The sequence below is a fragment of the Carlito syrichta genome, unplaced genomic scaffold, assembly GCF_000164805.1.
Source record: "Carlito syrichta isolate Samal-C Ts95f unplaced genomic scaffold, Tarsius_syrichta-2.0.1 Scaffold315432, whole genome shotgun sequence".
In the NCBI taxonomy this organism is placed as follows: domain Eukaryota; kingdom Metazoa; phylum Chordata; class Mammalia; order Primates; family Tarsiidae; genus Carlito; species Carlito syrichta.
The window spans coordinates 137,557-196,890 of NW_007259528.1; the positions used below are offsets into that span (position 1 = coordinate 137,557).

Sequence of the window (59,334 nt, forward strand, 5' to 3'; positions counted from 1 at the left end):
CGAGTAGCCGGAATTACAGGCGCGCGCTACACGCCCAGCTAATTTTTTGATTTTATGTAGAAATGAGGTCTCGCCTGCCCAGGCAGGTCTCGAACCCTCGGGCTCAGGCAATCCACTCACCTCCGCCTCCCAAAGGTGCGGGATTACAGGCTGAGCCACCGAGCCCAGCATAAAATAAATTTTAAAAAAGAACATAATCCTATTGGATCAGGGTTCACCCTTTTATCTTCATTTAACTTTAATTACTTCCTTACTCCAAATACAGCCAGCCACACTAAGGGTTAAAGCTTCATATATCAATTTTAGGGGAATACAATTCAGTTCACAGCAGGAAGACAAAAAAAAAAATACCCCCAAAACAACAACAACAACAAAAAAGAAAAATCAAAACATACTGGGAAATTTTGTAACTCAGGAGAAACTTGTTTGGCACAGGGTAGGTATCGGAATATTTGTTGAATGATTTAGCTGCATTGCCTTGATAATATTTAATATAATCGTTTATATATTTAACATGCTTAATAAGTGCTATTGAATTGACTAGAAAAAAATCTTATGGTGGTTTTTCCTCAGGATAGATAATCTGAAAGCAATATTTGCAGATTCTCTGATTATACCTGGAGTCTGATTGATACTGGATTGGGTAAAATATGGGGGGAAAAGTCAGAGGTCAGTAATTTGAGGGGCTGCCTAAAAAAGCAAATAAACAGAGACAGCCCTGAACCTGAAAGGTCAGTGTCTGGAATAAGCACTCTGATAGACACAACCTCAGTTCTGCAAAGTTTTGTTCTTGCTTAGCCTGTTCAGAGAAGGTGATCAAAGCAGTTTGTTCAGGCAAGTGTACTTCAGAAAGAGTTGGTAGTTGAGAAGAGAAACCAGGAGACTGAAATTCAGAGGCTTAATCCTGTTTCCAGGTCAGACTCGGAAACCTGCCAGAGGCCAGGCCACAGGTAAATAAAACAGAAGGTATTGTGCTCAAGGGTAGTTACCTACACCAGCAGTCCAAGGGGACAATGGCCTATGCACTCCAGAATCAAAGGATGGTATTATTTTCTGAACATAAAATAAAGAGAAAAATGTAGTGAATTTAGTCATCTTCAAAAATAATAGTTCAAGAGATCTTCTGTACACATAGCATGGTGAAACCCTATTTCTAGAAAAAAATTTTTTAAATTAGCTGAGTGTGGGGGCACATGCCTGTAATCTCAGCTACTAAGAAGGCTGAAGAAAAGAGGATCACTGGAGGCTGGAAGTTTGAGGCTGCAGTGAACTATGCTCACACTATGGCACTCCTGCCTGGGCGACAAAATGAGACTCTGTCTCAAAAACAAGAATAGGCTGGACACGGTTGGGAGATTAAGGCAAGATAATTGCTTGAGTCCAGGAGTTCAAGACCAACCGAGGCAACATAGTGAAACCTCAACTCTATGAAATTTTTTTTTGTCCTTTTGAAATATATATATATTTTAAATTAGCTGGGCGTAGTGGTGCACACCTATATGGCCAGTTACTTGAAGGGTTGAGGCAGAAGGATCACATGAGCCCAGGAGGTTGGGGCTGCAGTGAGCCACGATCATGCCCCTGTACTCCACCCTAGGCAACAGAGTGAGACCCTGACACAAACAAACAAACAAACGCACTGAACTTACCCTCATAGTAACTTATCCAAAAAATACCACACAATTGTGATGTGCAATTTCTGAGAAAACCCCAAAACACTGTTTTGTATACGAAATGCAACAGATGAATGCTTAGTCAAGAGCTTATTACAGGGACAAGCCTAGGAACACGTTCTCACTGATTATCTGTTTTCATCCTAAGAGCTTCTTCAGGAGTCAAGAGAAACTTGTGTAAAATGTGTGTGTACGGGTGAGTTTAGAGCAAGAACTTGGCTAATGATTCACATTAAGGACCTGGACTTACTGGGTTTGGAAATAGCTCAGTAACTTACCGGTTGTGTGAATTTGAGCAAGTTACTTAATTTCTTTGCGCCTCAGTTTTTCTGGCAATAAAATGAGACTAAAATAGTACTATCTAATTGGATTGTTGTGAGAACTGAGAAAAAAACATATAAAGCACTTAGAACAGTGGCAGCACCCAGTAAGTGCCATCTGTTAATACTTATTTATACTGATGAGGTCTGGCAGGGGGCAGAGTACATATGTTAACTAAGAGAGGATACCAAAATGTGAAAAAGACAGAGTTCTCTCATCAGCTGAGAGCTGAAAACAGTGAGATGCAGTATGGGAAATATTAACTAATATTTATGCCATAGGAAGAAAAACTCATGACTAATCTGACTCCTGATGTTCTGAAAGGTCTAGCAAAGAGAAAGAAGTCAATGCTCTCTCTCTTTTTAAAATTAAGATTAAAAAATTCACTTTCTCAAAATTAAGATAAAAAATTCACTTTCTCAGTTGCACTAGTCACACTTAAAGTGCTCAACATCCACGTGTGGCCAGTGGCTTCTATATCAGACAGCAAAAATATTGAACATTTCCATCATAGTAAGAAGTTCTATTAGACAGCACTGCTCTATATGATTCTTCGATAATTCTATAAACACATTAATGGCATGATTCTCAAACTGTGCACCAAAGTGCCCCGGAGCACTGCAGTGAACTCACAGAGATGACACGAGGTATTTTAAAATTTCAAGAGAAATGTAGCAGCGTTTATCAGACATCACAGGGACTAGATCCAGAAAGTTTACAGTTTCAACATTAGTGCTGCATTCCTCCTGATGGCTTATCTTCATGAAACTGAGTTTTTTGAAGATAAAAAGTTCACTGTACTGCTCCAAAATGAATATGGAATAGAAAATGAGGGTGGTGGTGTCCAATCTGATTCCAAGGTTTGAGAAGTTATACAAACCTTGTTACTTGTTAATTGTGGTTACTTAAGAATAAAGAAAAAAAACAAATTTTTAATACATGTGCATTATTTTTTCAAACAGCTATAAAATTGTTAGGACAATTACTTAGTAAATTGCCTGAGTGTTTAAAGGAGAAGTCATGCCAAAGGCAAAATTACAACAAATTCAGTTATAGATATAATTTTTTTTATTAACAATGCATGAATGGCAGAGTCTTCATTCTGTAAAACAGAATAAGCCAGGCGCAGTGGCTCACGCCTATAATCCCAGCACTTTGGGAGGATGAGGTGACAGGACTGCCTGAGCTCATGCATTCAAGACCAGCCTGGGCAATATGGCGGGACCTCGTCTCAATAATAAGTAAAAAAATTAGTTGGGTGCGGTAGCATGCCCCTGTAGTCCCAGCTGAAGACAGAGGTGGAAGGATTGTCTGAGCCCAGCAGGTCAAGGCTGCAGTGGCTGTGAACGTGACACTGTACCCCAGCCTGGGTGACAGAGTGAGACTCCAATTAAAAAAAAAAAAAAAAAAACAGAATTGGAGCTCCCACTGGGCAATGGCAGAACAGTGGATTTTGTAAGGTGGGAACAAAGAAACAGAAGAAAACCCCCCAAAACTGATTAACATCAGGTTACCTCAGGCTACTTTTTGTAAGGGTCAAAGCAGAGGGGATTCCTTATTACATTGACTATAGTTTGACTGGAATCTCCTGTTTTCAGGTCTGTTTGGGGACCTATTTGATTCCTCATAGCTTCAGTTTGATTACATGGTATTGATTACATTCTGTCTTGATCTGGACTGTTAGGGTCTAGTGCAAGAGCTCAGTCCTGAGTCTGACCTTTTGTAATTTTTATTTAGCAGCCATGACATCATGATATTACTTTAATAAACAGAATTGTTAGGTATTTATTTTGGCCTGAGGACAATGTGAAAAAACAGCAAGACAGTAAATGTGCCATGAATTGATAGTATGAAAAATCTCTGCGTTATCTTTATTCAAATTCTACTTCTCACAAGTGGTACTCTGGGGTTCCCTCAAATCTTGTGGACTCTATGTTCCTTAAAGTTAAAAAGGAACCCTAGATGTTAAGGCTTCATAACTATTTTATTTATTTATTTATTGACAGGGTCTCAAGGTTTCGTAACTTATTGATTGAATGATTGATTGCCAGAGACTCAAAGTCACCCAGGTTGGAGTGTGGTGGTGGGATCACAGCTCACCGCAGCCTTGAACTCCTGGGCTTGTGATTCTCTTGCCACAGGTTCCTAAATAGCTGAGACTACAGGCATGCACCACCATGCCAGCTAATTTTTCCTTTTTTTTTGTAGAGACAAGGTCTCACTTTGTTGTCTGGGCTGTTTTCCAACTCCTGGCTTCAAGCAATTCTTCAAAAGTTTGGGATTACAGTCATGAGCCACCATGTACAGCTTGTAACTCTTTTAAAATATTATTGTTTAAAAACAATATTTTAAAAAGACATCATGATTAAATTAGCTTTGTAAATATGACATGCTTACTGGAACATACTCTTTTAAAAATTCTTTTAGCTGGGCACGGTATCTCACACCTATAATCCCAGCACTTTGGGAAGCCATGGTGGGGGGAATAACTTAAGCCTAGGGGTTTGAGACACCAGCCTAGGCAACATAGTGAGACCTACTTCATAAAAAAATTTTTAAAAAAGTAGCCGAGCATGGTGGTGCATGTCTGTAGTTCCAGGTACTCAGGAGGTTGAGGAGGATCGTCTGAGTCCAGGAGATAGAGTCTACAGTGAGCTGAGATAGTGCCAGTGCACTCTAGCCTGGAGGACAGACTAAGACCCTGACTCAAAAAAAACCCCAAAACCAAAACAAACAACTATTTTACCCTTTCCCCCCCAAGGAATGGTAGTTTTAAATCATAAAGCAAGACAACAACTTCTCTCAAAATAATTTTTAATTTAGGACATATAAATACAACTCTAAGCAAATATAGATGACTAAAAGGAATACGCAGCCAGGCACGGTGGCTCATGCCTATAATCCCAGCACTTTGGGAGTCTGAGATGAGAGGATTGCTTGAGCTCATGGGTTCAAGGCCAGCTCTGGCAACTTGGTGAGACCTCATCTCTACAATAAACCAAAAAATTGGCTGGGTGTGGTGGCGCATGCCTGTAGTTCCAGTTACTTGGAAGGCTGAGTCAGAAAGATAGTCTGAATCCAGCAGGTCAAGGCTGCGGTGGCCGTGAGCATGCCACTGCATTCCAGCTTGGGCAACAGAGTGAGAATCCAACTAAAAAAATAAAAAATAGGAATAAAAAAGAAATATGCAGATGGTTGCTGAATACTGCAATTTAATTCATAACACATTTGATCCATGCAATTCATGTTCATAAAAATGACATGCTGCTTATTTTTAAAATCCTGTTTATTTCATTCTTTATGTAATTCATTCACAATGTTCAAACATTTAAAAAGTATAAAGTAAAAATTCCTATCAATTTCGTTCTTACCTCTTCAAAAACAAACAAACAAAAAGTCCCAAAACATAATCCTGTTGTAGGATTCCCCAGTTCCCCCTGGCTTTCTTTCTGTATCCTGACCGAAAATCACAAAGAGCTTGACAGTTCTGTGACCCAGTAAGCTGTGGGTTTTCTTTGCAGGCTTGAACACAAACTGGAGCCTTGAACATTCCCAGGCAATCACAGAGGGACATATCTAATTTTAATGGAAAAAAACTGGCCACATATCTAAGCCAAATTCTTTGAACCCTCATATAAACTGCAAACCTTGACCCCCCTTGTTTTGGAGAGACCTAGGAAAAATATAGTTTTAGTCTCGATATCTTGAGAATTGGACTGCAGTCCACTCTGGTATGTAAATTACATAGGCTAAATTCTGTATACTTAGCATTTTTGTGGTTTATGTGGGATCTGTTCTTTTAAGATTACATTATTACCTGTATGCTTCTTATGGTGTATTCTTGAACTCTTCAGACTAACTTACCCAAAGATGAATCTCAGATAAAAGGCTTTCAAAATACCCTGTGTTGGTTCCTCTACTTGAGCCTGAAGAGTGAGGCAGAGGACAGCACACCTCATGTGCTGTGCTTTACAAACGCTATTTCATTTGCTATTCACAACGATCCTCTTAGGATCTGTATTATCTTCATTATCACCTCCATTTTGCATAAGGCAAGGGGAAGTTAAGGAAGTTACACTACTGGTAAGAGATTCAAAAGTGGACTAAGTGGCTCCAAAGCCTGTGTTCTCTCCATTGTATCATACACACTATTAAGTAACTTAACATGTTGCTGTAATTTCTAGTATTGAAATTCTTCATTAAAAAATTTCAAAAGGGTCTATATATGCAATTAGTTCAGTACATATTTACTTTTTAAAAAAGCATTACAATAATAGCATTACTATTAAAACACATTTCACAGAAATTGATTCTGCACTCACTCCCGAAGGACACAAGCAGCCTGTATCTGGGGTTCTCCTGGCGATTCAGACACTGCTGCATTAATTACCCGATCCAACCCTACACTTTAGAGGTGGGTGTGTGGCAGGAGGCAGCATATGCTCAAATATATTTCTTGTGTGATTGAGTGAATAAACACAGAAACACATGTGGCTGATTCGGGGTCAGCAGTTGGCCTCACCTGGCCTATCACTAGCCCAGCGGCAAGAAGGAAAGGTTGATAGCAGTTAAAGGTATTTCCCTTTGAAAGGCAAGTTGCAACTTTAAAGGCCCGCCCAGCGTCAGGCAGGTTTTGTTTAAGAAAGGCCAAATGGCCCAGAGACTGGCTGTTTCATGGAAATGAAAGAGTCTTATCTAAAGTCCCCCTTCTGAGGTTTACAATCCTGCTGTTCCTGGAAACCATTTGTTCTTTGAAAAATCTGATTTTGCTGAGTACAACCTTGTAAGATTCCAAAGGAAGTATGTAATCACTCAACACGACCCCCCCTCCCTTACCTAAACGAGGGTATAAGACCCCAGGTCACCTGTTCTGGGGTGCTCGAGCTTGATTTGGATGCATGAAATTCTCGGGCCCACTGTGCTGTGCTAGCCAGCGTAATAAAGTGCCACTTCCTATAATAGTCTCGGTGTCACGATCTCTCTATTTTTCCTGCTACAGGTGGGTCAGTTTCCTCACTCTCAGGGGACCAAGCGCTGGCAAAGAATGCAAGTTCTCTCCATCCAGCCGCAGCACGTGCGCAGTAAACTTTAACTGAATGCATAAATGGAAGTCTGTGAATTAACCGCACCTTACCATGGGTTGTACATGAAATAAAGTGACACTTAATTGATCGATAATTACGCAGATGCATCGCGTGCATTACATAACTTCCTCCCAGCGTCACCCACCCGGTTTCAAGTTCCACCCGCGACCTGCGGGCACCGCAGCAACTGCGGCTGCGCACCCAACACCCAATCAGGCCACGCTCTCGCAACCACGTGACCACCCCCCCACCCCCCCCTCCCCCCGGCGTGAGTTGACCCGGCCGCTTGCGCTCTTCTCACCTTCTCTGCTGATGTCCATGCCCTCCTTTTCCTGAACTTTTAGCGGGAGTGTTTGCTGTCGGCTTGCTGTCCAACAGCTCCCGTCTCGACAACTCTGGAAAACAATTCTGCTACCGAACACACGAGGGAAGAAAGAGTGTCGGAAGGAGGCAGGTAAAGAAGCTGAGAAAATGGAAGAAGGCGAGTGGCTTCCAGCCCAGAGCCCAAAATGGCCACCTGGGCGCGGAGATACAGTTACCCTTTGTGCAGAGGTGCGCGGAGAGTCTGGCGGGGCCTTGTTTTTCTTTCTGTTCATATCCGCCAGCCCCGCTCCCCGTCAGTGAACCCTGAGCTCCCACATCCACCGTCGCCCTTGCTTCCCGCACTGGGTCCTGGACTCGCATTTCTCTTGCTGGATTCCGGGAGTTGAGGTGAGGAGTTCGAGGAACAGCTAGGACTTGGAGACTCATCTCTCACCTGCATCTAAGAATACTACTTATGAAGACGAAAAAGGCAAAGAAAACCCAAACTTTTCCTGCTTCTTGTTTTCACATTGAGTTATATTTTATTTTGAAAATAAACACAAGAATTCTAGCAATACACGGAAGAATCATCCATAATTCCTGACCTGTAAGAGTACAAATTATCGCACACACCCATCTCAGAATTTCCCAAGTCTACCGTCTGTTCTAGCCACCTTCCCACTCCCTCAAGGTTCCTTAAGGCCTGGCAGCCTCTTTCTGTCTGAATCTTCTATAATGTACAGATTCCTGCCTCTTAGGACCGATGTAAGGTTACACACAAAGTCCATAAGTTTGAGCCCCAATCCACAACCAAGACAAGGACATGTGCTTCGAAGACTTCATAAATCACAATTATCCCACACCGGATGGTTCAGGTGTTAGATCAGACCTTTAATATGAGTGTTCACTTTCCTTATTATGAATCAATATTTTAGAGAAACCTAAGTATTTTCTTTCACAATAAAGAGCTTGCGGAAGAGTGGCAGGAAGAATTTTTTTTTTTGAGTTGGAGTCTCACAGTGGCCACTCCCGGCCACCTCAGCCTCGACCTGCTGGGCTCCGGCAATCCTTCCACCTCAGAAGAACTTTTAATGGTGCCAATCTTATGGACTCCAGACTCTCGTGATATTTTTGGTACTTAGGTGGAGAACAGAACTGAGGGGACGTAGGGGGTATTGTAAAGGTGGTATTGTAGAAATTTGAGATGAGAGAATTAGAAAATTATGGTGATTAAGAATTGAGAACTTTAGAAAAATGGATGTGGATGATCAGAGAAAGGCACAGATTGAGAGTAATAAAAGGTATCTATCACTTTCCAAAGTTTAAAAAACTAAAAATTGATTCCTTTTTTAAAAAAAATTCACACTGTAAAATATACATTTATTTTATTTCCAAGACTTTCTTCAGCCTTTAGATAATAAATAAAATGTAGGGGAGAAAAAAGGCTGCATGTATTTTCTGTGTCATTCTAGAACTAGAGATAGGCCCAAGGTGTATCTTATTTTAATTATCTATAGCAGAATTTCTTAACCTCAATACTATTGATATTTTAGACTAGATACTAGATAATTCTTTGTTGTGGGGAGAGGGGGATATTCTGTGCATTGAAGGATGTTGCCTAATTCTTGGTCTTTACCCAGTGTATTCCAGTAGCACTTCTTCAGTAATGACAATCAAAAATGTCTCCTTACTTTGCCAAATGAGCTTTGTGGGGGCAAAATTGCCCCACTGGAGAACAACTACTTTAAGAGTGTATACCAGGGCAAACCCCTTGAGCCCCCTCCCATTGTGGGAGCTTGTCTGTCCTCTCAATAAATCCTGCTTTCTCAAAAAAAAAAAAAAAAAAAAATGTATACCATTGTTTTGACTTACTATTTATTGATTATTTTTCAATTTTGTAAAGGTGAATGTTAACGTGAAGATAACTGATAGTAGTGCAAATGAACTTCATCTGATACTTAGTTTGTTTTCTATCATGTAGAAAAACTAAGTTGTATTGTCCAGTAGGGCATTTTCCAGTTCTCTATCTCACTTAGCAATGTTAATTTACAGTATTGCATCTTTCAGTGACTGTCAGTAAATTATTTGAACCAGTTTTTCCATCCTGTTGTTTCCCTCATAAGTGACTTAAGTTTTTTAAGTGTTTATTTTACATTTGTATAAGAATTATGCATTTAACCTTTTGAAAAGTGTATTTGACAATATAGATATATGAAATACATCTATAAAATAAGATCACTTAGTCAAATGAGGGTTTGGTGAGGAGATAAAATGCTGTATTTAATTTATTCAGACTGGTCCACTCAGATGTTTCAGGAAGACTTGAAGAAGTTAATGGCCAAGTTAATTAAATTAATTAATCAATGTAATGATCTGTTTATCTACAAGGACTCTTGTTAATTAAAGAACATTTTAATATGCTTTCGAAGCGTTTCGTTATTTAATCTCCTTCTCCTTTTAATTATCTTGTTAAGGGCAACCCCCTGGGGTCCCCTCCCACTGTGGGAATTTTTCTGTCCTCTTAATAAATGCTGCTTTAAAAATATATATATATCTCGTTAAAGTTGCAGATTAAAGTATTTCGAATTCTATAAGTGGAAGTCAAAAGATAGTTCTTTAAATTCTTTAATCACAATAAAAGATGCGCATTGCTAAGTCCTTATCATTTTCTTAATATTTTATTGTCCTTTATGCAAACTAGTGAGTGGCGATGATCCCGTTTTCTCCCTGGTTCAGGGCAGAGGGTCAGTCGATTCTGCAGGGGTGCTGGATCCCTCCCTAAAAGTGGAAGTGACTGTCAACAGCGCGGGGAAATTAAGACAGCAAAAACTTACGGTCACCGATGCTTGCGCAGAGATGGCATCCCCAGCGGGCAAAGAAGCCTGTGTGAATCCTTCGATAGCTCAGTTGGTAGAGCGGAGGACTGTAGTGGATCACGGCTTCAGGCATCCTTAGGTCGCTGGTTCGAATCCGGCTCGAAGGAGTTCACTTTTCTTTGCGTCACGTTTTACAAACCTCTCTCTCAGAAAGGTATATCCCGGTTACAGATATTTTCGATGGTAACCTAGCTAAATCTATCGTCGATGTGCTCTAGTTTTTTATTATGATTCTCCGTAACAGTTTTTCATACGCACGATCACGTCTTTATCCCCATAGTTTACATAATTCAGCTATCTGAGAAATTCTGGGCTCTAACGAAGCGAGTCAGAGACCGGCCCACTGGACTCGGGGTCCAGAAAGGCTCTCCACGCCTAAACTGTGGATCTCGAACGTTGGGGAGGGTCGGCTGATGGGAGTTACTGGGACCAGCTGGTAATTTGTGGGGCTCAGTCGTCCCCTCGTGGCCAAAGAGTTCTGAGACGCTGGAACTAGGTTGCACGCTCGAACACTGATAGCCCTCCACAACGTCTGGGGCCAGGATGAAATTTAGGGGACTGTTCGCTCTTCTCCTTTTAATTATGCCACGTGGTAGTTTTCAGTCCTGGCTCAGAGTATGTTCATCACATATTAGAATCACCTGGGGAGATTTTACAATGCAACTATGCTTGGGCCACTTTGGAGCTAAGACCCAGAAAAGGTAATTGAAAAAGTTCTCCAGGTTTGAAAAACACTGCTAGAAGAGAACAATTTTAGGAGAAAATAATACACACAGGAAAAATGAACAGGATTTCTTACCCATATAAGGATTTAATCAAAAAGTAGAGATCATGCTTAATGAACATATTAGCTAATTTTGTGCCAATCTCATTATAAAATATAATAATCCCACTTCTACCATGTCTCAAAAATGTGCTTGTGAATATCTGTGGAAGAGTCCTCAATGGCAAAGATACTGGTTCAAAGTAAGGAAGAGTCGTCTGAGGGTTTATGATTGGCAATTTCCTCTATCTTTCTTCCCATGACCCATGACTTTTATTCTTTAAGCAAAGGATTCTCAAATTTGGGTATGTATCAGAATCATCTGGAGAAATAATAAACAGAGAAGCTCAGGTTTACTGAACTAGGACAGTGCTTTGAGAGCCATGCCTAATACTCGTTGGAAACTACTCCTACTAAGGGCTGAAGACTGGTCTAAACCAGCAGCTCCAGATGATCTTCTGGTCAGGAGAAAATTAAACTTTTTTTCAAAAGGTAACGTTTGGTACTTGGATGTAAAGTTTATTAACTACTGGATTAAGTTTCCTGCCAAGGCACGAGACTCCAAACCAGATTCTCTACACAATCCCTCTCCCATATTTTTGTGCCATATTTACTATTCCAGCAACAGGAACAGCAATCGGCCGCCTCCATCTCTGCTACCCAGGATAGAGATAGATGAACCAGAAGAGGAAGGAAGAGTGAATGTAAAAAACAAACCTCAAACATACAACTACATAAGCTTTGAATTTCCACCATCTCATTACGAAATGGAAGTGCATTTGTTTTAGTTGTAAGAACTTAAGGTTGTCCTCAATAGGTCGTGCATGCGAGAAATAGATTCTGAGAATAATAATGTAACATTAATACATAAATGACTGAAGTGTAGAGTTGCAAATCCACCTGGCAGAGATCAGTATTCAGATTTGCAAAACAGCAAAGTCCAAAGAACTTAGCCCTGTATATGGTAGAACTCTCGGAGGACGAGGGAACCACAGAGTAAATGTGTCTTCATGGATCTTGAAGAAACCTCGAGCACATGGGTCTTGAGGGAAAGATCACCCGTACTATGAAACTTGCGAGTGTTGTTAGCTGCTCGTTTCAGTAAGATATTATTGAGAAAATGAAAGTAAAGGGTGTAGGGAGCAAAAACACAAAACTGGAGAATGCGGGCATCGATCCCGCTACCTCTCGCATGCTAAGCGAGCGCTCTACCATTTGAGCTAATTCCCCACCTGAGGAAGCTGACCTCCATCCTTTACCCTCTTTGATATCTGGAAGTAATTCAGGACTCGCTGCTATTTCAATTGACATTCGCCATTAGCCAATAGGAAGAAATGTAGGATTGCAGATTAATGGTGATCAAAAGGCCCCAGAATGACTTCCGCCCTTCAACACAGTTCTACTGTGCTAGATTCCCTTGGGAGAAGACCACAGACTGCAAATGGACCGTGGCGCAGGAGCTCACAGAAACATCTGCCTTGGGAGTTGAGCAAAGGTCTAACGCTGGGATTATACTTACGCAACCCGGGAATCGAAAAACAATTGAGGATGCAGCCAGGACGGGAAAATCAAGTTTCTCAAGCTACGAGGCTCGGCCTTGTTTCCAATTTCCCAGTTTCCACCAATTTCCACACCCCTAGAATTTCCACCAATTGATTCAGCTGGCTCCAGAAACAGATTCTCCAGAGTCACTACAGATCTACAAATGTCCCTTAAGACGGGCTTTTTGTTTGGCTTTCTTTGTCACTGCCGGGGACGCATGGCCACGAGGGGGCGTTTGTCCCATATAATTTCTCCCCCTCATTCGGGCTTCCTTAGTCTCAATTTTGATTAAAGGGTGTACAAATTAATTTTTTCTAAGGAAAATATTAACAACATAAGTGAATATACTTATGGCTGCAGACTTAGAGCCAGAATCCTTGCAAAAATAGAAAGGCAACAGTTGCCACTTTTTTCTTCTGAAACTTTTGAAGTAGAAGGTGCCAGGCACTAGATGCTAGGTACTAGTTAGCAGAAGCTAGACGTGAAGAGGCGAATCCACTAAGCACTGCCTGAGCCCATCACTTTCAGGAAAGCCCTATGAAGGTCCTCACCCAACAGCTGCGCCTTCAACTGCTTCTTTTCCTGAAATTCCATCATTAGAGAGTTTTCTTAGTTTAACGCAATTTTCCAGTCTGAATGAAATTGGGGCAAGATGATCAAAATTAAAATGGAGATGGCAAAACATCTTATTTAACAAAGTGACTATGTGCAGGGCATCCCTAGCAGGCCTTTTCAAGACCCTTAGACTATCCTTAATACTTCTCTTTTGCTTTTTCATTACAATCAGGGCTAGCAAAAAGTGGATAACTCTCTGTGGAAAGATGCCTTCTACCTTCCTCTGTTGCCCCCACCCCCAATTTAGACAAGAGTTAGGAGACAACTCCTAAGATTTCAAAACTCAGGCATTCCAAAACTCAGGTGTGGAGAAACCCACCGCTTATCTTGAAACCTGCCTCAGAGTCAGCCTTGATCCTCACGCCATCTAGGTGCTTTCTCCTTATTCGTCCCAGGACAGAATTGACCCAGTCAGTTTTGCCTCCACTTATTCTCTTCTCCATTTTTTTTTTCTATGACTCTACTAGGAGTACAGGTGTGGAATCAAAGTAAACGAAAACTAGCCCAATTCCACAGCTCAGATCCATGAATGTGTTGGCATGACTAACTGTACACTGAAAGTACATGGTTTATCTAGGGCTTTCAGCCATGAGTTGGGTGTTCTAGTTTCCAGGAACATTGAATTGGGTGTCAAGTTTCACAATTGCCCAGTTTCCACAGAGGTAAGTACAGATCAAGACTATCTTAAAGTTCACGTGGATGTTTTACCAGTTGTTGTTGATAAACTATTGACTCAACTCCAAACTCACTGTTATGGACTGAATTATGTTCTCTCAACATTCTATGTTGAAGTCCTAACTCTAAGCCCTAAAGTGACTTAGTTGGAGTAAGGGAGCAGTTGAGGTTAAGTAAGTCATAAGGGTGGGCCCTTATTTAAAAGAGGAGACACCAGAGCACTCACACCATGTAAGCACACAGTGAGAAGTCGGCCACCTGCAAACCAGGGAGAGACTCTCATCAAGAACCAAATTAGCTGGCACCTTGATTTGAACTACCTAGACTCCAGAACTGTATGGAAATAAATTTCTGTTGTTTTAAGCCACACAGTCTGTGGTATTTTGTTGTAGAAGCCTGCTATGGTTTGAATGTATGTGTTCCTTCAAAATTCATTGTGCTGAAACTTAAAACCCAGTGTGATATCATTAAGAGGTGGGTACTTTCAGAAGTGATTAGGTCATAAGAACTTTGGCTTCGTGGATGGATTAGTACCCTTATGAAAGAGTTTGAGGGAGTGAGATCACTTCTTCCCCCCCCCCTTCTGCTCCTTCTGCCATGTGAGCACACAGTGTTCCTTTCTTTTGCCCGGTCATTTCTTCTACCATGTGAGGACACAGCAACAAGGTACTATCTTGGAAGCAGAGAATCACTCTCACAAGACAGTAAAACTACTGGTCTCTTGATCTTGAAGTTCCCAGCCTCCAGTACTATGAGCAATATGTTTCTACTCTTTATAAATTACCCAATCCCAGTTATTGTGATAAATCAGCATAAATGAACTAATCCTTCTTTAATTCCCCTTGTGCTGCAGGAGGTGGGACTCTATTAACCACATCACCGTTTTACTTGTAGTTAAACTACTGGAACTTTTACTACTATGATTAAGTCACGCCTAAAGGGAAGCTAGAGAGAAACTCCAAGGCTGGAGTCAAAAAGGTGAACTTGGTCTTTTCTGTTTCCTTTCTGGGGCTTCCTGTTTCTGCAGGTGTCACTCCAGGAATCTCAATGGAGATAAATTCTGTAGCAGCAAATGAATTCAGCTCTATCTTGAAATTTCACTATTTGTTGGCATCTCTGCAGTTTTTTCACCTGTTATCCAAGAAACAGCACATCTAATAATACCAAGAGAAACAGTTCTAGAACTTCTCTCTAGCTGCTCTCTATTAGGTTAGAACATCGAAGGAAAGTTACCAGATACTATTTCTTAGTTACTCATGGAAGGGATTTAATCACTGACTTCAAAATCAACTATATGCTATTAATATTCCTCCCGCCCCACCCCCCTTTTTTTTTGAGTTGGGGTCTCATTCTGTCATCCAGGCTGGAGTGCAGTGTGATGATAACAGATCACCACAGCCTCAACCTCCTCGGCTCAAGCAGTCTTCCCTCCTCAGCCTCTCAAAGAGCTAGGATTACAGGTGTGAGCCACCATGCCTGGCCTTGCTGTTAATATTCCTAACAGGAGGCATTGGCAATCGCCACTTGAAGAAACATTTGGAATTTTTCATTTCAAAGCTTTTTTTCACCAGATAGTTTAGCATAGTACCCATTTCTGCTTTAGAAGCAAGGAAAATGAGCAAGCAACAATCTCCAAGGAACCTCTCTTTGTGTTTGATTGACAATTTACTTTGAGAAAGGAATATGTATATTTCCACTTAAAAATTCAAGGTTTTTGTTTTATTTTAATTGTCCCACTATTACTGTGTAACATAATATGAACCATCCAACTCAGAAAATTTACATTTACACAAACAAAAGACACTTCACGTTTTCATCACTAGAGTTATGAATATACATAATTTCCCATTCGACTTTCAGAAAGAAGAATCTCAATAGTACCAAAATGCTTTATTCACAACCCTGAGATCCTTTTCAATCCCGTTTTCTGTATTTAGGGCAACCATATCATTTATCGAGCAAACCCAAACACTTTTCAGAGAGAAAGGAAGAGGTAATCAGACAGAACAGCAGGACATTGGGTGTAATCCAAGGGATTAACTCTGGCTGTATATATCTAGAGGAGGACGACATGGGATTCTGGTAGGGTTTTTGTTTTGAGTTATACATAAATATCCTTCTGTCTTAAATATACAATCTAACGAATTTATGTATTTATAAACCCATGAAGCCAACTACCCACATCATTATAGAACACTTCTGGTGTCTGAGAAGACCACCTAAGTTCACTTTTAAAAATGTATATCAACATAATTAAAACAGGTTTACTTGATTAGGTAAGACTTTGAAAGAAAACAAAATAGAAATAGCAAAAATGATCAGGATATGGGTTATTTTAGGGATTCTAAAACACATTTCCACGTGTCCTTCGATAGCTCAGTTGGTAGAGCGGAGGACTGTAGTTGTGCTAAGCTGGACATCCTTAGGTCGCTGGTTCGAATCCGGCTCGAAGGAAGCAATTTTTGAATTTAACAGAAATAAAAAATACGGGAGATAGAGAGAAGAAAACAGCACCAAATTAAGTTCCACATGAAGAATAACAAAAAACATAGGTACTGGGTAGTTGAGTCGCTGAAAAGCAGCGTTTCCAGAAAGCCTCAGTTTGGTGTTCACTTTTCACTTGCGAAATTCGCATCTCGCAACACCCTGCACCTCTACTCCCACCTGGAGTCTCCTGCGGCTCCCAGTTTCTCAAAGCCATTCTTATTTCCCGTTAGTGATCATCAGATGCACTTCCTATTCTCAATTCTCTATCCCTCTCACACCCGCGTTAACATCGGACCAAAAAGCCACGGCAACGCCCGCAGCGGAACTAAGTTGAGAGCGCAGGTGAGAGGAGTGGGAAATGCCAAGAGCGCCCTGCCCCCAAGATTTTCACTTAATTTTAATTTGCTGGAGGCCCTAACGGCTTTTGAGGTCCTCTGTTACCTAGGTATTCTTGAAGGAGATGTACGGGAAACGACTTCAAACATACGCAAAAGAGAATTTCATCACACCCACCCCCCAGATACAGCCACCATCAATTCACGGTTCCTTTAGTGTCACATACCCCCCAATACACACCCTATCCCCACCTCTGATCTTTCTACACACATTCAAGATGTTTTCCCATTTCACCCATTGTTGTGACTAGAAAATGTGGCGTCAGGACAAAAAGGGGACAGAATCCACTCATCTCCCCCCTCCCTCATACACACACCACCAGTGGAGGACGACTGAGAAACGGTCTCTCTTAAAATGAACAACGAGTGCTGGTGGGGACGCGAAGTAGGAACAGCAGCCGCGAGCTGAGGACGTAAGGAATGTAGCTGGGACCTGTCCAGGGAAAAAATGTCAAGCCCGCCTTGTAACTGGATGCATATTTGCTACCGCTTCTTCCCTTCTGTGTAGCTTCGTGCTCAAGTCGGAGTGAAAAAATGTATCGGAGACTCCAGGAAAGGCGCTGTATATTAATACATAATTTAGACACGAATAATAAGAAATAAACAGGCCCTGAGCGTGGCCCTCCCGGTCGGCCCCGAAGCGGGTGCAGGTGAGAAGCACCGCAGCCTGCAGGGCGACCCCTGCTGGGCGCGTCCTCCGGCGATGAGAAGGGGCCGGGGCCCGGGCCGAGGCCGAGCGCCGGCGCCAGGCAAGCGACCCCGGGTTTGGTGTTGGGATCGCCCACAGGGCCCCCGGGCTAGGCTGGGACCGTGAGAATCGGCTTTGCTCCCGGCGTCTGTGATCTGAGCCGGGAAGGGGAACTGAGTGCGGCGCCCTTGGGGCAGCCGATCGTAGGAAAACGTGGATCTCCGAGCGGCCGCCTTGCGCGTCTAGGCTGGGCCGCGGCGCCCTCCACTTCCTCCGCAGCGCCGGGAGACGCAGCCCAGGCAAGGAAGACCGCTCAACCCTGCTCGACCCACGTCGACCCTTCCAGGTTCGAAAGGAGAGGCCCAGTTGCTATTTTGACTTGGGGAGCTGGCATTCTTCAAGAAAGTCGCCTTCTTTTTTCATCGGTTCTGCCTGCTCAAACGCACAGCCAGGACAGGGAGGGGCATGAGCAGGAAGTTGGGTTTTTTTTTAAATCCAGATTTGACCTAGTTGCAAGAGTCTAACGTTCAGTAATATCCATAGTTAATTTTGGAATAACCCCGTGGCAGACTGGATCAAGATTGCTAGCCAATTAAAAAACAAACAAACAAACTGGAATGGTAAATCCATAAATTAACGAGAGATTTGGCAGCTCAACCATATTGAATCCTCTGTTCCATAAACAGGCTATATCTCTCATTTATTTTGTTCTATGTTTTTCTTAGTCATTTATTTAAGTTACTTTTTCTTTATAAGTCAGGTTTTTATTAGAGTAAAACTTTCCAAATATACACTTTAAAAAGGGCTGACAAATGTATACTGTAACTAACCACCACAAGCACAATCAAAATAGATAAATTTCCTTTACTCCCAAGAGTTCCTTCGTGCTCTTTTACAGTTGATTGCTGCCACCTACTCTCACCTCATGGCAACCCTGATCTAATTTTGGTTTTACACTGTATCTTTTATCTAATTTTTTAGAAGTCATACTGAGTGGACTTCTTTCATGTAATACAATGCTATAAGATCTATCAATGTGGCATATATTCGTTATTAATTCATTTTTATTGCTGAGTAGTATTCCACTATGTGGACTTACTGTAACTTGTTCATTCATTCATCAGCTGTTATTTGGATGTTTCCAGTTTGGGGCACTTATGCATGAAGCCACTGCACAAATATTCATGTCATTCTGTGGACGCGTGTTTTTATTTCGTCTGAGTAAATACCTAGTAGTGAATTTGTTGAGTGTATAATTTTATTGTTGAAAACTGACAAAGTATTTTTCAAGATGTACTGCTTTGCATTCCTACCCAGCAACGTATGAGAATAGCAGTTGTTTCACCACCTCATCAGCACTTAGTACTGTTAGTTGTTTTGTTTTTTAGACATTCTGTTAAGTCTGTAGAGGAATCTGGGCAACTTTAAATTGCATCTCCCTAACTAACAATGTTGAATATAAATGGTGCTTAATAGTTTTCAGTATAGCGTCTTTTGTAAAATAGCTACCCAAATCATCTGTTCACTTGAAAAATGGGTTGTTTTAACATTGTTACAAGAGTGGATGTACTACAGGTCTTGGCAACAAATTCTTGACAAGAGAGGTGGTTTAACCTTTTTTCTCGGCGTCTGTACTGGTCTTTTCCAGATTTTTTTTTTTTTTTCTTTTTTCCAGTTGCAGTCTCACTCCGTAGTCCAGGCGGTAGTATTTACGCTCATGGCTACCCCAGCGCGGACCAACTGAGTTCCAGCAGTCTCTTTGCCTTCATATTGTACAGACGAAATCTCACCAAACTGCCCAAGCACTTTTCTTATCTCGGCCTATGAAAGTGCGGGGATTTATACGTTTGAGCCACCGTAGCTCCCTAACGTTGTCCGAACGAAACCTTCTTTCCCTTACCGAGTATTACCTAAGATGTCATTTTCGTTTTTTGTTTCAGGGTCTATTGTTTCTCCACAAACATAAAATCCTACACCCAAATTTAATTGCCCTCAAACCTTACAGGAACACACACATTACAAAACTAATAAAGTTAAAACGGTACCTAGTCATGCAAATTAAAACACAAACATTCTTAAGCCTCCTTTTAGGACTTTCACAAGTTATGTAACGAAAACCACTCAGACTGCATACTCTCCCTCTTGCTTTCTGGGAAGAAAGCAAGAGCGATCATCAATGACAAGTGACAGCTGCAAAAACGCAACATCAAATGTCGGCTTCACGCTCAGGAGAGAATGCTACACCTCCTCCTCGTGGCTTTCGGTGCTCTACACGATCAGAGAAACTTCTCTAGTAACAAACTATAGAAATGATCCCTGAAAGTATAGTCTTAGTTTTGGCCTTATTGCCTTTTGTCTGGTCTACAAAGGCCGCACACTTTAAAATGATGGTGAATTCGGTAATGTTTATTTTGTCAAGTCATTTGCCTTTTTCAGATACAGTTTCTTTCTCATAACCGGTCCGTGAAAAAGTTCAAAACACTGTTTCTTTTTTTTTAATTTCCAGAGATTATCTAAAGCATCAAGACGCCTCATCAGCATAAGGCTTCCCAGTAGCCAATGACACGCCGTGTTCTCTATTCGCGTCTGACTCTCCTAATCTGGAGAGAGCAGCGACTGCTTGGCCCCCAGCCAGGCGCCACCTACCGTCTGCTAAGAAAAGTTGTTCGTGCCTCGGGCAGCGCGGTAGGCCTACCGCATGGTAGAGAAGTCGCCTGTATAGCTTTTTGTAAGTTTTAAAGTCAGGTAATGAGTCTTTCAGCTTTGCTGTTCTCCAAAATTGTTTTGTATATTTAGTATCTTTTGCATGTCTGTATAAATTGTATATTCAGCTTGCCAATTTTTTTTTTCCAGCTGGTCCATGAGTTGAAAAAAATTTCACTTCTAAGAAAAACCCCACTAAGATTTTGATTGGGCTGATATTAAATGTATACATCAATTTGAAAGAATTAGAATTTATATCTGAAAAATATCAACTTTTCTGTCATGGAAACAATGCATTGTTTTCATTGCATCTTGTTAAATGTATCTCTAAATATTTCATATTTCTTGTACCATTCCAAATGGTATAGCTCCTAGATGTTCATTGTTAACAAATATAAATATAGTTATTAGTAAATATAATTATATTATATTTCTGTCTTGCTGCTTTGGCAAGCTCACTTACTAGTTGTAGTAGTTTTATAGTTGTTTCTTCAGGATTTTCTTCATAAACAATCATGCCATATGCAAATAAAGATGGTTTTACTTTTTCCTTTTAAAGCTGAGGTTTTTTTCTCTCTTTTTGCCTTATTGCACTGGTTAGAGCCTCTAGGATAATGTTGAGTAGAAGTCATGAAAGTGGACATCTGTGCTGATACTGATGTTAAGGTCAAAACATTCCATCTTTCACCATTAAGTATAATATTAGCTGTAAGATTTTTAAAGATGTCATTTAGAATTGAAGACATTCTCCATATTACTAGTTTGCAGAAATGTAACATGAATGTATGCTAAATTTTATCAAATGTTTTTTATATACCAACTGATATAATCTTATAGTTTTTCCCAGTCTGATAACTAGGTGATTACATTGGTTTTTAAAATTAAGTTCTAATCTACACTTTAACTTTTCTTCTAACTTAATTTTTGAAAGTTACTTATCTCATTTGTTAGATTAAAGCACAATTCACGCATAGTAAAGTCATCATTTTTAGTATACATTCTTTTTAGTGTAGCAAATTTTGACAAATGTATTGTCATGTAACCACCACAATCAAGATATAGAATAATTACATTACCCTCCCCAGATTTTTCCATATTTCTTTTATGGTTAATTCCTTCCCCTGTATTCTACCCTGGCAACTATTGATGTGTTCAGTCCTTATGGTTTTGCCCTTGCAAGAATGTCATACGAATGGAATAATACAGTATGTAGCCTTTTAAATTCAGCATAATGCATATGAGTTCCATCTTTGTTGTTACATTTGCCAATAGTCTGTTTCTTTTTATTTTTTAAAAATCTTTTTATGTCTTCAAATTTGTTATTTATCAGGAGTGACTGAAATAAAAAATATAATTAAGTCCTATCATCATCATCATCATGGAAATGGCTTTAAGAGAAAACTGGTCAAATGAATATTATTGCTTCCTTTTTTTTTTTTTTTTTTGAGTTGGAGTCTCACTCTGTCGCCCAGACTGGAGTGCAGTGGCCACCCCTGGCCACCGCAGCTTCGACCTACTGGACTCCGGCGATCCTTCTGCCTCAGCCTTCCAAGTAGCGGGAATTACAGGCATGCGCTACCACGCCCGGCTGATTTTTGGATTTATTGTAGAGATGAAGTCTCGCCAAGTTGCCCAGGCGGGTATTGAACCCGTGGGCTCAGGCAATCCACTTCACCTCAGCCTCCCAAAGGCGTGGTATTACAGGCTGAGCCACTGAGTAAATAGATGCTATTGATAAACAATCACGGGTCTGTCAAGAATGCTCAAGCTATGTTACATAATACAACATATCAGTTCACAGGGGAAAACTGGGAAATAACCTATGTGTACTTCTTGATTTCATCGTACAAGACTAGCACAAAAGCACCACCCATGCCTCTGAGAACGTTGGACCATGCACCTTTGAAAAAAGCTTTGCCTCTTTGGTCACAAGCAATCTTCCTCCGGCAGTCAAGTGTGCCTGTGTACATATCAGTTCCTTTGCGCCCTGACTGCATCACCATCCAGCGGCAGACAGTGGCAAATGGATAGGAAGTCAACCCAGCAATGGCAGTGATAGACTGTGTGATCATCCAGCAGATGATGATGTGAGTATTCTTAGGATCTGGAAGCATTCCTTTAGCAGTATCAGAGATACCGAAGTAGGCAGCTCCGTAGATGATAATACCCTGCACAGACACGTTAACGCCTTGGTACAGGCCCTCAATCCCATCAGATTTATAGACTTTAACCAGGCAGTCACCGAGGCCTCTGGATTCCCTTTCAGCTCCGCCTTTACCCACATCAGCTGCTAGACATGTATGGGCAAAATCAAGAGAGTACACAAAACACAAGGATGTAGCCCCAGCGGCACTGCCTGATGCCAGATTCCCTGCAAAGCAGCGCCAAAACTGGGTCCTCTTGTCCACACCACCCAGGAAGATCTGCTTGTATTTATTTCTGAAGGCAAAGTTGAGAGCCTGGGTGGGGATGTATCTGACTACATTAGTCAGGTTATCGTGCCAGAAGGACGTGACTCCCTGCTCCTCAGGGATACAGACCATGCAGCATATAGTGCCCTTGTATTGCTTATCTGCAGTGATTTGCTTGCTGGCATGCTGCACCTGCTGCAGCAGCTTGACCCACTGGATGGGTGCTACCAGTCTTGGAGGTGGCTGCGGCCACTCCACCTGCCAGGAAGTCCTTGGCGACGGACACGGCAGTATCTGTTATGTAGAACAGAGAATGGAGGCAAGGTGACTGCAGGACGGGATTGGGCTGGGAGCCAACTTTGACTCCAGAGCTCTGGGCTCTTTTTATTTAATTGGGATATCAGGGCTGCAAGTTTTGTTGTTATTGTTTTGAGAAAGCAAGATCCATTGAAGGGACAGAAAAGCTCCCACAGGAGAAAAGGACCTGAAGGAATTGCCCATCTGAGGCTGAAAACCTGGTGCTTATATAGCCCTAAGAGTGAGTTGACTGGCTAGCACAAGCTTTGAGCTTTGCTGTTCTGATTGGTTAGTATTAAGGACCAATTGGCAGGAGGTAGGAGACTGATGGTGAGTTGATTGGTTACTTTTTGATCCCAGCAGTGAGTACTTAAGCTTGAGCTGGAGAGGCTGGCAGGGAGCTTATTTACCAATGCTGAGCTTGAGAGGCCTGCTAGAGTTTGCTACGTTGTAACCAAAGAACCCGCTCGCCCGCCCCCGCGCTTGTCTGCCTCCCCTGCCTCCCCTTTCTCTGGGTGTCTCCTGTCTCATTCCCGTCTGTAGTGGTAATCTTAACTGCCATTAGGGAGTAAGGACGATGACCCGTCTGGCTACTTATTGCTGACCATGGGTGTTGTATGGAGACAGCAGCTAGGGATCTGTAAGTGTTACAAGAGCGCAAGGCTTGAGTTAGGATCATCTAGGACTCAATTAGCAAGTCAAGAAGGAGCTAAGACAATGGAGAAGTTACAGGGTGGGATTGTGATGAAGGGATGTTGGCAAATTTCCAGGCATGATTTCAGAGAGTTAAGTCTACTCATAAGTTGGTTTTACACTTGTGTCTGAAACAAGAGGGAATAGAAGGGTAGTTCTGACGTCAGATTCTGAAAGGGGAGGAAGAAGGACGTCTTCACAAAAAATGATACATAAATTTAGTGTGAAGAGGTTCAGATTACCTGCCTTTGTATCCCTAGGAGGCAAATCTTGGGAGTTATTGGGGAAAGAGCATTCTGGCACATGCAATCCCATCTTTAACAGCCCTGAAGTGAGAGTCCTATGTTAAGATTACTTTATAAGCAAAGAAACTAAATGAGCTATTGTAATTTTTCCAGATTAAAATAAACTGTGTAATACCTTGTGGCTGGGAAACGAGGCTCTGGGATTTCATGAGCACTTTTAGCCTAGCACTAATTGATGAGAAAATGTTGAGCCTTTTTTCAGACCACATTGCTGTGAAAATTGGTGAACCTTTGATTTGGGAGACTACATGAACTGAGATCCTGGACATCTGGTGTCCAAAGCTCTGTTGGTAGACTTCATTTGTGAGAGAGGCTGTCTCACCCAGAAACTGCCCATTTCTCTTTTCTAGTTTCTCACATTTCCCCCCGATTAGGTTACATTACTGGAAATAAATTTACCAGACCATATATTGTTGGTTTATCATGGAAATGAACTGAATAACTGAATTAAATATTAGTTATGTGTGGCAGATATTTCTCAAGGGAATTATTGGACAAAATCTTTTAAATGAAAATTTACTTCATTTAATTTTATTAATGATCTTTCATAGATAAATTTACCAGAACTCTTTTCCATAAATTTTTTGATTTTTCCATATAATTTCATAATATATTCATTTCATAGTTTGCAAATTCTACAAAAAAGAAAAGTCTCTCCAGATGGATTCCTGTTTTTTTAATCGGTGTTCACTCTGTCTTAGATGCCAAGAAACTGAATGCCACGATAGGCACTTGTTAGCAAAGCATGGCAGCATACCTGTGTGAAAGTTGTGGAAATAAAAATGGAGTCTAGTGTTAACACACACACACACACACACACACACACACACACACACAGACACACAGAGAGAGATCAAATAAACAAAATACTTCTGCAAATATGACAGGAAAAGACCCTGGAGAGAAGGTTCTCATGTGAATGCTTGATTTTAAAAATGATCACAAAAGACTGCAAAAACCACAGCCTTGCATAAAAGCCATTACAACTTTACACAAAAAATACTTCTACAAGAACACCTGTCCAACCTTGAACTGTCACATATTTGTTATTGATCTTTGTAGCAAAGAATAATAATATCAAAACAACTGTGTAATTCTTCTCATTTTTTTTCTTTAAAAAACCATTGTCTAACTTTACCTCCCTGGATACACACAGTTTACTATGGCACGTACACTTTCATTACAATGCTCTATTCCCAAATAAACATCATCTTCTGTTAGAGGGCCTCTCTTTGTTATTTAAGTTGACACCTGTTAAATGGAATATTACATTTCTTTTTTAAACGGGGGGGGGTGTGTTTCATTTATTTGTCCCACTATAATTTTGCAGTGTGAGCCTCTCAATTTCTAAACATATATATACACAAAACTCCTCTCATGTTTTGTGTTTAGTGCATTTTTTGTAATTTTCCTTGTCTTTAAAAAAGGAGAACCGCAATGTTTGGGTAGTAACTCCGTTTCAAGGTGGTAGGTCCCTCCTCTTCAACCAGTTGTCCATGTTTAGGATAATCTTATCGTTATTATCCACTTTTTTTTTTTTTTTAGTTGGAGTCTCACTCGGTCGCCCAGACTGGAGCGCAGTGGCCACTCCCGGCCACCGCAGCCTCGCCTGCTGAGCTCCAGCGATCCAGGCATGCGCTACCACGTCCAGCTGATTTTTTATTTATTGTAAAGATTGAGGTCTCGCTGCCCAGGTGGGTCTCGAACCCGCGGGCTCAGGCAATCCACTCACCTCAGCCTCCCAAAGGCGTGGGATTACAGGCTGAGCCACCGAGCCCTACATTATCCACTTTTAATAGAGAGGAGGCACTAAGTGGACAAGACAACCGAACAGCAAGTGCAATAAGGGTAATAGTCCTACTGTATTATACCTAAGCAAGTAGGACATGGAATGTTGGTAGTTTTATGTTTTTTAAGACCTACGTGAAACACTTATACAGTAAAAAGCACAAATCTTAAATGTTTGAGTAATTTTTTTCTTGCACTTGTATGATCACTACCCATTAGTTTTAGAACATTTCTGATACTCTGGAAAACCTCCTCATGTTTACCTATGCTTATGCAATGAACAGAAATATAGTCAAAACAAAACCATAGGGTAAATATTAAAATATACTGAAGTATAACACACAGGTCCTTTGATAGTTCAGTTGGTAGAGCAGAGGACTGTAGAGGTTTGATCATGGTCATCCTTAAGTCGCTGGTTGGAATCCGGCTTGAAGGGGTTACCCTTTTGAAAGGATCCCCTATGGGCCTGGAAGCTCAGCGCTTGATAAGAAAACTTGAGCACAGTGAGCAATAAATTGTCATTTGAGCTTATGCATGAATTTGTAAGACTAAAAAAGCAAAACATCTACGATCCACAAGTACCCACAGAAAGAAAACTGCCAACTCTGCCTCCCCAGAGATCAGGCCTTTCTCCACTGTCCCAGTTGGTTGTCCTTGTTGCTTCAAGGACAGCTGCCTCCTGCTTCCAGTCTCCTAGCTACTCTGCACGGGCAGTCAAATGGGACAATGGAGAAAGACCGGGTCTCTAGTGAGGATCTCTTCACCTAGTTGAGAAATGATCATGAGGAGGGTGGGGAATGGGAAGAACACCCTGGCCCAAGCCCCAAAGCTTTTATGTTAATTTTTTTTAGTGGCTCTAAGGTCCTCCAGGACCCTCTGTTATGTTGGTTTTGTGTGAATAAACATTTTTAATGACAAATGCAGATATACACAAAGAGAAATTAACATAAAGAACGACCATTTATCCATCACACTGGCACAACCGACACTCTTCCATCACTTACCATTTACATGCCCCTCCCTTTAATCCCGATTTATTGAAGAAACCTCTGATGGGTTTTCATTTACTGTCACTGAGTTCTGAAGATGTCAGACTTAAGAATTTAAAAAACGAGACAGAATCTATTCCTCAAATCTCATCCTCCTCCACCTAAAAAAAAAGGCAGAGGGCACCTGACAGTTCTCTTCAATAAAGTTCATGAAGCAGGATCATAAACAGAGAAGTTATTAGACTTTTAGATACTGCATGAAAAAGAGCGGTGCACTGTTACTTTAGAAATACCTACATACTTGGAGCCTGGCAAAAACTATCCATCTCTGATTTTAACTGTGGACACAGCTGACTCTTGCTTCCAGTTTCCTAGCTACTCTGCGCTCTGGTTGAAGTCGGATGGGAATTCTGTCAGGCAGTAGCAAGGGCGGATTTATATTGATAGTCCTCAAACTCGTCTCGGGCTCCTTCCAGAAAGCCAATTGGATTATTTGTCTGCGTGTCCTTCTAGGACGCAGATGGCGCCCTCTGGTGGACACATCCTTAGGTGACCACAACAGGGCGAATTCCGAGCGCCGGCCTGAGGCGAGTAGCCTAAAGCTTGGTGTAGCCTGGAGACAGCGGGACCGCCGGGGCCTGACCTGTCCTGCGGTTGCGTAGGGCCTAGAGGGATTTTGTGATTCGAGGGGAAATCTGCGAGGATAGGTCCAGGAAGAGCAGAACTTAGTGCGCCGCCCGGGGTCGCCTGAATTGGGATCATGTGTGCATATGATGTATTCGCAATATAAACATGCATATGGATAACCGTCAAACAAGTTAAATAGTTGTCTCACATCTAAATTTTTTAGGCATTTACAAAATCAAATACTAAATATTAATTTCAAAAATTAAATTTCCAAAGTTAAATTTCCAAAACTTTAAGTTTAAAATATTTTAAACTCTATGTTGAATTTTCAAAAATAAGACTTCAAAACCCTAACAATTACATTTTAAAAATGAAATTTATAAACTTTAAAAGGTGAGCCTTCCCTCAGCCGAAGTCGCACCCAGGTTTCCGGAGCACAGTGCTATTTTGATCGCTAGAATACACAGAAACTCCATTCTAATTATTCTGCAAATTTCCCGAAAGAGCCGGTATCAACTCGCCCTTTAGCGTGTCAACAAGGAGTTCTACTCGGTGGGTTATAGTTAGGGGATTGGGTTCTTCCGGTCGCCTCGCCAACTAAGGAGGAATGTCTGGTTATCCCGGATCTTTCAGCCAGCTCCCACGCTCCGACTCTCGCTTCTGACCTGACACCCCACTTCCGCCCTCTCCCCTCCGCCTTCTCCCGGACCCGCCGGCAACGCCCACTCTTCTGTCATCACTGCCTCTGCTCTGTCCCTCGTCGCAGGGCGTCGCACTCCATGCGCGTCATCCGACGCGGCGCTTTACGGCCGTCGTGCTTCACGCATCAGCCAACATGGAGGTAGAGAAATCGGAGAAGGCAGAGCCGCAGCAGGAGCCGCTGGAAGGTACAGACGAGAAACTAGCGGCGCAGGAGGAGCCGGAGGAGTCCGAAGAAGCGGCTTGCGGTCGCAAGAAGCGGGTGGTGCCGGGTATTGTGTACCTGGGCCACATACCGCCGCGCTTCCGGCCCCTGCACGTCCGCAACCTTCTCAGTGCCTACGGCGAGGTCGGACGCGTTTTCTTCCAGGCCGAGGGTGAGTGCGCAGGACTTGACTGTGAAGGGGAGAGTGGCACTCTCTGGCGGGTCGCCTCAGGTGCGCGGGCTGAGGCGCGAGCTGCTACCTTTTGGGGCTGGAGGATGCGGCGCCGCGTCTGGGCTGGCGAATCGGTCTGTGAGGAAACGGGGCGGGTGGGAACGTGGAGGGTAGGTAGCGCGAAGTTCTGGTGGTGCTGGAGTTCCAGGATTGTTACCATTTGCGTTCTAATCCCAGCTCTGCCTGCCTTTCTTTTTTTGCTTTCCCTCCCTCCCTTTCTTTCTCTCCTTTCCTTCCTTCCTTTTTTTTAAGTTGGAGTCTCACTCGGTCTCCCTGGCTGGAGTGCAGTGGGACGCTCACGGCCACACAAGCGTCAGCCTGCTGGGCTCCGGCGATCCTTTCGCCTCAGCCTTCCAAGTAGCCGGAACTACAGGCGCGCGCTACCACACTGGCTAATTTTTGATTTATTGTAGAGATGAGGTCTCACCAAGTTGCCTGGGCTCTCTCTGCACCTGTTTACTGATTTGTTAAATGAGTAAACCTAAGTAAACGTCTCAGAGGCTTTTCTGCAAAACCATTCCTCATCCCTTTGGTTTCGCAGTCCAGGGCAAGAAACAGTATTTGATCAGCCGCTTTTCCCCTTCCTACTTTCTTACAGGCACTAATTGGGATGGGGACGCGAGCAAGTTTCAAATAGTGTTCAGGGCAGGTCAGGTGAAGAAGCTACTACTTGAGGAGAGCATTGAGTTAGACCAAGGAAAGTGCATTTCACAATTCGCTCCCTCCCAGGCAAGGACTTTGAGGTGGCATCCCAGCCGGCTGGTTTGAAGAACTATACAGCCTATGGGAGGTGCGTTCGAGGGGGTCCAGTGTCAGCTTCCTTGACCGCAGCTCTGTCTTTGGCATACAGACCGGTTCGTGAGACGCAAGAAGAAGGCAGCGGCGGCTACGGGAGGAAAAAAGCGGTCCTACAGCAAGGACTACACCGAGGGCTGGGTAGAGTTCCGTGATAAGCGTATAGCCAAGCGCGTGGCGGCTAGTCTACACAACACACCCATGGGTGCCCGCAGGCGCAGCCCCTTTCGTTATGACTTATGGAACCTCAAGGTGAGGAGAGACATCTGTCTGCCACACCTCTCATCCTCCCTCCAACCAGCCCAAGCATCCCCATCGCCTCTTTGGCCTCGTCTCCCCCATCTTCTCTTTCTCCCTGAACTGGCCTATCTTGATCTTGTCTTATCTTACTGTCCGCAGTACTTGCACCGTTTCACCTGGTCCCACCTAAGTGAGCATCTTGCCTTTGAGCGCCAGGTACGCCGACAGCGTCTGAGAGCAGAGGTTGCTCAGGCCAAGCGTGAGACTGACTTCTATCTCCGAAGTGTGGAGCGGGGACAATGCTTCCTTGCTGCTGATGGGGATCCTGCACGCCCGGATGGCTCCTGGACATTTACCCAGCGTCCTACTGAGCAGGAGCTGAGGGCCCGGAAAGCAGCACGGCCAGGGAATCGTGAACGGGCTCGCTTGGCTACTGCTCAGGACCAGGCCCGCTCCAACCGAGGGCTCCTTGCCAAGATCTTTGGAGCCCCACCACCTTCAGAGAGCATGGAGGGACCCTCCCTGGCCAGGGACTCCTGAGGGACAGGGAGGCCCCTTCCATCTCCTGCCACTGATTACTTTCTGTCTGTACCTCATACTAGAATGATAATGACTACACATGAAGGCGTTTTATTGTGTTTGAGACCAAGTGTTTCTGATGAGGACCCAGACATGGAAGTTTTGTGAGCTTCCCTTTCTCCACTGCCTGACTCCTGTAGGTGCTGAGCAGAGTCACTTAATTCATGGTCGCATGATTATGACTATTACAGATGCCTGTTTTGCTTGACTTTTAGTTGCCTGCCTCCATCCTAGTGAGATCATCTAAAGATCCCTGGCCCAGGAAGGGCCTTTATTTCCAACTAGAATGATAGTGCCTAGTCTAAGCACTAATCTTGTTATGTTTAGCAACAATAGGTAAGGGCGGTGGCAGCAGCATCCTTTTTATTTAGAAAAAAATTAACATATATAGGAGTTAATGGGGGTGGGACTGGGTTGGGAACCACCTTCCAAATGTATTTACAGAAAATAACAAATATATTTTTATATGCTTTTTTAGTTAAATTGGGGAGGTTGTCATTGGACAAGTTCCAACTTTCATCTCCTGTGTTCCATTTACCTTTCCTCTGTCTCCTGATTTTAGAGCCCCTTCCTTCCTCCCATTTTACCTGGGATTTTTTTTCTATTTTATTTTTGTCCATTTAGTTTCTTAGCTGCTGTGTCCTGCGAGGCAGGGTGGTAAAGGATCCTGAAAGAGGAACAGCGTGGTATAACACAATTCACAAAACACTTTTAGAACTAGAAGGTGGGGGAACCAGGGGGCACTTTGCCTCACAGGTCAAAGGCCCCGAGTCTCTTACCCACCGGACTTTTAATAGTATAAAATGACATAGTTAAGTAAGCATTTAAGGATGAAGTACAAGCAGTACAAAGGAAACTTTTTGGTATGGTCTCAGAAAGCTTCTTGCAATAAAATGTGACTGTTTACAGGGCATAGTGTAGCTGCTTGCTAAACGATGTGGTTAGTGCATAACTTCTTACTTCGTCTAACACAAAAGACACTGTACTTCAGAACTTGCCTCAGCATATATGCCTATCTGGCTTTGCCATCATGAGTATTCTTGGCTGGCTGTTACTTTGCACATATGCCAAGTTTTTTTTACAGCAGGGTTCAAGCAGGGCAGTGGTCTCCAACACTGAGCCTAGTTTATCAGTCAGTTATCTAATTCAGTGTTTACTAAGTCACTGTGTGAGGAAACAGTGACAGTGGGTAGTGACACATGGCCCTTGAGATTAAGAGTCTTATAGGCCACTAGAATAAGATAGATATCATGGTATATGCATAGAAGGGGTAGATAGGGTGGGGACCATGGCAAGGTGTGGAATGCTTTCAGCGTGAGCCTGGTTCATGATCACAGTCTTCAGAGATGGGTTAGTCTTCACCAAATTTTCCAGGTCATTTCCGGAAAGTAAACCGAGAGATTGACAGGAAAAGTCTGAAAGAGCTTCGTGTGCTCCTACAGTTGCAAACAGTGCTCCTTCATGGATGGAGTGTTGAGTTGGAACCATTATAATATTGGACAGAACCTAGGGGGAAAGTTAGGGATAGATGCCCTTCAGGTGCAGTTATATGTGTTGGGGGTTAAACAAGGGAGGTTTCACAAACACATGGAAAGCAGCCCTGTAGGCTTCAAAGAAACAGTATAAGCCACTGGGGAAATGAAAACCTAGGTGTCATACTAAGAAGTCTACACACAATCTCATGTGGATTAAAAACTGATTTATCCAGGCTGTTAACTTCGGGAAGTTGTAAAGTGTGATTATAATTATTTGAATTTTCATAAGCAGACCGTGAACATTTACCATAATACTATAAGAAAGGGATTGGCAGTAGTGAGATACTGCTGGGGTGGGGGTGGAGAAACAACATCAATAAGGGTACCTGATCTCAAACCAGATAAAGTTGGGACCAAGTGGAGGCCCAAACTACCTGTACCTTGCCCACCTGTATACCTAATCCTGAATTATACCCCACGTCTTTAGAATAAAATATTTTAAAAATTATATGAGTTTTGCTTTGTACTGTTTTAGTGTTGTGCTGCTTGTTTTAGTTAGTTTTTTGTTGTTGTTCCCATCAGTGAGATGGTCCTGTGTATTTTGAAGTCAAGTGGATTTATCCACTTTTGGGGGGGGGGCAAAATATCCCATAATCTTAAATTGATAGGTACATTTATTTGGGAGAATAAAAATGGCCATACAGTAAAGCTTGATATTTCCTACAATCCACAAACCTCAGCATTCAAAGTACATCTTAGGAAGTTTATATTCTTTTTTCTGTGTTCATTTCTTGTGAGCTTGTTTCATGTGAAGTTTCCTCAGGTCGTTATGTCAAGAGAACCAGAAAAATCCAGCATCAGAATTCGACAGGCTGGCTTATTTATATATTCAGAATTCTAATGCCCATTTTCATCTCTGCTAAATAGTGAAAGAGCTAGATAAAAGGTGAAGAAACTCTCCTTTTCTGCAAGTTGCTAACAGTTTAGAAAGTACAACAGATAAACTAGGGTTTAGTAAAACTTTCTTGAATGAATGAATTGCTCTTCTGGACTAGGTGACAGTATACTCAAGGGTTGATATTTCAGGATCCACCTAAAATAGTTGTATACAGAGTTTATATATGCAGTCAGGCAAGCTGGGTAAGTCCCAGGTGGAATGAAGAATGAGAATAAGTGAATGGAAAAATACTTTCCAGGAACTTTTTATTTCCCTCTAGACTCCTTTGAGAAGAAATTGTTTGCATACATTTTTGTCTCTAGACATTACTCCATTTTTATACGTTAACTCATTTAATACACAACCATACTATCTTGAGTTATCCCCTCATCAAAGTTGAGCTCAGAGATATAATTTGCCATCTAATATTTTATCTTGTTCCTAGCATTTTCCCAGGTGTTTTTCCCATTGTGCACATGATGAATGCTTACTGCATGAAATCTCATGAGAAATACATCAAAGATAAGAAAGTGAAGTGAGTGGATTTATTTTATCTAAGACAAAGAGCAGCAAACTGGGTGATTCTCAGTCGTGATCCTATGGTTGTAATGTATACTCTGATTCAATTTAGTTTCACTCACAATTGAGAAACTGGGACTGCATTTGATGGCAATAGAGAAGGCTGATTCCTTTCCAAGTAAAAGGATGTGGGACTCCTGTTAGAGTAAAGGGGCTTTAGTAGGGCATGTCTGAATGCCTTGTGAATTTAATCTTAAAACTTTTAAAAGTGACATTTTCAGCCAATCTTTCTCAATTTACTTCTTGATCCTTCTGGGAAGGCTGTGGGACCAACTGTTTGGTGTCCCTGTCTGCTTTGGGCTCCTTTAAAAGTTCAGCATCAGCCGGGTGCGGGGCTCAGCCTGTAATCGCCGCACTTTGGGAGGCCGAAGCGAGAGAATTGCCTGAACCCAGGGGTTCGAGATCATGCTGGGCAACTTTGTGAGACCTTGTCTCTACAATAATCACAAAAACTAGCTGGGCATGGTAGTGTGCATCTGTAGTTCCAGCTACTTGGAAGGCTGAGGCGGATGGATCGTCTGAGCCCAACTCGAGGCTGCGGTGGCTGTGAGTGTGCCACTGCACTCCAGCCTGGGCAACGGAGTGAGACTCCAACTCAAAAAAAAAAAAAAAGAAAGTTTAGCATCTTTACTGAAAGGGGAGACTGAAAATAGGAGAACATTAGGAAAACTATCTTGATGTTCACAGTTTAGTTCAAGTCTCAAAAGTACACAAGATGTTTGTGTTGTAAAAAATTAGAGACTAAAAAAAGCACCTGACTCGGCTCATTTCTTTCTTTTCTTCTGGCTGAGTAATTATTCAGCATCTCAGTTTTGTGTAAGCATGGGAGTGGCAGATAAAATTGACCAAAGCAGAAGAAAGCTCCTGATTCAAGAAGGGCAGGAGATCTGATACTAGATTTTATCTACTAAAATTCATAATAATCATCCTGGATAAATGAGCATGTCTCTGAGGCCTATTTTTGCCCCCTTATAACTCTACTGTAACATAAAGAGCCACATTTCAGGGAGATTTAAGAACACACAGCTAAGGTACCATTTTTATCACATCCTATCAAAGGTACATAATTATCAATATAACTTACCATTGTTGATGTTAACTTTGATCACCAGGCTTGGGTAGTTTGTCAAGTTTCACCACTATAAAGTTATCCTCCCTTCACTTTCCATACTGTAGCTTTTGAAAGGAAGTTACTATGTGTGGTCCACATTTGAAGTAGGGAGTTATGTTCTACCTCCTTGAGAGTGGAGTGTAGGCATAAATTATTTGGAATTTTTCTGCATGGAAGTCTTATCTCTTCTTTCCCATCCTTTGTTTTTATAAAATGTACCACACCATACAAAAATACATAAAATCTTTGTATACAGCATAATTGATCAACACATTACATCCGCCTGTGATTAAGAAATGTAACATTTCAGCAAGATAGTAACTAAAAAAAAAAAAAAAAAAAAAAAAGAAAGAGCCTTAACAGGCATCTCAAAAAAAAAATTAAATATATGGATATGGATCTTATTTTAATCCAAATTTCAAGAAACAAACTTAACAATATTGGAAGTTTAAAATATAACAAACTTCTCACAAAGAAAGTTGCAGGCCCATGTGACTTTATTACTGTTTTCTCTTAAAAGTTACAGAAGAAATAATGTCAATCATATTGAAACTCTTACAGAGAACAGAAAAAAGGTCTTCAACGCTGTTTTCTTTTTTTTTTTAGAGATGAGGTCTTGCTCTGTTAGCCATGCTGAAGTGCGGTGGTTATTCACAGGCATGATTTTAACACACTACAGCCTGGAACTTTTGGTTCAAGCAATTTTCCTGCCTCAGCCTCCCAAGTAACTGGGACTACAGGCTCACACCACTATGCCCAGCTCTCAGTACATTTGTAACATGAGTGCCATCTTGATATCAATACCAGGCAGAATATTAAATAAAATAAAAATTACAGGTTAATAGTCACCTCAATATAATAAATGCAAAGTTGAAAGACAAAATATTAGTAAACTGAATATAGCAAAATATAAATATGAGCAAGCTGGGTTTATTTCAGGGATGCAAAATTGGCTTAAGATGAAAATCAATCAATGTATTTAATAATATCAATAAAACAAGGGGAAAATCAGGTAATTTTAATACATGTAGAAAAGGCATTTTATATTTAACCTTCATTCACTGCACTGTAGGTTTATTTTTGCCATAAATTTGGTGTCCATACATGTGTGATTTTTGCTCCTTCCTTGGTCTATTTGCCTACCTTTGCCCCAAACCACAGTGTCTCATTACTGTAACTTTTTGACAGATCTTGATATAGGGAAATGGATCTTGATATAGGGCAGATGACATGAAGCGTGTTGGACTAATTACCCTAGAATAAACACTAAGGGCTGGTCTTGGTGGCTTGTGCCTGTGATTCCAGCACTTTAAAGAGGTTGAGAAGGAGTTGGGGGGGGAGTGAGGGAGGGAGGAGATGGGGAGGGAATGGGTGTGTCGCTTTGAGACCAGCCTGGTCAAGATAGTGAGATCTCCGTCTCAAAAAAAAAAAAAAGAAAGAAAAAAAGAAAAGAAAGAAAGAAAGAAGAAGAAGAAAAGATGGAAAGAGTAAGACAATGGAGTCGGAACTTTACTAACCTAAAGAAAGGAAATAGAAAAATCTTCACCCGTGTTCAAGTAACAATTCACTTTGCTTAGATTTTGTGATGGCCATTTGTTTCCTCTCAACTCCTTTTCCAATCCTGTTACCATGGCCCCTGAAAGCATATTTTTGGATTCCTTGTCAGCCTGCTCCAAGTAAGTTTGGTTCCTGGGCAATGCCGGTGAGATGAGAAGGCGAGCTGAGGGAAGAGGTCATCAGAAACCTGGCAATGTCTTGTGCAGTTGTATAGCATGTGCCCAGCCATCTCCATCAATTCTGGCAGAAAGCAGTAGGTGACTGCCCGGGTTGTTGGGGTTAGTGCACTCCAGTGAGGTTCCCCAACATATTGGCTGCAAATCAGTCCAGAGAGCTTTTGTTTTTCACCTGTGCCTCCAAATCCATTGTGTTAAGTATCATTGATTATTTATTATTTAACTTTATGGATAGACCTGCAGCTTCTTCTAATCTTTGTTTTTCATTTAAATGTTAAAACGAATAACCCAGATATGGGTCAATTTTATTTGTACAGATATATTAATTGTATAAATTCTCAGAAGTATGCCGGCCTCGGTGGCTCAGCCTGTAATCCCGCGCCTTTGGGAGGTTGAGGTGAGTGGATTGCCTGAGTCTGCGGGTTCGAGACCCGCTTGGGCAACTTGGCGAGACCCTATCTCTACAATAAATCAAAAATCAGCCGGGCGTGGTAGCGCGCGCCTGTAGTTCCGGCTACTCGGAAGGCTGAGGCGGAAGGATCGCCGGAGCCCAGCAGGTCGAGGCTGCGGTGACCGGGAGCGGCCACTGCACTCCAGTCTGGGCGACAGAGTGAGACTCCAACTCAAAAAAAAAAAAAAAAAAAAATCCCAAAAGTGAAATTGCAAAGTCTAAGAACAGAGGACTTTTGGAAAGTGTTAGAGACTACCTTTGGTATGCATTTTGTGAGAAAAAGCTGAAGAGTCTAATGAGTTAGTAAAATACAGCCACTGGAAACCAGATACCCTAACTAGTAGCCACCCCTCTCATTCGTGGTCTCGTAAAATGTTCAAAACCTGACCCAATGAACCGATTCTGGTAGAGGCACCACCAGGTCGGTGTGGAGAGCCTTGGACTAGTGACTTTTGCTGCTCTTTGCTATGTGAACTCTACTTGCGTTGGACCAGCACGATGAGAGAGATGGAGTCTGGGAACAAGGTGAGAGTTACGTCCATGATGATGGGATTTCGCTCATATTTGATGGTATTTCAAAGGGGCTCTGGTAAATTTAATCAATGAAGGGGATAAAGCTATCAATAATACAAGGGGAGGCATAATGGTTGAATTTTTTAAAATTTGTGACAATGGTCAGAACTGGGTGTGGTCAGACACAATCCAGGAATAAGAAAACAGGCGCTGAACACTTCTACAAAAGCCTAGTACCAAAGCACCATCTCTGGGTGGGCTCAAGCCACCCACCTTTTGATTAACAGCTGAACGCACTAACCGGTTGCACCACAGAGACAAAGATGAAAGAGTATTTCCTATTTTAAAAATATTAGTTTAGTTTTTTTTTCAACCTAAACAATATATTTTAGAAAAATATTTTTTCTGGATAAAAAAAAAGTTTCTCCCATTCTTTGACTTTCATTACTTCTATGTTGATGGTGTGTTTTAAAAATAGAAGTTTATCACTTTATATATATATATATATATATATACATATATATATATTTAGAGAGCAACATCAGCATGTTGATGGGTCTGGTAGCAGTACTTGGGACTGTCACCTGTTTTTCTGAATAAGTATGAGTAGACTCAGAGGAAAGATATCAAAATTTATTTTTAGTTAAACAAGGAAGCTTTCGCTTATGGCTCAGTTGAGAGAGGAGCCATTGAAGGGCTTTTATATAAGTAAAAATGCATTAAATGGGAAAGACACCAGCAAGAGCAGTGAAGAGGAGAAATTCATTTAGTGGAAAGTCTCATGCAAGTATCAAGGGATAGTGCAGGAGCCAAAACCCCAGGAACTGAAACCAGAGCCTCCTATGCATTTGTGCTTTATCGCCAAACTGCAGGCCTTAAATTGTGATCATACTTTATATCTGTGTTCTAAAGAGTAAGATAGGTGACAGATTTCATTTCATTTCCCTCCTTCCTGGCGTCCTGTCTCCCTTCCTTCCTTTGTCCCCTTTCCCCTTTCTTCCTTTCTCTCTTTCTGGGGAGGAAACTTGAGAGAGAATCCTAACAAAATACAGATAACCCCATGTATGCCTTCTAATAATTTTCTTCTGGGTTTCATTCTGGACATTTTGATTTTCTAAGTTTGTGCCTGTTTTGTTTTCCTAAGCATTTGTGGGTTAACAGGAAGCATGGTGATGGGTGTGGATGAGAGGGGTGGATGTGGTGATGTTCACTACCCTGTTTATCTTTCTATTCCTTTCTTTTATATTTAAACTGTTATGACCGAGTTAGCAAGAAGAAGTCATGCCAGCAAGTTGAGCTTAATTAATTAGAGTTTTATTAACGTGCAGTCCAAGAGCAGGCAAATGCCAGGAAAAATAACTCTTGACAAATTGGTGTAGTTTGTGACATGCTTTTATAGGTAAAATTTGCAGTATTGGCTACGTAGCAACTTAGTGACCATAGCAACTATTAACTAACAACTTGGCAACCAAAATGGGAACTTTTGATTGTTAGGGAGCTTTGATTAATTTTATGTCCTAGGTATAGCCAGTGTCCAGAAAGTCCCTGGAGTTCTGCCATTAAGATATAGTTTCCGGTAGTTACATAGAGACAAGAAAGAAGAATCATTATACAATGGAGTTACCTTGGTTAGGTTACTAACAGAATATAAGAATAAAATATGAAAATGTAACAATGGGGTTTTGCAAAGCATAACATTTGATTTTAGTTAACAAAGCATACAATTACATGGACCTTATGGCTAAGGAGTTTTGTAACAGTCAGCAGGAAACAGCATGACCTGCCCCAAGGAGACAAAGCTGGGGGTCTGCGGTCATGGGAATGTTACTATAATCACATGTAGGCATTGATTCTTAGGTCAGGCAGGTAACTAAGATGAAAGTATTAAACAAGCTGGTTAATATTATTATTTTGATAGCAATTTGATTTTATTAACTAATTTAGCTCATTTCAAAACCTTGGAGTCAGGTTCCATTAGGATGATGTCCTCAACTTAAACTGTTGGCTCTTAGATGTCTCTAATCATTTAGTCTCTCATTTAACAGTTATTGAGAGTCTGCTAAGAGCTAGACACTGTTCCAGGCACTTGGATACATCAGCAGTACAACAGATTGGGGTTAATTTTCCAATCTGGGGAGAAACAAATAATAAACACAAATAAGTAAATTGTGTGATATTTTTGAAAGTCATAAGAAAAATGAAGAAAAAAAGTCAGGCAGGGCAAAGGGACCAGTAAGTGGGAGGTATGTGGTTTGCAGTATTAAATGGGTGAGTTAGGGTGGTCTCCATATTTATTCATGTTTTTGGAATGGCTTGCTGGAGTTTTGAGATATCCATCTTCACCTTTAAAAGATGTCTTTCTGGGAATCTGGGCTGAAATAGGCAAAAGGGACTAGATAGGCAGTTGTGTGGAGTTTGAGAAGAAGTGCTCCCGAGGACTGGATGAAGATACCAATTTAAAGGATGTAAATGTCTATTATTAGGAAAAGACCAAACTTCATAATTGTGATCTTATGACCAGGAACTCTGTGTTTGCCTTGTTTAGAGGTTTGAGTCAGTGGCTCAATGGAGCATGCCTTTTTCTATGGATAACCATATTCCATGTTGGACTTTAGTTTTTTCTTCTGAATTTAATGCTACTACACACACATACCACATTACACAAAGCAGATGAGTTTCCTTTTGGTTAAGGATTCTGGGGGCATTGGACGAAACAGCCTCCCCTATCAACTCCAGGGATGCTGGTTGGATTCCAGACTCCACTTGTCCTTACACTGGGAAAAGTTCTCAGGCATTGGTCTCAGGTAGTCACAATCTAAGGGCATCTTGAGATGTGTAAGGGAAAAACGTGGGAACACACATGTTCCTCTACTCCTTAATGCAAAGACAGGTATAGGATTTATGGGGACCTAAGGGGGGGGGACGGGGGAGGGTCTAGAGATATGGAGAGAGACAGAAGGACACGGTGCAAATGACAGACATGGAGAGAGAGAGAGGCAGAGAGACAAATGAGAGTCATGGAGAGTAGAGAAACCTCCAGAGATAGGGAAAGTCAGAGATGCAGAGATATAGGAGCAGAGACCCAGTAAAAAGACATAGAAAGAATCTGAAATTGAGAGAGGCAGAGAGCTTCCCCAGTTCCCACCCCAACCCTGCTTAAATTTGTGACTGCCCACTGTTCCAGGAATAAATTTCAACTCCTGATCTCAGCCCTTCCTTCCACTCACCGCCCCCCTCCCCCACCTCCCTCAGTGATCTGACTCTGACAACATGCGTAATGCTTGATTAATAGCAGGATTTCTTCACTTCCCGTCGTCCAGCCACCACAGTGGTCTGCCCTTGGCTATTAGAATGCATTCTTCCCTGTGTCATTGCCATTCAAGATTAAAGGTCCCTTGCTGAGCTGTCTGCTTCATTTATATTGTGTTGCAAACTGAAAGCTGTAGTTAGATTGGGGGGATGGGGGCGGGGGGAGTTCCATGGTTTGGAAACAACCAGAACCACATCCACTGGGAGAAGAGTTATTCTTCTAAAGGACAGATGCTGGATAAGCAAGAACATTATTTACCAGAATATTTGATTAACCAGGACACCCTATTCACTGCCTCTGCAAGAAAATAAGGCGTTTGTAATATGTGTACATGTGCTGAGAATGGGGCAATAATGATGAAATGGCAAAGATTTGGGTTAGCACAAGGGCAGTATGCCTTGTTCAGGAAAACATTGTGAAATTCTGAGAGGACTGGAGTTCACAGGGAACTTAGTCATGAAAAAAGGACTTTAAAAAAATGAAATTAGTAGAAATTTTGCAGACAACTGAATATTTATTGCTCTTCAAAAAAGAATATTTTTCTCACAAACGTTTATAGCAACTTTATTCATAATCACCCCAAACTGGAAACAATTCAAATCTCCTTCACTGGGTGAATGTAAAACAAACTATGGTTCATCCATACAGGAAAACACTAGCAACCATAAAAAGCAACAATGTGGTTGCATCTCTAAGGCATCATAAACAAAGCCAATCTCCAGGTCACAACCTGTATGATTCTATTTATATGAGACATTCTAGAAAAGGCAAATCTATAGGGACAGAGAGTTTGACTACAAAGGGGAAACATGAGGGGATTTTTTGCATGATAGGACTGCTCCATGTCCTGATTGTGGTGGTGGATACATGACTCTATATGTGAGTTAAAACTAATAGAACTGTACATCCAAAAAACTTAATTTATGATATGTTAGTTTGAATTTTAAAAAAATATCCACATAAAATTCTTTTTGAAGATTCCTTAAAATACATTTTTTCATTTGAATGTCTATCAGAAAAGGTGCTCTGTGGGAGCTCTGGCATGCCAGCCCCGGTGTTCTGTGGGCCTGTTCTTCCATCTGTAAAACAAAAGGATCTTTCTAGAACGGTGATTTTCCTTCTCCCCTGACTCTTTCAAATGGCACTCTGAGCACTTCCTTTCTGAAAGTGAGGCGCATGTAGGTTTGGAGAGAAAGGTCATTTGGTCTCAGGCCCTAGACCCACAAGTCTGACCCAGATAGGACAGTTGTGCTTTTCTTTGTCTCATATATTGTTTGTCTGAAATTCTCTGGATTAGAGTAACTGGTCTTGGACCAGATCCTCAAGCACTGAGGAAGTTTGAACAATCTGGATTCCAGGGCCTACCAGTGGTGCCCACTTGTTTGTCCCTTGGACACACGACCCTGAGAATCCCAACAGTCAGCCATTTCTGGGCGTTGGTTCTAATGGTCAGCAATTCTGAACAAGGCTTTTTTGGGGGAAGCTGGAATTGTGTTCCTTGCATCACAAGGTCAAACCTGTACTAAATATGATGGAAACTCTGAAAAGGCTTCTAAGTCTAGATCTCATCTGAGGTACACCTTTTTTTTTTTAAACCACACAGGATGACCTTTAGGAAGAACATGTTGTAGGCAATAATGGGTTGTTCACAGATGAGGAAAATGCTATTATGAGGATGACTGTGCAGACCAGAGACCTGCAGGGCCAAAGAATGTATATATTATTCATGATGAGAGCTGCCATTTACACTAAGCATGTTGCCAGGGGCCAGGCACTGTGCTAAGGAATTGCTAAATCAAGGGTTGCTGTAGGTTTTAACTGGCACATGTTTTACAACTCTGTAAGAAAAAGACTAGTCGTTTGGACAGCTGAGAACATTAAGGATCCCAGAGGCTCCAGGTCACATGGAGAAGAGGTTACACGGCTGGGTACCATCCTGCTGCTTAAATAAGCCACGACCTGATACCTGATGTCATGTCTGCTTTCTTCACATACCCTGAAGATGAGACTAAAGCCACTTTTCATCAAAGGTTGGTGCGGGATCACTGAGGGTTCTTTGAGGCCTTGCCATGTATGATAGCGCTCAAAATTTTCTTTTTAAAAAAACTCTTATGCAGTGGAATGTTTTCTTTTAAAATTATCTTGATTAGAAGAGGAAAACATATGGCTATGCAATAAGCTACACTTGGAAAAGAAAAAGGAAATTATCTTATGCATGAGTCTAAAAAATCAGAGTTGGACCAGTATGGTGAAGGTGGAAGCATTAGTGAGTCAAATCTTTAAAGATATGGATTACATAGTTAAAAACTGTAGCAACCCTTGTTTTCTTGCCCTTATACAAGGCAAGAGAATGTATTTTCTGTATTAGCAAAAATAGAATAATCAAGTTAAGATCTTGGTATGGGATCAACAGCAGATCTGTACCTCTGACCCCAGTACCAGGGTTGACAAGATGGCTCATAGTGGAATCATCAAACAGACTTCTTTCTCATAGATGTCAGGGATCACTGCCACTAGGAAGCATAGTGTTCTTGCCAAACAGCTGGACCTTATAATGTCTGAGCTGCTCTCAAAAGTCATTGTTGAACCAGATGATTGGCCAGCATATCTTGGTCCATGTGAGGGCCTTACCCAAGGATGTGAAGTCAATGAGAGTTGGTGATTTGTATAACTATAATTTTTTCCTAACTGGTAGAAGTTGATTTAGGCAAGTTTGAAAAATTAGCTTTCTGTAATATTTTCTGCTTTAAGCAAAAATTATGGAAATCTTAAAAGCTTAGTCTTATTAGAAGGGAGTATGGTGTAGAGTTGTTTTTAAAAGAGAAAGTCTTGAGAACAAGCTATCATGACCACTAAATTTGGGGGCAGTCAATGAAAACTGAACATATTCAGCTCTTTATTGAAATTGAAACAATCTTCTCAGAAAAAAAAGAAAACATCTAAATGTACAGAACAAAGTGATTTCATGGCTGCCTTCACAAGAATTAACAAAGAACTAGAAGATGAATTGACTGTCTTCCCGTACCAAAGGGCTGAAGCCTTCAAAATATATCAGAAATATGAAGAAACACTTTTGATGGTCAAAAACATTGGCTTTGACAGATTCACCTTCAGAAAAGTCTCAATCTGCTTTCACAAGGAACAGAACAGAAAGAAAGATAAAATTTTCAAAAACTCTTGGTTTATATGCAAGAAATTTTACTGATAAGGAATGGCAGATCAAGTCTCTTAAGAGTGGCCATAGTTGGCCAGGTGCGGTGACTCAAACTTGTAATTCCAGCACGTTGGGAGGTGGGGGCAGGTGGATTGCCTGAGTCCAGGGGTTGCCTCTACCATAAATCAAAAATTTAGCCAGGTATGGTAGTGCACACCCGTTGTTCCGGTTACTTGGAAGACTGAGGCTGAAGGATCACCTAAACCCAGCAGGTCAAGGCTGTATTGGCCATGAGCATGCCACTGGACTCCAGTCTGGGTGACAGAGTGAGACTCTGACTCAAAAAAAAAAAAATGGTAAAAGTTGACAGGTCTAGCTGCTGTACTTGGAGAAGATAATATAGATGATATAAATTGGAATTGGCTATAAGTAATAAGTTTAAAAATCTATATTCTTTCATAATTAATCAGAAGAATCATTAAAGCAACTGATTTATCTTTGAAATGTTTCTTGAAAACCTCTTGAAGGAGAAATAAACCAAATATGCTGAATTGATTGAAAAAATTCAATATAAAAAAAGCACTTTCAGATCATATTAATTATATATAAACTGAGGATGAATCTGTGCAGAAAGCCTTCAGCAGAATGTTAGAGGTATAGCAAGAAAAATGAAATGAAACTCTAGAGCATATTTGCTCACTACTTAATATGGAGGAAAAACTTTCCAAAGTAGATATGTGCCATGCACATGAAAGTTGCATTCCTACAGAAAATGGGCCAAAGGTCTTACAGAAAATCTGAAAAGTGTCATTTGTACTTCTCAAAACCTGAGGAGTTCCTATGGGGAAAGCTTATTGTAACTGGATGTCATCTACTCTGTGTGCTGAGAAAAATTCAGTGCATACAGTCAACAAAACTGTATTGAAGCAAAGATCACAGCTGGCTTTTTAGAAGAGGATCCGTATTCCCCTGTTCTAACAGCGGCACTTTGGAGAGGTTGAGACAAGATCCCCTGTAATATCAGATCACCAGGGAGGGAGGCGGGTTAAGCTAGAAAGGCTCGGAAATTCAGAATCCAAAGTTGTCCTGTGAGGACCTGGAGAAAAATAGGATCAGAGGCCAGTGATTTATTTAGGAAAACGCCTTTCTGAACCAGATCTTTCACTAAAAAGATATGACTGGCAGATTTTATGAATCTGAAAACTTCAGAAGTTTCAATACACCCACACTTTTTTTTTGTTCTCAGAATGATGAACCTCCTGCTTTTATTATTGAGACTTTCAGATCCAATGTGGCTTAAATGGATAAAGTACATGGTCCATCATCTTTAGAAATAGAGTTAACTAGAAATGCGATGAAGATGTTCTTAAAGATTTAAGAACAAGTGATTCCTCTCTCCCAACTGAAAGGGGGAACAACTGGCCTAATCATAGTTATGCCATCTCATAATCATAGGCCTAAACATTCCCAAGAACCCCAGGGCCATTCCATGGTTCAAATACTTTATTTTGCTCCTCCTTCTTTTGGAAAGTATATATTGACATTCCCCAAGTGCTTGTTCCCTCAAGTGATTTCCAGGACCAAATACATTCTCCATTTACAGTAAGAAGTTGTCTCCTAATCACTGGATTTCCACCCTCAATTCCCAATTTGAAAACCCTGAAGATAGATGTACCTACACTTATGCTTAGTTGAGCTTTCAAATAAAACTGAATCCAAATATCTGAAACCATAGCAATAAATTTTTGGTTCCTCATGTCAACTAATTCTGAATTACCTCTGATTTAGAGCAAATACTCTTGGTTAATTGAATCAACTAGAAACTTGATAGAATTGTATATCTTAGTGTTTTGTAAAAAGATATATCTAAATATTAATTCCATAGTATATTATTTCCATTGTATCCTAGTAGAAATAGTACAAGTATAGTAATTGTTGTTACCTAGTCTTCTATAACTGAAACTTCAGTGGGAGTCTGACATGAGAAGTTCAGCATTTGGAGAAATTTGGGAGTGTAGAAGTCATTTTTCTATGCCATAAATTTTGTTTATTATGATTCTTAGATAAATGTTAAAGTAACGTGATGCTTATCTAATACATTTTAATTAAAAACATCTGTATATTGTCAAAAATAACATAATAATTTGGGATATAGGAAGAAACACTGAAGATCATGGGGTAAAAGCAATGTTTTGTTGGTTTCAAATTTATGGAACGGAATGAGTAGGAAATCACCAAATGGCTCAGTAAGTGAGGTGAATCAAGAGTCCAGGTTTTCTGATGCCCAGATTTGGATCTTAAGCACAGGGCAACAAAGAATACTCAGAAAACATTTGTAAAAATTTTCTAATTTCCATTCAATTTACTTTGGGGAAAAAAGCAAAAACAAAAAATCATGTAAAGATGTATTACCCTACAATAAGGTCAGGAAATAACAACACTTTTAAAACACTGTTTTATTTTATTTCAATAGCTTTAGGGGGTACAAATAGTTTTTGGTTGCAAGGTTGCATTGTATAGTGGCAAAGAAGTCTGGTCTTTAAGTGTATCCAGCACCCCCACCTATACATGTTGTATTTGCTAGGTGACTTTTTATCCTTCCACCCCTTTCCCTTATCCCCCTTCTGAGTCTCCAGTGTCCATTATACCATCTCCATGCCTTTGCAAATCTTTAGTGTAGCTCCCACTTAAAAGTAAGAACATGTGGTGCTTGGCTTTCTGTTCTTGTGTTAGTTCACTTAGGATGATGTTCTTCAATTCCAACCGAGTTGTTGCTAAAGACATTATTTCATTCTTTTTGATGGCTGAATAGTGTATATATACCACAAATTTATTATCCACTGATAGGTTGATTCTACATCTTTGCAATTGTGAATTGTGCTGCAATGAACATGTGAATGCAGCTGTCTTTTAAATATAATGACCTCTGTTCCTTTGGGTAGATACCTAGTAGTGGAATTACTGGATCAAATGGTAGATCTACTTTTAGTTTTTTGAGAAATTTCCATAGTGGTTGTACTAATTTATACTCCCACCAACAGTGTAGAAGCGTTCCCTTTTCACTGCATCCACTCCAGCATCTATTGTTTTTTGGTTTTTTTCAATAATGGCTATTCTGACTGGTACAAGGTGGTATCTCATTGTGGGTTTAATTTGCATTTCTCTGGCAATTAGTGATGTTAAGAATTTTTCATATGTTTCTTAGCCATTTGTATATCTTCTTTTGAGAGATGTTTATTCATGCCATTTGCCCACTTTTTAATGAGGTTATCTGCTTTTTTTCTTACTGATTTATTTGTAGATTCTGGATATTAGTCCTTGCCAGATGTATAATTTGCAAATATTTTTCCCATTGTGAAGGTTGCCTATTTGTTCTGCTGATTTTTTTTTTTTTTTTACTGGGCAGAAGCTTTTTAGTGTAATTCAATCCCACTTATTTATTTTGTTTTTGTTGCATTTGCTTTTGGGGTTTTAGCCATAAATTCTTTGCCTAGGCCAATGTCCAGAAGAGTTTTTCTGAGATTTTCTTCCACTATTTTTGTGGTTTCAGAGGTGACGTTTAAGTCTTTTATCTATTTTGAGTTAATTTTTGTACATGGGAAGAGATAGAGATCAAGTTTCATTTTTCTGCATGTAGCTATCCAATTTTCCTATTTGTTGAATAGGGTGTCCTTTCCCTAGTATATTTTTTTGTTTGCTTTGTTAAATAACAGTTGGTTGTAGGTATTTGGGTTTATTTAATGATTCTCTATACTGTTTCATTGGTCGATGTGTCTACTCTTGTACCAGTACTTTGGTTACTACAGTCTTGTAATATAACTTGAAGTTAGGTAATGTGATGCCTCCAACTTTGTTCTTTTTGCTTAGGATTGCTTTGACTATTTTGGCTCTTTTTTTGGTTCTATATAAATTTTGGGACTCTTTTTTTCTAATTCTGTGAAAGATGACATTGGTAGTTTGATGGGGATTGTGTGGAATCTGTGGATTACTTTGGGTAATACAGTCATTTTAACAATGTTGATTCTTCCAATCCACAAGCATGAAATGTTTCTCCATTTGTTTATATCCTCTGCAATTTCTTTCGTTCATTGCGGGGGTCCAGCCCCTTGCCGGGTCGTGAGATTTCCTGAAGGAGAGACGGCAGGCTCAAAATCTTTTTTTAAAAAAAGATCTTGTCAATTTGCCCACACTTGTCTTGAACCCTGGGGCTCAAGCAATCCTCTTGCCTCTGCCTCCCAAAGTTCTGGGATTACAGGTGTGAGCCACCACACCTGGCCTGGATTGTGTTTTTTGAATCCATTCTGCCAGTTTGTATCTTTTTAGTGGAGCATTGAGATCATTTATATTCAAGATTAATAATGATATTTAAGGTACTAGTCAATGCATCAATCATTATCTGGTTGCTTTGATTATTTTTTTCTCTATTGTGTTGGTGTTTCAAAAGGCTGTGAGCTTTATGATTTCCAGCATTTTCTACTGCTATATTTTGATCTTTGTTTCAGTATTTAGAACTCCTTTGAGTATTTCTTATAGTGTTGGTCTAGTGGTGACAAATTCTCTTGGCGTTTACTTGTCTGAGAAAGACTTCATTTCTCTTTCATTTATGAAACTTAGTTTTGTGATATACAAAATCCATGGCTGACTGTTATTCTGTTTGAGGAGATTGATGCGGGGGCCCCAATCCTTTCTGGCATATGGGGTTTCTTCTGAGAAGTCGGCTGTTGGTCTGATAGGCTTACATTTATATGTTATTTGATGCTTTTGTCTCTCTTCTCTTAAAATTCTTTCTTTTACATTAATTTTGTATAACCTGATGATAATGTGCCTTGGAGATGACTTCTTTGCAATGAATCTTTTGGGGGTTCTTTGGGCTTCTTTTATCTGAATGTCTCAATCTCTGGCAAGGCTAGGGAAGTTTTCCTCCATTATTCCCTCAGATAGGTTTCCCAAACCTGTTGTTTTCTCTTCTTCCTCAGAAACAACTATAATTCATAGGTATGGGCATTTTGCATAATTCCACATTTCCTGGAGACTTTGTTCCATTCTCTTGATTCTTTATTGTTGTCTGATTGGGTTAATTTGAAAGCCTTGTCTTTAAGTTCTGAGATCTTTTCTTCTATTTGTTCTAGTCTATTATTAAAACTTTCCACTGCATTTTGTACTTCCCTAAATGAAATTAAAGCATTTTCAGAATTTCAGCTTTTTTCAAGGTATCTATTTCTTTGGATAATTTTTCATTCATGTCCTGAATCATTTTTTAAATATCTTTATGTTGGTTTTCAACTTTCCATCTGAATCTCATTGAACAGTTTTATAATCAAACTTTTGGTTAGGGTACATTGCTTGGTTAGGGTTCATTTGATTAGGGTCTTTGGGGGTGTTGGAGAACTCTGATTTTTCATATTGTCAGAATTATTTTTCTGGTTCCTTCTCTTGTGGATAGAATATTTCTTCTTATTTGAAGTTGACAGGTGGCTGACATAGGCACTGTAGGGTTTCCTTGATTATGTATAACCTTGGTATGGTGAGTTTCTCAATGACCACCTGTGGCAGTCCTGTGCTGGGTACCTGCCCAGGCTGATCATGTCCTGAGTGGCCAGAGGGACTTGAATAGTGATGTTAGCTGGGGTGTGGGATCAGACCTTCTCCAAAGATGAGGTATTATATCAGATGTGATAGGCTGTGCTGTTGACCTTCAGCCAGGAAGTGGCACTTGTGGGGAGAAAGCCCTCTGTGGTGGTGACTGTACTCCAAGGAAGTACCCAGTCAACCTAGGTGGAAGGCAGGTCTCTGGGAATTACTCCAGTTCTCAGTCTGTTTTGACCCTTTGAGGGGAGTGGAGGATGGGGGAAGGAGTTGAAGTACCCCATCAATACACTCTTGGCTACCTCAGTGGGGATTGGGAGGGAGTCTCTGGCCTCAGGAGTGATGCTGTTGTGTGTGTTGGGGGGGTACAAAAGAGTTTACACAGGGAGTGAGAGGTCTCTTTGGCAAAGAGTCCTGCCTAGCTCCACTGCTATGATCTGAATGTCAAAGAGCAGCCAATCATAGGGCCTGAGGTAGTCTAAGCCCCCTAAATAGGAATTGTCTGCTGCTGCAGAACTTGCTTTTGGGGCCCATCCCCTCCCAGGTCAGCTAGAAAGCAGCCACCAGCAAGGGTTGAGTTTCTGAAATATGGAGGCTGGAACTTCTCAGGGCTTTTTATTTTAATTTTTTCCTGCACTACTACACATGGGTTTCAGCAGGGCACAGATGTGTGTAAGGCCATTTCCCGTGAAGGACTGGAATCCAACAAGGCTCAGAGGGCTCTCCAAGTCCGTGGCAGGAGCGCAGAATTCCTGAATTTCCCTTACTCACCTTCCCTACTCTGTCTGGAGGCTACTGTGGTCTGTGATGATCCAGGCAAGAGTCTGACTGGTTCCAGCTTAGGTCGATTGACTTTCTCTTATTTGCACTATGTGGTTATTATCATGTCTTTGATGAGTTGCGGCGCATGCTACTTGTCCTGCTTCTCTCTGGGTAGTGAGGAAACGCTCTTTATCTTGTATACTCTGTAGGAGAAACACACTCTAACTGCCACTGGTCAACCATCTTAATCCCTGGAAATAATAACACTTTAAAAAAATGTATAAGAGACAGGTCTTGCTGTGCCACCCAGGCTGGAGTGCAGTGGCATGATCATAGCTCACTGCAATCTTAAACTCCCAGGTTTAAGTAATCCTCCTGGTTCAGCCTCCCAAGTAGTTGGGACTACAGGCTTTTACCACCATGCCTGGCCAATAGCACTGTCTAAAATCTTTGCACTAGGGTAATTTATAGTAGAAAAACTCACAAAAACACATAGATTCAATATAAAAACGATGAGACCTCTATATGTGCCAGTTATTACACGATTGCATCTTAGCTCTGAATCCACCCTTGTGTACTGTAATTTGAAATGCTGGGTTGTGACTCTGAAAAACACATTTTTTCTTTGCTGGCAGGCTCCCTGTTAGATTCTGACACTAGAGGGCCCTGGGAGCCTGTTTGTTCTCTGGCACTTTATTATAGGGCAACAGCCCTCCACTCTGACAAAGCAGTTTGTTCCACTTTCCAGATTTTGAAAAACACCTGCAGACACGGGCTCATTGCACACAGAGGTGCCGGTATCTTCTAGGAATTGTCCCCTCCAGAGATATCTCAGTCCCAGCTCTATAAGACCCCATTAGGCCTACTTAGATACCAACAGCAGCCAGATACCCTCCTCAGAGGTCTAAGCCCACTTTCTGTGATTTCTGTTCTCACTTTCTAGTTCAACATCTTTCCTTTAGCCCCCACCATAGTGGGTGGGAACTGCTTCCTGCAGTTTTCAACTCTGGGTTATCTCGGTATTTCCTTTTTGTATTTTTAGTCTTCTAATACCTAAGCAAGCTATTCACTATATGAACTTCATGTTGAAATACCTATGTGTTTTCTGATTTGCTGACTGATGCACTTCTCCTCGATGTCTATTTAAATCCTGCCCACCCTTTCCACCCAGGTCCCTTCCCACAGGTTTTCCTTTTTCCAAATTGCATGAATTTCCAGGTCCTCCAAATGATAACATTATACCATGCATACTTGCATTCCTTAATTATAGGCCCGTGGGTAGTCATTTTATCATTCACACTTTATTACAGACTTTTGGGTTTTTACAGTCATATTGAAGACATGGACATTATTTTATCAACAAGATACATACTCTTTAGGGAGAGGGAACATATCTTGATGTTCTTTGAATGTCTTTCTTGTTTTTCAAAATCAAAATGGTAAAAATGAAAACAAACATGTCCCACCCAAACTTATAATTTTTACAGAGCAGGAATGATTTCAGGCACCTGCCACCTAGCTAACAAGCTTGTTCTCTTTGAGAGAGTGGGAACATGGGGGGTAATTCTAAGTTGGAAGAAAGGTTTTTAGGTATTGAAAAGACAAATATTGAAAAGTATTTTCATTAATTCAGAACTTTTAATATACAATAGGGATGCCATAGGCTGTATTGAGGTCAGAAAGATGGACCAATATAAGGAAGAACCAAGAGAAGGAAGAAGCAAGGGTCAGCTATGCCTCTGTCACTTCTCCTCTGTCTCCTAAACCCTCATTCATTGAACATCAATGCACAGTTTGACAATTCAGGAGTCAGCACTTGGGAGCATAAGGATGTACTGCTTTTTTCATCTCAAAAGCTCAACCCTAGAATATGTTAAACAGTACAATTCAGTTCTTAATGACATGCTATCTTGGTAGACAGAATGGCCCCTCATAGATATCCAAATCTTAATCCCTGGAACCTGCGAATAATTGCATTACATGGCAGAATAGACACTGCAGATGTAACAAAGGTTGTGAATCTTATGATGGGAAGATTATCTTGGATTTCTGGGTGGGCCTGATCTAATCACATGAGCTCTTACAAGCACATAACTTTATCTGGCTGAATTTAGAGAGATGCAGAAGAAAAAGAAATCAGAGATTAGAAACAAGAGGACTTGATAAACTGTAGTTGACTTTAAGATGAAGGAGTCCAGAAGTCAAGGACAGGAATCTTAGTCCTAAGAGCACTAGGAAGAGAAACATGCAAGCAATCTGAATGAACTTCAAAGTAGAATTTTACTTCAAGTCACCAGATGAGAGTCCAGCCCAGCCAAGTCTTTGGTTTTGGCCTTGCGAGGCCTTGGGCAAAAGGCTCATGGGACTATGTTACCAAACCCTGAGCCACTGGCCACACTGAGTGCATGGCAACTCCCAAGGGGCCTTCATTCTTGCTTTTAGATTGGGCTTCCAATACTGGCTTAATATGGGTGGATTAGAAGACCCAAAAGGGTCTGTATATGTAGGAGGATTAAGATTTGGAATGCTCAGAGAAATTGGTTTGGAGCAGGTATGGTTGGGGATTTGGCAGACCTGTCAACCTGAGGGTTCAGAGGGTAGCTTGGTGGGGTGAATGATGGCCAATGTGATAGAAGCTGGAGGCAACAGGGAGTGATATTGGCCTTGAGTCTGAAGAGGTATCTGGAAGTGTCTCCGACTTCAAGGACACCAAAGGGGCCAGCAAGTTGTGTGCCTCCGGAGGCAAAGCAGTCACACAGGTTATCCCTCTAGTGGATTGCAGGGAAGCCAATGGGTCTGGGCTGTCCTGCATCATTTTAAGTTCTCCAGCTGTAGATAAGTGCTCAGAAATGGAGGAGTAATTGGAAATGGAGCAGTCTCAGCAACAAGAAACCTTAAAGAAAGACTGGCTGGGTGGCAAGCACAGACTCAGGGATAGAGTCTCTGACAGCCCCAGTCTGCTCTTCTAAAACTTTGTTGGTCCCTGGAGTGTAGCTTTCAAGTCCAAGTTTTATGCAGTGACTGCATAACCAAGTTGGGGAAGTGGGGACAGGATCAGCCCTCCCATAGCCGAGAAGGCACTAGGGAAATCTCACTTTCACAAGGCTCAGAAACTGACAGATGTGGTCAGTGTAGACCTTGAATTTTGTTTTGTTTTGTTCCATGAGGGGAGTCTACAGTCATTTTTCCCTGGGCTTCATTGCATAATCTTAATGCAGCAAAGTGTGGACAGATATTCTTCTGTGCCTATTTTAGGAGAAGAGGATGCCAAGTAGGATGAGACTAGACTCAAGAGTGGTGTACAACTGGGGCCCCCTCTTTTTTCTGCCTTTGAAATTTTTAGAGTAAGCTGTAGGAGCTGCTAATGGCTTTTCTATTTCTTTTGGAGCTGAGGGGACCACTTTGGAATATGTGGTCAAGGGACTCATGGAAGAATGATGAGACTTCTTTTTCTGGCAGTCATCTGAGCTCTGGGAATGGAGGTTTGACTTCGACGGCCCAGGCCTAGGCACAAAATTAATGGAGACTCCACTTGAATACCAAATATCTGGCCTCGGCCGGGCTCGGTGGCCGGAGTCCGAGGTGAGTGGATTGCCTGAGCCCGTGGGTTTGAAACCCGCCTGGGCAACTTGGCGAGACCTCATCTCTACAATAAGTCAAAAATTAGCTGGACGTTGTAGCGCACGCCTGTAGTTCCAGTTACTTGGAAGGCCGAGGCGGAAGGATCGTCGGAGCCCAGCAGGTCAAGGCTGCGGTGGCCGGGAGAGGCCACTGCACTCCACTCTGGGTGACAGAGTGAGACTCCAACTCAAAAAAAAAAAAGTCTGGTCTCCTTGAAACTCCTCTTCCTGTCCAGGCTACCAGAAGTTGGGTCTTCCACTTTCACCAAGCTCCTGCAGAGTGGTCTCCTGTCTGTCTGGTGTGTGGAAAGGAGAGGAGTGAAATTGAACATTGTGCAGCATATGAGAAGGGCCGACTCTCAGGCTTTTCCAGAAGGTCCCTGTTCTCAGGAAAGTTTTAGGCCTGTGGGTAGTCATTCTATACGGTGGTGGGGATGACTCTAGCTTGCCCATGAGAAGGGATGCAGTGGGACGGACCTTCGAGTTGGGTAAAAGCTCCAAGGCATTTCTGTTGACTGCTGATGTGCGATGTGGCCCGGGTGAAGTGTGCAGTACCCCAGTGACAGGTTGTCATTGGGTGCGATGGCTTCCAGATCCCAGGGGCCCTTCTAGACAATTGGTTCCCAAACATGCCAAGCCAGTGCCCAGCACCCAGGTGCCAGGGACCACCGAAGAACTGCAACAATCCCGGGGAGCCCCCTAGCTCCAGCTCTGTTGCCCGGTATGGTCCCTCCCCCTGTCCTCAACTGCCAGTTTCTTGTCCAGCCACCGAAGTTGGTTATCACCTTATCGAGGGCTTGGAGGGTACTAAAGGAAAATAAACCTGGCAAAATGATTCCTAGTATCAGGATCGATTGGCCCACCTGGCTGCCTCATCCCCCTCTCATGCTTAACCACTGCCCAGCTTTGGATTTGGGTTCCCCAGCCACCCGCATGCAGGGACTCTTAGCCCACGATCCCTGGGGCATGCAGGGACACCTCCCTCCACGCCGTCCAGACCTTAAAGACAAGTTCCCAGGGAACATTTCTCACTCAACTCTAGTCTCTTCAAAGTCGCGTGTCCAGCCCAAGAACCTCCTATTTCACTTGGACCTTTTTGTAGATATTGACAAACTGATACTAAAGTTTATATAGAGAAGCAAAAAACCTAGAAGAGCCAACAAAATATTGAAGGAGAAGAGCATAGTTGGAGGAATGACACTACTGAACTTCAAGACCTACTATAAAGCTTTAGTAATCAAGACAATGTGGTATTGATGAAAGAATAGACAAATACATCAAGGGAACAGACTAGAGTGCAGAAAGAGACCTACATAAATACAGTAAGCTAACAAAAGAGTAAAGACAATGCAATGAAGAAAAATAGCCTTTTCAACAAATCATGCTGGAACAATTGGATAGCCACATGAAAAGAAATTAATCTAGACATAAACCTTATACCCTTTACAAAATGTAAACTCAAAACGGACCATACACCTACCTGTAAAATACAAAAACATAATATTCCTAGGAGATAACATGGGAGAAAATCTAGATCAGGTTTGTCTAACCTGCAGTCCATAGGCTGCATACAGACCAGGACAGCTAGTAATGCAGCCCCCAAAATCTTTTAACATCATGTGTGTTTTAGCATTTTTCCTTCATGACCCCATGCGTAGTTTTATTTTTGAAGTTCACAATCACAGCTTATTCATGACATCGTTTTTTGACAACACATACATTTGTGAGCAGCTGTTTTTAATTATGAAGCACACAGAGAGTAAAATTTTAACAAACATTTCTGGTGAGCACCTTGAAAACTCACTAATAATTGCAACCACTTCCATTAAACCAGACATTGATAGATTAGTTTTACAAAAGCCAGGTCAAATTTTCCATTAGTTTTATATTATTTTTTAAAACTTTACAATAAAATATAAAAAATAAAAGAAGTCTTATTATGTTTATACACAAACTATATTACATAATTTATGTGCAGCCCAAGACAATTTCTCTTTATTTGGTGCAGCCCAGGAAAGCCAAAAGGTTATTTGATATAGCCCAGGGAAGCCAAAATGTTGGACACCCCTGATCTAGATGATCTTGGGTATGGGGATGCCTTTTTGGATACAATATCAAAGGCATAATCCATGAACTAAATAATTGATAAGCTAGACTTCAATAAAATTTAATACAATTGCTTGGCAAAAGACACTATCAAAAGAATGAGAAGAAGATAATATTTATAAAATATATATCTGATAAAGACCATTCTCCAAAATATACTAAAACTCAACAATAAGAAAATGAGCAAACCAATTAAAAAGTGGGCAAAAGACCTGAATTTCACCTAAAATGATACATAGATGGCAAATTAGCATATGAAAAGATATTCAACATCATATGTCATTAGAGAATTGAAAATTAAAACAACGATGGGATAGTAGTACATACTATTAGAATGGCCAAAACCTAAAACCCTAACAATAAATGCTGGTGACAATATGGTGCAATAAGTTACTCTTTTATTTATTACTGTTGGGGATGCAAATGGTATAGACATTTTGGAAGACAGTTTGACAATTTATTATAATACTAAATATTCTGCTACAACATGATCTGGCAGCTGCACTTCTTGGTATTTACTATAATAAGTTAAAAACTTATGTCTGTTATCAGGAAAAGGGATGCTTTTCCCAGTGGAGACAGATTGACAACAGGTTCTTGTGTTTAGGTTTGGAATGAATTCACAGTCACACAAGAAACAGGATAAGCAAGTAGCTTTATTAAGCAAAGAGTAGTACACTCTGAAGAGAGGAGAGTGAGCAGAAACAGCCTACAGAGAGCTGCTGTTTCTGCATCCAACTGTTGTTGAGTTTTAACTTTTATTTTTAGGGGTATAGAGGAGTGGGTTTGTGGTGGGTTTTTCCTAGGGTTGGGTCTCTGTTACTCCTTCCTCACTTTGGGTGGGGGAGTTTTAGGCCTTACGGAGTCATTCTGGTACTATCATGGCATCACGTGTATGATGAGAGTGGGAGGCTCTTCTAGGGCAATTTTATGTTAATAGTATTACAATGAAGGAAAAGTAAGTTCTGTTTATCTTAGATCAGCCTTGGCTATTGATGCACATGCTTCAGGGGTCTCTAAGGTAGTTCCTGCCTTGGTGGTCGACTCTCAACCACAAGCATCTTTCATAGATGGGCTACAATGCTGCAGGTGTATCTGATAAGGGTCTAATAGTTAGGTAGGTGTGAGGTTTTCTATAGTTAGCTTGTTTGGTTGTATGCATGGTTCTGTATCAGCTGCTGCAGATATCAATGAGAATGGAACTTTTCCTACAGCACCAAAGTTTTCCTAGTCTAACCTGCTTACTCTATCATGTCCACACAAAAACCTGTATACTAATATTTATAGCAGCATTATTTATAATTGCCAAAACTTGGAAACAACCAAGATGTCTTCAGTAGGTAAATGGATAAATGAACTATGGTATTTCTAGACAAAAAGAAATGAACTATCAAGCCATGAAAGTCATGGAGGAATCTTCAATGCACACCACTAGGTAAAAAAACCAATTTGAAAAGACTACGTACTGTATTATTTCAATTATACTATATGACATTCTGGAAAAGGCAAAACTATGAAGACAGTACAAAGACCAGTGGTTGCTAGGGGTTAAGGATAAGGGAAGGTGGGAGGTGGGGGGGAACTGGAGATGAACACACAAAGCACAGAGGATTTTTAGGACAGTGAAACTTTTCTATATAATAGTACAGTGGTAGATACATGCCATTATACATTTGTCAAAACCTATAGAATGTGCAACACTTCAGTGCAAACTATGACCTTTGGGTGATAATGGCTTAGCAATGTAGACTCATCAGTTGTAACAAATGTACCATTCTAGTGTACAATGTTGGTAGTGGGGGAGGGCATGCATGTTGGGGGAGGACTCTGTACTTTCTGTTCATTTTTGCTATGAACCTAAATCTTCTCTGAAAAATAAATCTATTTTACAAATTACACCACTGACAAATGAGATTTATTCCAGAAATGCAAGACTGTTTAAATATTTGAAAATCACAGGTTACATTATCGTATCAATGGATGTAGAAAAAAACATCGGACAGAATTCAACTTCCATTCACAATCAAAACATTCAGCAAACTAGTAAAAAAAAACTTTTTTAACCTGATAAATGACATCTACAAGTTATGTATATTAGACAGCATATTTAATGTTGAATGACTAAATGATTTTCCTGAAGTTCAGATACAAGTAAAGTATGTCAACTATCATTACTCCTAGTCAACATCCTACTGACATTCTCAGCAGTACAATAAGGCAATACAATGAAATTAATGGCATAAATATTGGAAAGAAAAAAATACAAATGTTCCTATTCACACATCACATTTCTGTCTACACAGACAATCTGAGAAAATCTGTAAAAAAAAGTTACCAGCACTCATATGTGAATTTAGCAAGACTAGAGAATTAAGTCAATAAATACTGTCAATGAATGATTGGAAACTAAAATGTAAAAATAATACTATTTACAGAAGCTCCAAAATATTGAAATAGGTACAAATCTAATAAAACATGTACAGGCTCTATATATTAAAATCTACAGAGTAAAGTAGACACAAGTCAAAGAGCACATAAATTCATAGAGAGATATATTAGGTTTATAGGTTGGAAGATTCAATATAGTTTCTATATTATTTCTTCCAAACTCAACTATGAATATAACTGATTCACATAAGACCCTATTATGATTTTATTTGTAAATATATACAAGATGATTCTGAAATTTGTATGGAAAGGGAAAGAAACTAGAATGGCCAAAATAATTTTGAAAAAGAAGAACATATTGGAGGACTCATACTACTCGTTATAAAAAATATTATAAAACAACAGTCATCAAAACGGTGTGGTATTAGTGAAAGAAGAGGCACATAGACCAATGAAACAGAATAGAAAGTCCAGAAATAGACCCACACAAATACACATAATTGGAAGTTTTTTTCTTTAAAATTAATATTACTTTATTTAGGGTAGAGAAGAAAAAAAGGGCTTGGATGAGCCTATCAAAAACATATTTGGGGTTTCTAGAGCAAGGCCATTTGTAATGTAAAATGGAAATTAATACGAAAACAATTGTTGACCTGCGGAGGTCCAGCCTCCGTAGAGCAGAGCCTGAGGTGGGGGGAGGGAATGAGAAAAGAAAGACAAAGAACAGAGGGATTAGGAGGTCTCTCGCCTTCTTACAGCATATTTTCTCATATAGAGCAAAACTACATAAACAAGAAATATTTTAATGCTAGCATCAGCAGGAAAACGTTAATGTTCAGGACTTTCCCTGGCAAACTTACTATAGCACTGACGTCTTTGTTTTTCTGAGAGTCTAAGTAAAACTATTAACATCTGTGTTCTTTGAAGTTCTGAGTAAAGTTATTATCGAAGTAAGCCACATCCAGCCTACACAGACTAGAGGTCACACCACCTGAATTCTACTAAATCAACATTCCCAGGGGCAAACATGGAGAGAAGAAAACACTGGCCAAACTTCTGTTGGAACCAGGCCAGAAACACAAGGACCTTGTCAAGCTTATGTCCTTGTTTCCTTCAGTGACCCATACAGAATCAGAACTTTCTTTAAGAAGGCAAGGTAAACAAATAGCTTAAGTAATTTATTTGTTTGCAACTAAGCTTGTTAGTACTATATAATGAAAAGGTACAGAGGATAATGTAGTTTTTGGCTAGACTTAAGTCAGACATTCATTAATAAGGAATCTTCGAATGTGAATATTCTAGAAATTTCTCTAAGTCATCTGATTAGAACAACTGTCTTTGAATTATTACCTTACTTTGGAAGGTATTGGCATACATTTGAATTAAAACTCAGAGTTTTTCAAAATAAGCCCTAATTTTAAAAACTATCCTATATTCAAACTACAACAATATTAATAGTACTTTCCTTTCCAGAAACAATAAAGAAAACAGGGCATTTTGTAAAATGTGGTCCTGAACAAGTCACAGGAGTGATCTATCACAGAAACAAAGAACTGAGTATCACGTGTTCTCACTCATAAGTGGACTTTAAACAATGACCATACTATTATAATAAAGGACTTGG

The 59,334-nt window shown here is 40.9% G+C and overlaps 1 protein-coding gene, 4 non-coding genes and 1 pseudogene across 5 annotated transcripts; 4 read left to right on the top strand and 2 right to left on the bottom strand.

Annotated features, from left to right (window-relative positions):
- The first annotated feature begins 10,273 nt into the window (after nt 1-10,273).
- TRNAY-GUA lies at nt 10,274-10,364 on the top strand. The gene is given in 2 exon segments: nt 10,274-10,310; nt 10,329-10,364. It is a non-coding gene; the product is annotated as a tRNA-Tyr (tRNA).
- A 1,813-nt stretch (nt 10,365-12,177) lies between these two features.
- TRNAA-AGC lies at nt 12,178-12,250 on the bottom strand. Its single transcript has one exon. It is a non-coding gene; the product is annotated as a tRNA-Ala (tRNA).
- A 3,967-nt stretch (nt 12,251-16,217) lies between these two features.
- TRNAY-GUA lies at nt 16,218-16,306 on the top strand. Its single transcript is given in 2 exon segments — nt 16,218-16,254; nt 16,271-16,306. It is a non-coding gene; the product is annotated as a tRNA-Tyr (tRNA).
- Nucleotides 16,307-21,945: 5,639 nt separating this feature from the next.
- LOC103275406 lies at nt 21,946-28,025 on the bottom strand (annotated as a pseudogene).
- TRNAY-GUA lies at nt 25,967-26,055 on the top strand. Its single transcript is given in 2 exon segments — nt 25,967-26,003; nt 26,020-26,055. It is a non-coding gene; the product is annotated as a tRNA-Tyr (tRNA).
- Nucleotides 28,026-28,038: 13 nt separating the features above from the next.
- Nucleotides 28,039-31,795, top strand: ABT1 (activator of basal transcription 1). The gene is made up of 3 exons (XM_008072807.2): nt 28,039-28,311; nt 29,222-29,418; nt 29,566-31,795. The coding sequence occupies exons 1-3, from the start codon at nt 28,071-28,073 to the stop codon at nt 29,944-29,946; spliced, it is 819 nt and encodes a 272-aa protein (XP_008070998.1). The 5' UTR covers nt 28,039-28,070; the 3' UTR covers nt 29,947-31,795.
- The last annotated feature ends 27,539 nt before the right edge of the window (nt 31,796-59,334 follow it).

Bases quoted from the DNA above. Each gene is read 5' to 3' on its own strand.
- ABT1 (XM_008072807.2), top strand. From the start codon at position 28,071: ATGGAGGTAGAGAAATCGGAGAAGGCAGAGCCGCAGCAGGAGCCGCTG. The intron at 28,312-29,221 runs GTGAGTGCGCAG...TTTGGCATACAG, and splicing joins CGTTTTCTTCCAGGCCGAGG to ACCGGTTCGTGAGACGCAAG. The intron at 29,419-29,565 runs GTGAGGAGAGAC...TACTGTCCGCAG, and splicing joins ATGACTTATGGAACCTCAAG to TACTTGCACCGTTTCACCTG.